Source organism: Salmo salar, chromosome ssa06 (genome assembly GCF_905237065.1).
Source record: "Salmo salar chromosome ssa06, Ssal_v3.1, whole genome shotgun sequence".
Classification (NCBI taxonomy): domain Eukaryota; kingdom Metazoa; phylum Chordata; class Actinopteri; order Salmoniformes; family Salmonidae; genus Salmo; species Salmo salar.
Genome location: NC_059447.1, coordinates 54708057 through 54780145, shown reverse-complemented (window position 1 = coordinate 54780145; position 72089 = coordinate 54708057). Strand labels below are relative to the sequence as shown.

The window sequence follows — 72089 nt, the reverse complement described above, 5'->3', positions numbered from 1 at the left end:
GACAGTAAAGGGACTTTCAAGGGACTTTAAGGATTCAATAACCTCTTTTCAGGACAAGCAGCCAACGAGGTATTTTGTTCAACCTATAGAACTTTGTTTATAGTCGCGCCAAGTTCTATTTGTATTGTCGCGCCAAGCGCCATTTGTATTGTTGCGCCGAGTGCCATTTGTATTTCTTTGTTTCAGTACTCTATAATTTATCAACGTTACTGTGTTCATTCAAACATATAGTTCTCACGGCGTGACGTGGATGAATCGGAGAAAAAGACGTGCAATACAATAAATGCCCGTTTCAAGGAACCAACCTGTGTCTGTTGTCGTGAAGAGAGCTACATTGGGTGATTGTGGAGGCCAGGTCATCTGATGCAGGACTCCAACACTCTCTTTGGTCAAATAGCCCCTTACACAGCCTGGAGGTGTGTTAGCTCATTGTCCTTTTGAAAAACAAATGATAGTCCCACTAAGTGCAAACCAGATGGAATGGTGTATCTCTGCAGAATGCTGAGGTAGCCATGCTGGTTAAGTGTGTCTTGAATTATAAATAAATCACAGACCGTGTCACCAGCAAAGCACCATCACACTATCACACCTCCTCCTCCATGCTTCACGGTGGGAACCACACATGCAGAGATCATCCGTTCACCCACTCTACATCTCACAAAGAGGCGGTGGTTGGAACCAAAAATCTCAAATTTGGACTCATCAAACCAAAGGACAGATTTCCACTGGTCTAATGTCCATTGCTTGTGTTTCTTGGCCCAAACAAGTCTCTTCTTCTTATTGGTGTCCTTTAGTAGTGGTTTCTTTGCAGCAATTCGACAATGACGGCCTGATTCACGCAGTCTCCTCTGACCAGATGATGTTGACATGTGTCTGTTACTTGAACTCTGTGAAGCATTTTTTGGGGCTGAAATTTCTGAGGCTGGTAACTCTAATGAACGTATCCTCTGCAGCAGACGTCACTCTGGGTCGTCCTTTCCTGTGGCGGTCCTCATAAGAGCCAGTTTCATCATAGCGCTTGATGGTTTTTGCGACTGCACATCAAAGTTCTTGATGTTTTCTGGATTGACTGACATGTCTTAGAGTAATGATGGACTGTAATTTCTCTTTGCTTATTTGAGCTGTTCTTGCCATAATATGGACTTGGTCTTTTACCAAATAGGGCTATCTTCTGTATACCACCTCTACCTTATCAGAACACAACTGATTGGCTCAAACGCATTAAGAAGGATAGAAATTCCACAAATTAACTTTCAACAAGGCACACCTGTTAATTGAAATGCATTCCAGGTGACTACGTCATGCCAAGAGTGTGCAAAGCTGTCATCAAGGCAAAGGGTGGCTGCTTTAAAGAATCTCAAATATAAAATATATTTTGATTTGTTTAACACTTTTTGGTTACTAAATCAAATCAAATGTTATCCTCTATGGGCTAGGTGGGACGCTAGCGTCCCCCCCGTGGTGCACTCCATCAACAGCAGGTGCATTTCAAGAGCGGCAAATTTGAAACCAAATAAATGTCAAAATTCAAATTTTTCAAACATACAACTATCTTACACCCTTTGAAAGATAAATATCTCCTTAATCTAACCACGTCGTCCGATTTCAAAAAGGTTTTACGGCGAAAGCATAAAGTTAGATTATGTTAGGAGAGTACATTGACAATAGCTGTGTGTAATGTTTTGTCAATTCAAAGACAGGGTCACCAAAACCATAAAACCAGCTAAAATGATGCACTAACCTTTTACAATCTCCATCAGATGACACTCCTAGGACATTATGTTAGACAATGCATGCATTTTTAGTTCTATCAAGTTCATATTTATATCCAAAAACAGCGTTTTACTATGGCATTGATGTTGAGGAAATCGTTTCCCTCCAATAACCGGCAGTCAAGTCAGCACCACAAATTAAATAATTAAAATGAGAAAACATTGGTAAAATATTATATTGTCATTTAAAGAATTATAGATTTACATCTCTTGAACGCAATCAACTTGCCAGATTTAAAAATAACCTTACTGGGAAATCACACTTTGCAATAATCTGAGCACTGCGCCCAGAAAAATACGCGTTGCGATACAGACTAGCCGCCATGTTGGGGAGATCTAAAATCGAAAATACTATGTAAATAATCCATTACCTTTGATTCTCTTCATCAGATGTCACTTCCAGGTATCACAGGTCCATAACGAATGTAGTTTTGTTCAAAAAAGCTCATCATTTATGTCCAAAAATCTCCGTCTTGTTAGCACATGATTTAAGCCCGCCGGACTTCACTTCATGAACGAGGGGAAAAAATATATTTACGTTCGTTCAAACATGTCAAACGTTGTATAGCATAAATCATTAGGGCCTTTTTTAACCAGAACATGAATAATATTCAAGGTGGACGAATGCATTCTCTTTTATAACGTATTGGAACGAGGGTACCCAACATGAACTCGCGCCAGAGTCTAATCGGCCATCACCGTTCCATGGCTCTTGTTCGGTCAGATCTCACAGTAAAAGACTCAAAACACTTTGTAAAGGCTGGTGACATCTAGTGGAAGCAATAGGAAGTGCCAAAACATTAATCAACCCCTGTGTGTTTCAATGGCATAGGCTTAAAGGTAATTCAACACATCAGGTATCCACTTCCTGTCAGAAAATGTCTCAGGGTTTTGCCTGCCAAATGAGTTGTGTTATACTCACAGACACCATTCAAACAGTTTTAGAAACTTTAGGGTGTTTTCTATCCATATATAATAAGTATATGCATATTCTAGTTACTGGGTAGGATTAGTAACCAGATTAAATCGGGTACGTTTTTTTATCCAGCCGTGAAAATACTGCCCCCTAGCCCCAACAGGTTATTGGTCACATACACATGGGTAGCAGATGCTATTGCGAGTGTAGCGAAATGCTTGTCATATGTGATATTTCATAGTTTTGACATCTTCGCTATTATTCTACAATGTAGAAAATAGTAAAAATAAAGATAAACCCTTTAATGACTAGGTGTGTCCAAACTTTTGACTGGTACTGCATATACAGTGCATTCGGAAAGTATTCAGACCCCTTGACTTTCTTCACATTTTGTTACATTACAGCCTTATTCTAACATGGATTGAACTGTTTTTTCCCCTCATCAATCTACACACAATTCCCCATATAGACGAAGCAAAAACATTTTTTTTAAATCTTTTTGCAAATATATTTAAAAATAAAAACAATTAATATCACATTTAGATAAGTATTCAGACCCTTTATTCAGTACTTTGGCAGCGATTACAGCCTCAAATCTTCTTAGGTATGACGCTAGAAGCTTGGCACACCTGTATTTGGGGAGTTTCTCCCATTCTTCTCTGCACAGCTATTTTCAGGTCTCTCCAGAGATTGTTAGATCTGGTTCAAGTCCGGGTTCTGGCTGGGCCGCTCAAGGACATTCAGAGACTTGTCCCGAAGCCACTCGTGCATTGTCTTGGCTCCTCTCTAATTTAATGTCATTGATAAAACAGAAATTTGAAATACTTTTCGAATGCACTGTAGATCTGACTGCATCCCATTTCTCTACCGTTTTCCAGAAGTGTACACTTGCACACTTCCCTTCATGGATTTAAAAGCATAGGATTGGTGTAAGCAATGGCTGTAGGGAGATTCCACCATTGTTAAAACCAGGGGACGCAACTGAAGTGAAGTCTGTTCATGTCATTGAAAGTACTACTTCAAACAGGGTTGGGTAGGTTACTTTCTAAATGTAATCCATAACATTTACTAGTTACCTGTCCAAAATTGTAATCAGTAACGTAACTTTTGGATTACCCAAACTCAGTAATGTAATCTGATTACTTGGATTACTTTCACCTTAAGAGGCATTAGAAGAAGACAAAAATAATCCATCAAACAAATTTTTGTGTCAAAATAGTGGTCTCTGACTTGTAGTCAGACTCGCTCAGATGGACCTTTTGCACCTTTTTTCAATGCTGAATTTGATGTCATTGAGAAAACAGAAAGGTGTGAATGTAATTATTGTTACTATTTTTTTCAATATCCTTTCTGAATTTAAAAGTAATCCAATAACTAATAATCAAGTTTTATATATTATTTTCGCTGGTAACGTAACCGATTACAGTACTTTTTTTTGCAATTCGATGTACATGTAATCAGCTATTCGCCAATCCTGGCTACAAAAAATAGTGACAATTATGTACGAAATTATGGGGAAAAGTGTATTAAAACGATCAGGATCAATGAAATTTCTCCAGTGACATCCTGTGATAAGGAGTCTGAGAATACATGTAGTGTCTCCTGTTGTGTTGACCATGTTCCACTGACAACCCCAGTCTCCCAGAGGGGAAGACTGTCTCAGGCTGCACTGAATGGCTGAGACGAGGGGTCAGAAAAGTCAGTCACTCAGTCTGTCCCTCGTGATGCCTCCCTCCCTCCTAGCCTCTTACACACAATTAATTCCTAGCCCTCTCTCTCTCGCTCTTACACACACACACACACACACACACACACCGTGGAAACCGCAGAGGGTGATATCACTCAACACCTACTGTAGCTACATCCCCCCAAGTGTTTTGTCTTATTTTGGGAGCCTTACTCAGACCAGAAGAATAGCAGCACAGGCAGGAAGAGTGGGACCCCTTGGTCGGCTCCTTGCCCTGGTCAAAAGTAGTGCGCTATATAGAGAATAGGGTGCCATTTGGGATGCATACATAGACACTTCATTTGAGCCTTCCTTCCATCCATGATGTCAGCAGGAAGCACTACCTTCTAGTTAGTCCACCCTCCCTCCAATGTTCACCTTCCGATTGTACAGTCTGTTCTTACTGTATATGCTATTTTAGACGGCCATCCTCAAGTCACCTGCTCTCTATCTCTGGGCTAACAACAGTGCTTAGACAATGTTTCATTAAGTAGACCACTATAGATAGAGTATGGTAGCTTAGGACTATCAATTAAACCCTGCTCAAATGCAAAGTATAGTTACAGTATAAGCATAAAAACACATTTCTACACAAGCTTTTCACAATCAGAGACAAAAAATATATAGGTAAGGTACACATGCCAATAGAATGGCTAAGGTTTCTATTACTTTCTAAGGTACAAATGTAGCCTAAGGTAAGCAAATATCAGCATTACCTAACACTATATTCTAGTGCGGGGGTGGGGTGGGGGGGGGGGCAATTCCAGTCCTCGAGGGCCTGATTGGTGTCACAGTTTTGCCCCAGCTAACACACCTGACTCCAATAATCACCTAATCATGATCTTCAGTTTAGAATGCAATCTGATTAATCAGATGTGTTTGCTAGGGATGGAAAAAAAGTGTGACACCAATCAGGCCCTTGAGGACTGGAGTTGCCCACCCCTGCTCTAGTGACTACAGCATCAGACCGGTAAAACGCCTTTCACCTTGTCTGTTTAGATTTGGCTAGCATAGAAGCGGTCCACCAGGGACTCCGGTGTTGTCTGCTAGCTTCTTTCTCTAACAGTCTGCCTCTAACAAAACCCTCACCTGGTCTCTGAGGAGGTGTACACACACACACACTCATTTATTAACCTCTCCTACTCCCTGGGGAGGTGTTCTGAAGGCAGCAGCATAATCTCCAGGCAGGTCTGTCTGTCTGCATTGTCCTCACGTCCAGATTCTTCTCTGATTTACTGTCAGCTAGCAGGTAGATCCAGACTCTAAATCTACTGTATGGCCTGTCAGGAGGGAGATGAGGCTGAAAATGAGCTATATGCATGTGTTGGACTCAGATAGTAGGGCAGCAGCATCTCTATAAAGCTGATAAATTGTCACCTCTAAGATGGGTTCCTTCATGTAGATCCCGTTCAGTGTGTTAGGGTTAGAGTATGGACCACAAAACTAAAATGATATCATATATAACTCAGAACTCATTATATTTCTATGGAATGGACCTATGTGGTGTAAAGTCCTGCATCGGGTCGGATACCCACGGTTCCCCGAGGTTGACCCACAAAAGAAATCAGCTGGCAGCTAGAATGAAAACATTATTTCAAACCGAGGGTCGGCTCGCAGTTCAGAGCATTCATATTGCAGGTCGGAAACGTTATAAATCAAGATAAAACATTTTTACAAAGGAGCTTGTTGTGTTGAATTGTGTTTTGAATTCCATTAGGCTATGTGAGCGGTGAGGCAGACGTGGCCTAGGCTACCAGCCACTCAGCGAAAGAGTGGAGTAGGGAACTGTCTAATATTTGTGTGATGCTGAAACATTCCTAATTTGTCCATGTGCAGAATTTATGTTCCTTTCCTTTACGGGACAATACGTTGCCAACTACATTTTCCCTGACTTCTAGCTCACATGAAAATGGCTAACATAACAGAAGCAATAAAAAGAAAGGTTCTGATGGTTGAATACACCGCCGTGAAAAAAGGTGGTGCACAATTGTAATCCCCTGTTTGGAAGCATTTTGGAGTCATTGTGGACAAGGAGAACAACCTGGTAGATGGATACACAGCCTGCAAAAGTGCAAGCGGTTATTTGTTTATGATTGAGTTAATAATCAGTTAATTATTACATTGAGACTTTTGTTCATTTAGACCATTTACAGGCCATATCAAGTTTAAATGTCACGTCCTGACCATAGTAAGATGTTATTTTCTATGGTAGAGTAGGTCAGGGCGTGACAGGGGGTGTTTTGTTTTTCTATATCTATGTTTACTTCTAGTTTTCTATTTATATGTAGTTTTTTTGGGATGATCTCCAATTAGAGGCAACTGGTCCTTGTTGTCTCTAATTGGAGATCATACTTAAGTAGGGTTTTTTCCCACCTGTGTTTGTGGGTAGTTGTATTCTGTTTAGTCTTCAGTACCTGACAGAACTGTGAGCTGATCGTTTTCGCTTTTGTTATTTTCTTTAGTGTTCTGTATTAAAATAAAGTCATTATGAGCACTCAACACGCTGCGCTTTGGTCCCCTCACTATGACAGTCGTTACATTAAACCTGTACAGCTGGTAAAAGTTTGAGTAGCCAATTACCTACTAAATAAATGTAGGCTATTTTTGCAGCCTATAGCCTATTAGATTCTGGGAATTGTTTGTTTCAATGAAACTATTTGATTATCAAAACAATATTTAATATTAATGTATTGTTTTATGTCAGCTATAGGCTTTCATTAGGTAAGAAGAAGGCTCTTTTTCAAAGAGATTTTAGTTGTCAATGTGCCACATGATATTGTAAAAATAAGAAGATAGGCCTATCGTTCTCATGGCATGGTTTCCTTTAATCCAAATGTTAAATAGACATGCAGACAAATTAATTCATGTAGGGAGTCGAATAGACTAAAACGAGTAAAAACAACATGTGGATGTTATTTGGCGGGTCATGGATTGGCTCGCGGAAAAAAAAATCTGTCCTGATGTCGGCTATCGGGTGGGGCTCGGAATTGATGTGGCTGGCGCTGGCCGGGTGCGGCTCCATAAAACTGCTTCGTGCTGGACTCTACTAGTGTTCTAAGCAGATCCAATAGCTTGGAATGTACTCCATATCTGGTTTAAAGTTGTATAATATACAGTAGCGTCATTTCTTGATTGATACTAACTAGACTAGCCTGCATCTCAAATAACACCCTATTCCCTATACAGTGCACTACTTTTGACCAGAGCCCATTTGGGAACTGTTGGTTTGAGTTCATCTACATGCAGCCTGTGCGCTTGAACAATGAGTTCTATCAGGCAAAGCAAATGAACATGCTTTTGATTGTCATCCTCATGAAATGGCTGCAATTTGCCACCAATCAGATCACTACATCCCTGATATAACAGAGGAATTAAAGACTAACAATTACAGTGTTTTGTTCTAGACAGATCGGCTTAATAGACAGAAAAATAACCTGGGGAATACACTGTAATTATCCTACAATAACCAGACACACACAGTCACACATACAGACACACCTGTCTTTACGCTGAAGTCTTTATTCTGAAGCCCTAGTAAAGCCTGGGCCTGTCATCCAAATAATGCCCCCTGACCAAAAAGTGTCCCCCTCTGTGTCACAATGTGATTCGATAAACTATTACCTTCCATTGCTATATTCACAGTGTGATGACCTAATGATTAGAATTTTGACGATCATTTCAGCCAAAATTGTTTTCATCATTGCTATGCAAACAAGGCTGATTTCCGCAACAATTTCACTGTTCAAACAAGTTTTGTTAAGCTAATAAAATTAAAACATTACTTCAAACTACTTTTGGGTACGTTGTTAACATTACAACATTATATCCATGTCTTAAACATTGCTACGTTTCGGAAATGGCAAAGGAAACGTGTAATCTGCTTGACACATTAAAGTTACTTACCTTACAGATCACAAAGTCAGCTAATTTCCACTCCATTCATATGCAAATCATTTTGATTCATACATTGGCTTGTCTGGCTGTCATGTTTTTATTTTAACCTGCTCTTCCCTTGTCTACACTGAAATAATATAATTTCAGTAGTCCTCTATTATGATTCATTTTTTTTCTATCTCGCATAGCTCATTAGTACACCCTTGTGGTTGAATATATATGTATCGTTGGTCCTAGGATACAACAATGAATAATGTGGAAGAAATAAATACCATCAAAGTGATGGGATTAAGGGGACCTTAAGAGTCATATGTGTTGCTGCAGGCCTTATAAGATACTGTTGCTATGTGTCTAAAAACTCTGACACTATATGTTGCACAAGCTATCTATATTGGTCTTTGTGGTTAAGCCTTGGCTGTTGCGAGAGTGTGCTTGCAGGCTAGGTCTGAGTCAGACCGAAACTAGATAAAGAGAAGTAATCACTGTCTGGTTTTGACATTTTGATATTGTGTGACAGTGGACAATGCAAATAAATTCAGAGAAGCTACTGTACTAGGTTGCCTTATAAGGTAACCTCAGCTTATTGATACACACATACAGTACATTGACGTAGATGATCATACCACTAGGGAGTGATCACATGTATAAAATCAGCTGCACCCTTAGGTGGGGTGCAGAACTTACTCTGAAACATACGTGCTGTTTCCATTGTCAACTTCTGTCTCAAATTGCATTAATAAAAGTTTGATTGATTTACTTAAGATCTTGTCTGACTGCTGATTTCACCAATAAGCCAATGACTGACAAGGAACAAGGAACCTACCCCGACAAAAGGATACCGTACAACTTTTTAATTTTAATACATAAACTTTTATATTTTTTGGTAGACTTGTGTCAGTAAAAAAAAAAGTGTACACTCACATGGCAATCAGACTAAAATACTGAATTCTGGTGTGTGGAATATTGAGGTGATTGCTGTGTGGGTGGGAGGTTATGCCTGTCAGTCTCGAAAGGGGGACTTAAGAGGGAGACAGAAGTCCAGGCACTGCTGCTTCCTTTGTTCTGAGTGTTTGCAGTGCTAGTGTTTTTAGTTAATCTGTGTATCTCACATATTATGTGCCCAATATAATAGAGCAAGAAAACTATCTTAGCAGATAATGACATCATGACAATAACAGTAGCTGTAGACGATGTAATGAAAAGTTGAAGGTTGGTTGGTAATGGAGGACATCAGGTGGATCCACATCTGGGTGTTGGGCAGAACCCCTAGGTCCTGGAGAACAGGAGCAGAGTTAAAGTGAACAGGTAAGGAGACAGAGACGTAAACAAGCAAACACACAGGTTACACTGTACTGTGAGAAGATTTTATGGATTGGCGCAGTGTTATAAATGGGAGATACATAATTTTCAACACTTTTGGAAGGTATAGCCTACCCCAAGCTGGTCCCCCTCTGACTCAGAGCATAGAGAATCAGACTGATATGAACTCAACGGTTATGGTGGATGGGATACCTCCTGCGGTGCTCAGACAGTTGAATAGGTACATTTTTATAAGCTCAGCATAACTACCATTTCTTGCTTTCTCAAATGTCAACCAAAGCTTAACATACTTTGTCTATTGGGCTTCACTGAAGTGTAGGGCGACAGTGCTTCAGTGGTCGACCGTCCAACTGCTAAAACTGGAGATTGTTTGTTTCCACTGAGGTAACCCTAGGAAGACAAAGATAAAAATATCAGTGCTAGAGAAACTAAAACTAGCTTCAGGTTATTTTGTGTGCAAATGCAAATAGTTATCAAATGAATTTTTTTATATTTACCTTAAAAGATCATGACCCCAGAGCAGCGAGGTTTCTCAGATCTCGCCATCCTTTCGTCCTTCTTCCAAACCAAGTAATTCGCCCGGAAGGTCGTAGCACTTGGTCCCCTTTTTGATTCTGCTCCGGTAGCTCTCCTTCTGTTTCTCCTGCACCTTGATAATGTTCAGTCTCACCTGTATTACAAATACATTTCTTACATATCTCTTGGAGGGCCAGTATATAAATTAACAGTAGACAATTATTTTTACATGGTCAAAAACCTCCACATCCTTCTCAGTCCGTGCCTGAAGGTGGTCCTCAAAGGCGTTCCGATCTGGTTCGACAACTTCCACCACATCAGGTGGGGTTTCAGTGATCTGAAAGTACTATATTCAAAAATAGCAATAGACAAATAACAACACTAAGTCAATCACACATTTGAAAGACTATAATATATGTGATAATTGTATATACAATTGCATTGTTTACCTCAGTCAACAGCTGCGGCTCCCATCCATACTCGGTGGAGGCTTGGATGCTGCTATTGAGTGCAAAGGTAATTACCTGTACATTGTTCTCGCATACTTCCTGGCTGGAATGGAGTCAATGGAATGATATCAACCACACACGTGTATGACACCATTTCATTTACTGCATTCCAGACATCCTTCACTTGCAGTCTCTATGGGGGTGCCACAGGGTTCAATTCTCGGGCCGACCCTTTTTCTCTGCATATACAGTTGAAGTCGGAAGTTTACATACACCTTAGCCAAATACATTTCAACTCAGTTTCTCACAATTCCTGACATTTAATCCTAGTAAACATTCCCTGTCTTAGGTCAGTTAGGATCACCACTTTATTTTAAGAATGTGAAATGTCAGAATAATAGTAGAGTGATTTATTTCAGCTTTTATTTCTTATATCACATTCCCAGTGGGTCAGAAGTTATTGTGAAGTAAACAATTAGTATTTGGTAGCATTGCATTTAAATTGTTTGTGTTGGCCACTCCAATACCTTGACTTTGTTGTCCTTAAGCCATTTTGCCACAACTTTGGAAGTATGCTTGGGGTCATTGTCCATTTGGAAGACCAATTTGCGACCAAGTTTCAACTTCCTGACTGATGTCTTTAAATGTTGCTTCAATATATCCACATAATTTTCCAGCCTCATGATGCCATCTATTTTGTGAAGTGCACCAGTCCCTCTTGCAGCAAAGCACCCACACAACAACAACCGTGCTTCACGGTTGGGATGGTGTCCTTCGGCTTGCAAGCCTCCCCCTTTTTCCTCCAAACATAACAATGGTCATTATGGCCAAACAGTTATATTTTTGTTTCATCAGATCAGAGGACATTTCTCCAAAAAGTACAATCTTTGTCCCCATATGCAGTTGCAAACCGTAGTATGGCTTTTTTATGGCGGTTTTGGAGCAGTGGCTTCTTCCTTGCTGAGCGGCCTTTCAGGTCATATCGATATAGGACTTGTTTTACTGTGGATAGATACTTTTGCACCTGTTTCCTCCAGCATCTTCACAAGGTCCTTTGCTGTTGTTCTGGGATTGATTTGCACTTTTCGCACCAAAGTACGTTCATCTCTAGGAGACAGAACGCGTCTCATCCCTGAGCGGTATGACGGCTGCATGGTCCCATGGCGTTTATACTTGCGTACTGTTGTTTGTACAGATGAATGTGGTACCTTTAGGCGTTTGATCTAGAAGAAAAAGAAACGCACACCTATTAAGGCGAGGTGCTGGCTAATGGCGTAAACTTGAAAATAAGGGAGAGCCGCACACTCTAGGAGCTCAGATGCACAAATGTAATATCCAACGTTTCGACAGCCACGCTGTCTTCATCAGAGTTTGATCAAACACTGCGAGATGACTCGTTTATATAGTGTCAAAAGACACACAGGTGTCTGCAATCATGGCCAAGTGTGGCCTAATATCATTGGTTAATTCTCAAATATAAAAATGGCATACAGTGAGAGAAAAGTATTTGATCCCCTGCTTATTTTGTACGTTTGCCCACTGACAAAGAAATGATCAGTCTATAATTTTAATGGTAGGTTTATTTGAACATTGAGAGACAGAATAACAACAAAAAAACGCATGTCAGAAATGTTAAAAATTGATTTGTATTTTAATGAGGGAAATAAGTATTTGACCCCCCTCTCAATCAGAAAGATTTCTGGCTCCCAGGTGTCTTTTATACAGGTAACAAGCTGAGATTAGGAGCACACTCTTAAAGGGAGTGCTCCTAATCTCAGCTTGTTACCTGTATAAAAGACACCTGTCCACAGAAGCAATCAATCAATCAGATTCCAAACTCTCCTCCATGGCCAAGACCAAAGAGCTCTCCAAAGATGTCAGGGACAAGATTGTAGACCTACACAAGGCTGGAATGGGCTACAAGACCATCGCCAAGCAGCTTGGTGAGAAGGTGACAACAGTTGGTGTGATTATTCGCAAATGGAAGAAATACAAAAGAACTGTCAATCTCCCTCGGCCTGGGGCTCCATGCAAGATCTCACGTCGTGGAGTTACAATGATCATGAGAACGGTGAGGAATCAGCCCAGAACTACACGGGAGGATCTTGTCAATGATCTCAAGGCAGCTGGGACCATAGTCACCAAGAAAACAATTGGTAACACACTACGCCGTGAAGGACTGAAATCCTGCAGCGCCCGCAAGGTCCCCCTGCTCAAGAAAGCACATATACATGCTCGTCTGAAGTTTGCCAATGAACATCTGAATGATTCAAAGGACAACTGGGTGAAAGTGTTGTGGTCAGATGAGACCAAAATGGAGCTCTCTGGCATCAAATCAACTCGCCGTGTTTGGAGGAGGAGGAATGCTGCCTATGACCCCAAGAATACCATCCCCACCGTCAAACATGGAGGTAGAAACATTATGCTTTGGGGGTGTTTTCTGCTAAGGGGACAGGACAACTTCACCGCATCAAAGGGACGATGGACGGGGCCATGTACCGTCAAATCTTGGGTGAGAACCTCCTTCCCTCAGCCAGGGCATTGAAAATGGGTCGTGGATGGCTATTCCAGCATGACAATGACCCAAAACACACGGCCAAAGAAACAAAGGAGTGGCTCAAGAAGAAGCACATTAAGGTCCTGGAGTGGCCTAGCCAGTCTCCAGACCTTAACCCCATAGAAAATCTGTGGAGGGAGCTGAAGGTTTGAGTTGCCAAACGTCAGCCTCAAAACCTTAATGACTTGGAGAAGATCTGCAAAGAGGAGTGGGACAAAGTCCCTCCTGAGATGTGTGCAAACCTGGTGGCCAACTACAAGAAACGTCTGACCTCTGTGATTGCCAACAAGGGTTTTGCCACCAAGTCACCAAATGTGACAAGATAATGTCAGGATCGTATTAATAAAGTTTCTCAGCCTTTAACACAGTGCAACCTCACCTGCTACTGATATGCCTTCGTGACCTACAGTGTCTTCAGAAAGTATTCATACCCCTTGACATATTCCAAATATAGAACACTATAAAAGGAAAGCACTCTAGGTCTACAACTAAAACACCCACCCACTGCACGCATCCTTCAACATGCTGCCGCCCGGTCGGAGATTAAAAGGTGCCACACGCAACAACAAATAAAAGTTTACAAAACAATCCTTCAGTGACAATTCTCTATGGTGGAACCGACATGGAAAAGCTCAATGTGTGGAATGTGCATTTTTATGTCTGCTTTTATCCTTTAATGTAGTTATGTATTTTTGTTGTTGTTGATCCTTTCAATGCCAAGAGCGCCAACACAATTTTCCATTTTGTGCAAACCTAATGGACAATTAGGTTTTCTAATTCTAATTCTCTTTCAGCCTTCGAAGCCTACCCAACTTCACTTCATAAATACTTATCATGATTCAATCAGCGGAACAAAGAAACTCATACATGTTAAAACCTCCAAGAGCGAGAAAAATGTGTCCGTTTTACACTTTACACAAAGTAGCTGAACAATCTAACTAACTAGCATGACTAGGGTCATCTTTTTTTCTTGGTAAAAAAAATTCAAGCCATTGTAGCAAAAACCATGCAATCCTGATACTTGACTCGAAATAGAGGAAGTTTGGGAAAACTCCATGCTCAGGGGAAAGGGCCTGCCTCGGTGCTGGAAGACAGCAGTTCAGTCCTTTTGAGGTTGAAAGGAATTTGACGAAGTCCCCCACCTCTAGAATGTTACGGTAAAGCAATCACCCTTAGTTAAAAGGTCCAATGTAGCCCTCTCAGTATCAAATAATTTAAGTGTGCTGCGCCCATCATTGTTGGCTCAATAACCCATATTTTTTATTTAGCATTGTTGTCAGGAAAAATTCCAAAAGTATAGAAATCATCTTGTGCTGCCACTCCATAAGGGTGGGGATAGTAGTGATCAAAATAATTTGTGCCCAATTTCAAGGCTTCTTTGTCTAGCTAAGATTCTTGAATCATTGGTAAATGTACAACTTTGCCCTTTTTTATCTGAGAAATGTATTTATAATGTAAACCAAATCAGGGTTTAGACCTGGTCATAGCAGTATTAGAGCAGCCACTTTAGTTGTTAATGATCTTGTCAATGCTTTAGACTCTAAAATGAAATGGGCTGCTTTGTTTGTGGACCTGTCAAAAGCTTTTGATACTGTTGATCATGCCATGTTATTGAATAAGTTGTCCTCGATAGGCCTGAGCTCTGACACCTGTTCTTGCTTTCGTGAACATCTTAGTGACGGAACTAAGGCCATGGTGAAGGTCGAAATTCTTGAAATACATAAAGGTGTTCCGCAGGGGTCGATACTAGGACCTAGGTTCTTTTCACTATTTACATAAATACTATTGATCAATCTGTTAAATCGTAAATGTCATCTATATGCGGATTAGAGCTGGCCCAATTTAGTCGACTGGTTGATTGATAGGCTGTTGGTAGACCGAGATTTCTTTTGTCGAGCAGTAGAAAAAAAAAAAGTCTAAGTGGACTACTCCATTGTGGAGGCTGTGGGGATGGCACAGTCCATCACTCTAAGACATGTGCTACTGAAATTGTATATTGTTATATTTTGTAAGAACAATGGTGCAACACTTTCTCCCACGTTAGACAGCGGTCACTGTCCAGGGTTCTGAAACATTGCGCTGTTGAATTGGCACCTTTTCCTAGACCATGTTGCTATATGCATAAAAGCAAAGTTAACCAGCATATTGGTGTGGCAAACAATGCGGCGGAGTCAGCTGCGGAGTTAGGAGATGCGAAAACAGCCCTTGCCTTAATTGTCTAAGAAAAGTGAGGGGAAACCCCAACTTAATTAGGTCTATAATCAATTGACTACCTGTTAAATGTGCCTGGCTTTATAAATAAATCTATACACACACACACACACACACACACACACACACACACACACACAGGCATTCAGAAAGTATTCACACTTAGATAAAATAAATACAGTCGCTCAATCTACACACAAAGCACCATAATGAAAAATCGAAAACCGGTTTAGACATTTTTGCAAATGTATTAAATATAAAAAAACAGATACCTTAATTACATAAATATTCAGACCCTTTGCTATGAGACTAAATTGAGCTCGGGTGCATCCTGTTTCCATTGATCATCCTTGAGATGTTTCTACAACTTGGAGTCCACCTGTGGTAAATTCAAATGATTTGACATGATTTGGAAAAGAACACACCTGTCTCTATAAGGTCCTACAGTTGACAGTGCATGTCAGAGCAAAAACCAAGCCATGAGGTCGAAGGTATTGTCCGTAGAGATCCTAGACAGGATTATGTCGAGGCACAGATCTGGGGAAGGGTACCAAAACAATGTCTGCAGCATTGAGGGTCCCCAAGAACACAGTTTTCTCCATCATTCAATGGAAGAAGTTTTGAACCACCAAGACTCCCTCCTCCTAGAGCTGGCCGCCCAGGCTAAACTGAGCAATCTCTGTTGAGATGGGAGAACCTTCCAGAAGGACAACCATCTCTGCAGCACTCCACCAATATGCCTTTATGGTAGAGTGGCCAGATGGAAGTAAAAGGCACATGACATATCGTTTGCCATAAAAAGGTACCTAAAGGACTCTGACCATGAAAAACAAGATTCTCTGGTCTGATGAAACCAAGATTGAACACTTTGGCCTGAATGCCAAGTGCCACGTCTGGAGGAAACCTGGCACCATCCCTGCGGGGAAGTATGATGGTGGCAGCATCATGCTGTGGTGATGTTTTTCAGTGGCAGGGACTGCGAGACTAGTCAGGACGGAGGGAAAGATGAACGGAGAAAAATACAGAGATCTTTGAAGAAAACATGCTCCAGAGCGCTCAGACTGGGGCGAAGGTTCACCTTCCAACAGGACAACAACCTTAAGCACACAGCCAAGATAATGTAGGAGTGGCTTTGGGACAAGTCTCTGAATGTCCTTGAGTGGCACAGCCAAAGCCCAGACTTCAACATGATCGAACATCTCTGGAGACCCGAAAATAGCTGTGCAGCGACACTTCTTTGTAGAGAAGAATGGGAGAAATTCCCCAAATACAGGTGTGACAAGCTTGTAGCGTCATACCCAAGAGGACTAAATACTGTCATCTCTGCCAAAAGGTGCTTCAACAAGGTACTGAGTAAAGGGACATATTTAATAAACGTTCAAACATTTCAAACAACCGGTTTCTGCTTTGTCATTGAGGTATTGTGTGTAGATTGAGAATGTCTTTTTTTTTATATCCATTTTAGAATAAGGCTGTAAGGTAACAAAAGGTGGAAAAAGTCAGGGGGTCTGAAAACTTTCTGAATGCAATGAATATCTACAGATGAAGTCGACAGTTTACATACACTTAGGTTGGAGTCATTAAAACTCGTTTTTCAACCACTCCACACATTTCTTGTTAACAAACTATAGTTTTGGCAAGTCGGTTAGGACATCTACTTTGTGCATGACACGAGTCATTTTTCCAACAATTGTTTACAGATTTTTCCACTGTATCACAATTCCTGTGGGTCAGAAGTTTACATACACTAAGTTGACTGTGCCTTTAAACAGCTTGGAAAATTCAAGAAAATGATGTCATGGCTTTAGAAGCTTCTGGTAGGCTAATTGACATCATTTGAGTCAATTAAAGGTGTACCTGTGGATGAATTTCAAGGCCTACCTTCAAACTCAGTGCCTCTTTGTTTGACATCATGGGAAAATCAAAAGAAATCAGCCAAGACCTCAGGAAATATAATTGTAGACCTCCACAAGTCTGGTTCATCCTTGGGAGCAATTTCCAAATGCCTGAAGGCACCACGTTCATCTGTACAAACAATAGTACGCAAGTATAAACACCATGGGACCAGGCAGCCGTCATACCGCTCAGGAAGGAGACGCGTTCTGTCTCCTAGAGATGAATGTACTTTGGTGCGAAAAGTGCAAATCAATCCCAGAACAGCAGCAAAGGATATTGAAGATGCTGGAGGAAACAAGTACAAAAGTATCTATATCCAAAGTAAAACGAGTCCCATGTCGACATAACCTGAAAGGCCGCTCAGCAAGGAAGAAGCCACTGCTCCAAACCCGCTATAAAAAAGCCAGACTATGGTTTGAAGAGGGACTGGTGCACTTCACAAAATAGATGGAATCCTGAGGCAGGAAAATTATGTGGATATATTGAAGCAACATCAACACATCAGTCAGGAAGTTAAAGCTTGGTCGCAAATGGGTCTTCCAAATGGACAATGACCCCAAGCATACTTCCAAAGTTGAGGCAAAATTGCTTAAGGACAACAAAGTCAAGGTATTGGCATGGCCATCACAAAGCCCTGACCTCAATCCTATAGAAAATGTGTGGGCAGAACTGAAAAAGCATGTGGAAGCAAGGAGGCCTACAAACCTAACTCAGTTACACCAGCTCTGTCAGGAGGAATGGAACAAAATTCACCCAACTTATTGTGGGGAAGCTTGTGGAAGGCTATCCGAAACGTTTGACCCAAGTTAAACAATTTAAAGGCAATGCTACCAAATACTAATTGAGTGTACGTAAACTTCTGACCCACTGGGAATGTGATGATAGAAATAAAAGCTTAAATAAATCACTATTATTCTGACATGTCACATTCTTAAAATAAAGTGGTGAACCTAACTGACCTAAAACAGGGAATTTTTACTAGGATTAAATGTCAGGAATTGTGAAAAACTGAGTTTAAATGTATTTGGTTAAGGTGTATGTAAACTTCAACTGTATTTATACACAGTACCAGTCAAGTTTGGACACACCTACAAGGGTTTTTATTTTTTACTATTTTCTCCATTGTATAATAATAGTGAAGACATCAAAACAATGGAACATATGGAATCATGTAGTAACCAAAAAAAGGGTTAAATCAAAATATATTTTATATTTGAGATTCGTCAAAGTAGCCACCCTTTGCTTTGATGAGAGCTTTGCACAGTCGTGGCATTCTCTCAACCAGATTCATGAGGTAGTCACCTGGAATGCATTTAAATTAACTTAATTAGCATACTGGTTATTATTCGGAATTTCAGATGACTGACGTGCCCAAAGTAAACTGCCTGTTACTCAGGCCCAGAAGCTAGGATATGCATATACTTGGTAGCATTGGATAGAAAACACTCTGAAGTCTCTAAAACTGTTAAAATAATGTCTGAGTATAACAGAACTGATATGGCAGGCGAAAATCTGAGGGAAAATACATCCGGAAATATTTGAGGTCATTGGCCATTTCAATGCTAGCCTATGGGAAATACAAATAGATAGGACCCAGATTGAAGTTCCTATGGCTTCCACTAGATGTCAAGTCTTTAGAAAGGGTGTCAAGCTTGTTTTTTGAAAAATGAGCAAGTAGGTGTAGTTTTTCCAAGGTGTCTCATTAGAAAAGTAATATTGTTGGCGCGTGAATGAGGTGCGCGCTCTTCGTTATTTATCTTCCCAATTGAACATACTATTCTCCGTCTTAAATATTATAGTTTATTTAGATATTAGAGTACCTGAGGATTAATTAGAAACATCGTTTGACTTGTTTGGAAGAACTTTACAGGTAACTTTTTGGATTTGTTTGTATGCATGTTGAATGAGTGGATTACTGAGATCATTGGCGCCAACTAAACAGACTTTTTTGGATATAAAGAAGGACTTTATCGAACAAAACAACCATTCATTGTGTAGCAGGGACCCTTGGGATTGCAAACAGAGGAAGATCTTCAAAAAGGTAGGTGACTCATTTAATCGCTATTTGTGATTTTGTGACGCCTGTGCTGGCTGAAAAAGTATTGATATGGGGCGCTGTCCTCAGATAATCACATGGTATGCTTTCACCGTAAAGCCTTTTTGAAATCTGACAACACGGTTGGATTAACAAGAAGTTAAAATTTTAAATGTATGACGCTTGTATTTTCATGAATGTTTAACATTACGATTTTTGTATTTTGAATTTCGCGTTATGCAATTTCACCGGATGTTGTCGTAGGTGTCCCACTAGCGGTTCATGCGCCCAAACAGGTTAACAAGTGTGCCTTGTTAAAAGTTAATTTGTGGAATTTCTTTCCTTCATGCTTTTGAGCAAATCAGTTGTGTTGTGACACAGTAGGGTGGTATACAGAATATAGCCCTATTTGGCAAAAGACCAAATCCATATTATGTCAAGAACAGCTCAAATAAGCAGAGAAACAACAGTCCATCATTACATTAAGACATGAAGGACAGTCAATCCGGAAAATGTCAAGAACTTCGAAAGTTTATTCAAGTACAGTCGCAAACACATCACGCTCCATGATGAAACTGGCTCTCATGAGGACTGCCACAGAAAAGGAAGACCCAGAGTTACTTCTGCTGCAGAAGATACGTTCATTAGAGTTACCAGCCTCAGAAATTGCAGCCCAAATAAATGCTTTAGAGTTCAAGTAACAGACACATCTCAACATCAACTGTTCAGAGGAGACTGTGTGAAGCAGGCCTTCATGGTCAAATTGCTGTAAAGAAACCACTACTAAACAACACCAATAAGAAGAAGAGACTTGCTTGGGACAAAAAACATGAGCAATTGACATAAGACCGGTGGAAATCTGTCCTTTGGTCTGATGAGTCCAAATGAGATTTTTGGTTCCAACCGCCATGTCTTTGTGAGATGCAGAGTAGGTGAACGGACGATCTCCGCATGTGTGGTTCCCACCGTGAAGCATGGAGGAAGAGGTGTGATGGTGCTTTGCTGGTGACACTGATTTATTTAGAATTCAAGGCACACTTAACCAGCATGGCTACCACACCATTCTGCAGCGATAGGCCATCCCATCTGGTTTGCGCTTAGTGGGACTATCACTTGTTTTTCAACAGGACAATGACCAAACACACCTCCAGGCTGTGTAAGGGCTATTTGACCAAGGAGAGTGATGGAGTGCTGCATCAGATGACATGGCCTCCACAATCACCCGACCTCATCCCAATTGAGATGGTTTGGGATGAGTTGGATCGCAGCAAACAAGTGCTCAGCATATGTGGGAACTCCTTCAAGACGTTTGGTAAAGCATTCCAGGTGAAGCTAGTTGAGAGAATGCCAAAAGTGTGCCAAGCTGTCAAGAATCTCAAATATAAAATATACGTATTTGTTTAACACACACACACATACAGTATTCAGACCTTGACGTTTTGCACATTGTTACATTACAGCCTTATTCTAAAAGCAATTCTCAGCAATCTACACACAAAGCCAATAATGACAAAGCGCAAACAGGTTTTTGCAAATTTATTAAAAATAAACAGAAAGACCTTAAGTATTCAGACCCTTTGCTATGAGACTAACTTGAGCTCATCCTGTTTCCATTGATCATCCTTGAGATGTTTCTACAACTTGATTGGACATGATTTGGAAAGGCACACAACACACCGGCCTATATAAGATCCTACAGTTGACAGTGCATGTCAGAGCAAAAACCAAGCCATGAGGTCGAAGGTATTTTCAGTAAAGCTCCGAGACAGGATTGTGTCGAGGCACAGATCTGGGGAAGGGTACAAAAACATTATTGCAGCATTGAGGGTCCCCAAGAACACAGTTGCTTCCATCATTCTTAAATTGAAGACTTTCGGAACCACCAAGACTTCCTAGAATACAGAGGCTGAATACTTATGTAAATAGTTTATTTTTAATAGATTTGCAAAAATGTTAAAAACACTGTTTTTGTTTGTTCATTACGGGGTATTGTGTGTAGATTGATGAGGGACATTTTTTTTTTGATTTAACAAAATGTGGAAAAAGTGAAGTGGTCTGAATACTTTCCGAGTATTACTCACCAAAAAAATAAACGCAACAGGTAAAGTGCTGGTCCCATGTTTCATGATCTAAAATAAAACATCCCAGAAAGTTCCATATGCACAAAAACCTTATTTCTCTCAAATGTTGTTTACAAATATTTGTTTACATCCCTGTTAGAGCAATTCTCCTTTGCCAAGATAATCCATCCACCTGACAGACGTAGCATATCAAGAAGCTGAGAGCATGATAATTACAGGACAGCAGGTAGCCTAGTGGTTAGAGCGTTGGGCCAGTAACCAAAAGGTTGCTAGATCGAATCCCCGAGCTTACAAGGCAAAAATCTGTCATTCTGTCCCTGAACAAGGCAGTTAACCCACTGTTCCCCGGTAGGCAGTCATTGTAAATAAGAATTTGTACTTAACTGACTTGCCAAGTTAAAAGGTTAAATAAATAAAACAATTACACAAAGCGCAAACAGTTAGCACATTGTGTTAGGGAGAATATGGGTAGGCACAAGCCATGGACAGTTAACCCGATGGCAATTTGAATGCCTACGAAATCCTGGAGGCCCACTGTCGTGCCATTCATCTGTCGCAATAACGTCATGCATGATAATGCACAGCCTCATGTTGCAAGGATCTGTATACAATTCCTGGAAGCTGAAAATGTCCCAGTTTGTTCATGGCCCAGCCATGGTCACCCATTGAGCATGTTTGGGATCGATGTGCAAGACAGCGTGTTCCAGTTCCCGCCAATATCCAGCAACTTCGCACACCCCTTAAAGAGGTGTGTGACAACATTCCACAGGCCCCAATCAACAGCCTGATCAACTCTATGCTGTCGTGCTGCACGAGGCAAATGGTGGTCACACAAGGTTTACTTTTTTAAAGGTATCTATAACCAACAAATGCATATCTGCATTCCCAGTCATGTGAAATCCATAGATTAGGGCTTAATGAATTAATTTCAAGTGTCAGAATTCCTTATATGAACTGTAACTCAGTAAAATCTGAAATGATTGCATGTTGCGTTTATATTTTTGTTCAGTATATTACCACTGGATTCATATTGCCATGAATCCACACATTTAATAATTTAATTTAATAAGTTGCCAAAATAAAGGTTTTTCTTGAGGAGATTTGTGATATTGGCAAACTACATAGAAATGTTATGACATTTGTCATCAGCACAATACCCAAGGGTTAAAAAGCCTATGGCTAAAAGGTGCAGAATGGGGATCCCTGAATGTCACCTCATCAAGAGGGGGAAACCGTTTCGACCTAAGACGCTAAGCAAGTGATTTTGTGATTGTTGTCTTAAGCTCTTTCTTTCCCAAATAGGGTTGCACAATTCCGGAACCTTTCCAAGTTCCTAGGTTTTTCAGAAATTCCGCTTGAAAGATTAATATAAAACTGGAGGGAATAATCAAGGATGGAATCCTACAGCTGGGAATCCTCCATCCGGGATTACTGAAAAACCTGGGAACATTTTGCAACCCTAGTTTCAAACCACTATAGACTTTGATAGCTGCTGTTGTCGATTTCTGTGGAAATCGGGGTGTTAAGAGGTGGTTTGGCCAAAACAGCCATGGGGGAAAGGTGGGTTTAACTGTTGTGAAGCTGAGAGACATAGCCCAAGTTAAAAAGAGCAACCATTTTCCTTCGAGCCTCACACAGTGCAGGTATCAACAAAACTTTCCCCCGCGTCAGGTTAAAAAACAAAAAGGATCACAAAACAGCACTATGGGCTCAAGGTGCTATTCCAGGAAGCTGGGTTAAGTGGCATGCTAAACTTACTCCGACATGTTACAAGCTAGGTTTTCAATTTCCCAAAACAAAACTCCCATTGACCCTGCTCCATTCTACAGAGGCTCATAGGGGCTCGACATCACTTTCCTTCATTAGGAAAAAACGAAACACTGTCTGAGATATATAAAAACGCTGTTATTCTCAGCCAATATCGGTGAAGCCTTCCTGTTAACACACATGTATAAGTGTGAGAGCAATTGTCGACCAGAAGGTTCTCACAATATCACAATTAATCATATGGTGGTTACTAGTGTTATCACAATAATCAGAATTATCGCCGTATCGTGGTGAGTATTGTAGTATCACGATATTACAATACCTCTGAGTATTGTGATACTGGTATTGTGACATTAGTAACTGAAATAAAGCTTATCAGTGTAGAGGTAGGTGATATTCCTGTGGTAGTTAAAAGAAGCCTCTATCGAAAGTACAATTTCTTGTGACCTCAGAGCACGCATTGACATCCCTGGATTCAATGCAATGCTTACAACATATCTAAATGCCTAAGCAAACTGAAATGTTGATTTGTTTTTAGACCATGATCAAACAACCAACTATCAAACTATCAAAGTATTGCTTAGAGAAGTGTCTCCCAGTCCTGGACGTGAGGGACCCAAAAGGGGAGAATATTTTTTTTCTAGCCCCCCCAATACACAAGAATGGGAAACACTGGCTTTGAGGCTGTGTAGATCGTAGAGAACGTTAGCAAGGCGTGCCTGAACAGCTGTGGTAATTAGACTCAGCAACGACCGTCATATGTGATAAGCTCTGGCACTGAATAAGAAACAACATTTTTGCATTCCTGGAACGAGATCAAATCAACTGCAGACGAGCAGCTCTGAACAAGAGTGATGTTGCCATCTTCGTGACCTCTGTGGAAAAAGTTACACAAACAACAAAAAGTGAATATGGCAAGTTTTAGAGGAAAAGTAATTAAGACCATAAATTTGACAAACCCCCCAAAAAAGAACACGGTTAGTAACAACACAAAAATGGTTGCCATGGGGCCATTTTATATGGAAATGGTCAGAGGCAAGGTGTTGGAAGTAGATTTAAGTTGTCTCTAACCACTGACACAGGGTCAGATATTTTTCTCCATACCCTTAATAGTAAAGATTAGGCTTGGGGTTAGGGTCTTCTGATCCCAGATCTGTTGTTAACGGCAACTTCTACCTCAGGCTCAAGAGTGCAAGGACGGGTTGGGTGGGTTACACGTTGGTGGAGATCTTGTACTTGGGCGACATGTTGTTGTGGAACCAGATGAAGCTGAAGATGACGCCCATGGTCTTGGGGACGCTCTCGTCGTAGGCAAAGGTCATGGCCTCGTGGAGGGGCACCTTGACCACTTCGATCAGCTCACCCTCCTGAGGCGCGCCTCCGCCCTCGCCCACGCGGTTTTCGTCCGACACCTCGGCGTAGAACATGGTCTGCTTGGCTCCTGTCACACCTACGCTGGAGCTGCCGAGAGAAAGGTGACACACATGAGGTCAAAGGTCAGGTGACTGGCATGTAAGCCTATGAGCCTGTTTATTATTTCACACAGCAAATGTTATCCAACTAAATTTGCAGGGGTTTAGCAGTCAGTTCAAAATAAAATATTTTCCCAAACCAATGCCAAAGCATTTGAGAGATCGCCATGACAATCCCAGGTGAAACACCACCAGCGTGGAGTTGGTGGAGAGGGAGTGGTGAGTGTAGTGTGTCTATAGGGCGATGATGATGATCCTCTTTGGGGCTAGAGGATCCCCATGACAGGCTTCCCCTCTACACTTAGATTCCTCAATTCTCCCCACATGACAGCCATATAAAAACACCATCCACAGGCAGCTAAAATGGGGCCAAGTAAGGTCCATTAATCCTGATTGAGGAATCCAGGAAATCATCCTGTAAAAGGTTCGGTGGGAGGTGTAGGGTGACGTTGCCCCTAGACACTGATCTAAATTGAGGAGGGAAAGCTGATCCTAGATCTACACCTACGGGAACACTCACCCCAAACCCTGGCTGGGATCCAAGTTTTCCAACAGCCATTGCTAATGCTACCGAAGATAGCACATCAGTTGTACACCATCCATATGTATTATATTAAGTTAAAATAAGTGTTCATTCAGTATTGTTGTAATTGTCATCCATTTTTTTTTAAACGGTCAATTAATCGGTATCGGCTTTTATTGGTCAGCTAATGATCGGTATCGAAAAATCATAATCGGTCGACCTCTATACCATCTTGCCTATGCCATTCGGCCAACGCTCATCCATATATTTATATGTACATATTCTTATTCATTCCTTTACACGTGTGTGTATAAGGTAGTTGTGAAATTGTTAGATTACTTGTTAGATATTACTGCATGGTCGGAACTAGAAGCACAAGCATTTCGCTACACTCGCATTAACATCTGCTAACCATGTGTATGTGACCAATAAAATTTGATTTTCCACGTAGAGTAGGCCAGAAGGATAAACTGAAAAACCTAACCTCTCAAAAAAAATATGGCAGAGCCGCAAAAGTACTTCTGTGCAAGGGTGTTTATTTACATAGTGAATCCGGAAAAAAACAACAGTACTGCCATCCAAAGTATCCATTATGGGACAGCTAAAAACAATGCTGCCCCATCAACAGCTCAATCCAAAATGGTTCCCCCCTTGAACTGAAAGAGAGGCTCCTTTTGTAGGGGAAGCCCCTCACATCAGAACATACCCAGCACTAATTAATTAAGCAATTACCGTCATCAAAGCCTACATTTTCCACTCAGCTAAACATAATGAATTACATATATTGCAACATGTTTCTCATGATACAATATACCAATATAACACATTTACAAAATCCCATCCCTACTGACATGGAGTCTTCCAAGATGCCCATTCACATGAACGAGCCAGTCGGGACAGGCACTACAAAGCCAGCCTGATTACCGTAGCTCTGGTCCTTATCCCAGCATACCCGGAAGCTACAGAGATGGAGAGAGGAACAGAACCAAACAACGCGCTCATTCATAACATTGATAAGTACAATAATGTTGCTTAACCTGTTGGGTCTAGGGGGCAGCATTTGCACGTCTGGATAAAAAAAATGTACCCGATTTAATCTGGTTACTAATCCTACCCAGTAACTAGAATATGCATATACTTATTATATATGGATAGAAAACACTCTAAAGTTTCCAAAACTGTTTGAATGGTGTCTGTGAGTATAACAGAACTCATTTGGCAGGCAAAACCCTGAGACATTTTCTGACAGGAAGTGGATACCTGATGTGTTGTATTGAGTTTAAACCTATCCCATTGAAAAACACAGGGGTTTAGGAATATTTTGGCACTTCCTATTGCTTCCACTAGATGTCACCAGCCTTTACAAAGTGTTTTGAGTCTTCTGGAGGGAGATCTGACCGAACAAGAGCCATGGAACGGTGATGTCCCATTAGACACCTGGCGCGCTACTTCATGTTGGGTACCCTCGTTCCAATACGTTATAAAAGGCTATGCATTCGTCCACCTTGAATATTATTCATGTTCTGGTTAAAAAGGCCCTAATGATTTATGCTATACAACGTTTGACATGTTTGAACGAACGGAAATATATTTTTTCCCCTCGTTCATGACGAGAAGTCCGGCTGGCTTACATCATGTGCTAACGAGACGGAGATTTTTGGACATAAATGATGAGCTTTTTTGAACAAAACTACATTCGTTATGGACCTGTGATACCTGGAAGTGACATCTGATGAAGAGAATCAAAGGTAATGGATTATTTACATAGTATTTTCGATTTTAGATCTCCCCAACATGACGTCTAGTCTGTATCGCAACGCGTATTTTTCTGGGCACAGTGCTCAGATTATTGCAAAGTGTGATTTCCCAGTAAGGTTATTTTTAAATCTGGCAAGTTGATTGCGTTCAAAAGATGTAAATCTATAATTCTTTAAATGACAATATAATATTTTACCAATGTTTTCTAATTTTAATTATTTAATTTGTGACGCTGACTTGACTGCCGGTTATTGGAGGGAAACGATTTCCTCAACATCAATGCCATAGTAAAACGCTGTTTTTGTATATAAATATGAACTTGATAGAACTAAAAATGCATGCATTGTCTAACATAATGTCCTAGGAGTGTCATCTGATGGAGATTGTAAAAGGTTAGTGCATCATTTTAGCTGGTTTTATGGTTTTGGTGACCCTGTCTTTGACTTGACAAAACATTACACACAACTCTTGTAAATGTACTGTCCTAACATACTCTAAATTTATGCTTTCGCCGTAAAACCTTTTTGAAATCGTAAAACGTGGTTAGATTAAGGAGATGTTTATCTTTCAAATGGTGTAACATAGTTGTATTTTTGAAAAATTTGAATTTTGACATTTATTTGGATTCAAATTTGCCGCTCTTGAAATGCACCTGCTGTTGATGGAGTGCACCACGGGTGGCACGCTAGCGTCCCACCTAGCCCCAAGAGGTTAAATCTAACATGAACGCTCGTCTGTATATTCTTTATACCATAAACTGCTACTGACGAGAGGTAAGAATAAAGTGTGAAATGTATGTACTAAGAGAGTGACGTTGACTTGTGTGTCGACCCACATTGTTAACGTAGCTGATAAAGAAGCAGGGAGGCGCGATGAATGTGTGTGTGTCAGTGTACCAAACGCTGCCCACGGCCAATGACGGGACTTCTCCGCCACAGATGTGTGTATTGTTAGATGGTACTACTGCACAAAATCACATTATGATTTTTAAGAAATTAATTTGCATTTTATTGCATTACATAAGTATTTGATCACCTACCAACCAGTAAGAATTCCGGCTCTCACAGACCAGTTAGTTTTTCTTTAAGAAGCCCTCCTGTTCTCCACTCATTACCTGTATTAACTGCACCTGTTTGAACTCGTTACCTGTATAAAAAGACACCTGTCCACACACTCAATCAAACAGACTCCAACCTCTCCACAACGGCCAAGACCAGAGAGCTGTGTAAGGACATCAGGGATAAAATTGTAGACCTGCACAAGGCTGGGATGGGCTACAGGACAATAGGCAAGCAGCTTGGTGAGAAGGCAACAACTGTTGGCGCAATTATTAGAAAATGGAAGAAGTTCAAGATGACGGTCAATCACCCTCGGTCTGGGGCTCCATGCAAGATCTCACCTCGTGGGGCATCAATGATCATGAGGAAGGTGAGGGATCAGCCCAGAACTACACGGCAGGACCTGGTCAATGACCTGAAGAGAGCTGGGACCATAGTCTCAAAGAAAACCATTAGTAACACACTACACCGTCATGGATTAAAATCCTGCAGCGCACGCAAGGTCCCCCTGCTCAAGAAAGCACATATACATGCCCGTCTGAAGTTTGCCAATGGCCATCTGGATGATCCAGAGGAGGAATGGGAGAAGGTCATGTGGTCTGATGAGACAAATTGAGCTTTTTGGTCTAAACTCCACTCGCCGTGTTTGGAGGAAGAAGGATGAGTACAACCCCAAGAACACCATCCTAACCGTGAAGCTTGGAGGTGGAAACATCATTCTTTGGGGATGCTTTTCTGCAAAGGGGACAGGACGACTGCACCGTATTGAGGGGAGGATGGATGGGGCCATGTATCGCGAGATCTTGGCCAACAACCTCCTTCCCTCAGTAAGAGCATTGAAGATGGGTCGTGGCTGGGTCTTCCAGCATGACAACGACCCGAAACACACAGCCAGGGCAACTAAGGAGTGGCTCCGTAAGAAGCATCTCAAGGTCCTGGAGTGGCCTAGCCAGTCTCCAGACCTGAACCCAATAGAAAATCTTTGGAGGGAGCTGAAAGTCCGTATTGCCCAGCGACAGCCCCAAAACCTAAAGGATCTGGAGAAGGTCTGTATGGAGGAGTGGGCCAAAAATCAGGAAACGTATGATCTCTGTAATTGCAAACAAAGGTTTCTGTACCAAATATTAAGTTCAGCTTTTCTGATGTATCAAATACTTATGTCATGCAATAAAATGCAAATTAATTACAAAAAAATCATACAATGTGATTTTCTGGATTTTTTTGATTCCGTCTCTCAGTTGAAGTGTACCTATGATAAAAATTACAGACCTCTACATGCTTTGTAAAGTAGGAAAACCTGCAAAATCGGCAGTGTATCATACTTGTTCTCCCCACTGTGTGTATGTATGTATGTATGTATGTATGTATGTATGTATGTATGTATGTATGTATGTATGTATGTATGTATGTATGTATGTATGTATGTATGTATGTATGTATATATAAATAAAACATTCTATTGGTTGAAATAATTTTGTATAGTAATTTAAATAGAAAAATGTGACTTTTTGAGTCAGGTGGTGTTTTGCGTATCAAATCATAAACCATGTGCCATGGAATGGGTACATCAAATTTCTTCCCAACTATTTTGCAATTTATATATGTCACAGCTGTCAGTTTCTTGGTCCTTAAATGAAATTGGTATTTGTTTTCTTTAACCATTTGTTATTTAATGCAGGGCCGATATACAAGTTCCTTACTTTTTTTCCCTTCTACTTGCCTCTTCCATTTTTGTGGTAATGCTGCAATTAGTTGGTTGTAATTTTGGGTAGAGCAGACATTTCCATGTCTGTTAGCTGCATGTGTGACATAACTCCACCAGTCCTATTTATATCATTCACTAAAATTATACCTTAAACAATTCTTCGAAAAATGTAATTTTTTTTAATCAATTAGTATATTTGAGTTTAACCACAATATTTGTTGTATTATTTGTTCTGTCTTTTCAGGTGGCTTAAACTGAAATTGCAACCAACTTTCTAAAGCTTGTTTAAAAAAAAATAACGATATTTGAGATTATTTCCTTTTCAAACAACCGAAAGTGAGCAGGTGTAATCTGAATAAAGGGAAAAAAGCCATTCTTGAACATAGGATGAGACATTCCTACAGAACCAGTTTGGATTTAAGTAAACATTTTGTACGACTGATGCCTTTAGTGAGACATCTAATGCTTTAATATTTAATCATTTCTGCCTCCGAATTCACATTCGTTATATAAATAGGCCCTTTTAAATTTTGTCTGGCTTGCCATTCCAAATAAAATTGAATATTTTTTGTTCATATAATTTAAAAAGCAGGTCACTAGGTGTAGGCAAAACCATAAGCCAATAGGTAAACTGTGATATGACTAAATCAGGGTAGATATGTTTTTTCCTTTCCACGGTAGCAAGATCTTATCTATTTTTGCTAACTTTCTATAAAGATTTATTGGAGTGAGATCATTTTTCTTTTGTGATTTGTATACCGAGTATGACCACATCTCCGTCAAACCATTTAATTGGTAAACTACACAGTAATGTAAAATTTACATTTTTTTTGTGATCCAATTTGGTTTTAATCCAGAGAGGATCGCAAAAGTACCAAGATCTTCTATGAGGCTGTGGAGAGATTTTAATTGTGGTTGTAAAAGAAAACATGAATCATCAGCGTACAATGACACCTCAGTTTTTAAGCCACGGATTTCTAATCCCTGAAAACTTCATAAGGGTAGGGGGCACTATTTTCACCTCCTGGATGAAAAGCGTGCCCAAAGTAAACTGCCTGCTACTCAGGCCCAGAAGCTAGGATATGCATATAATTGGTAGATTTGGATAGAAAACTAAAGTTTCCAAAACTGTTAAAATAATGTCTGAGTATAACAGAACTGATATGGCAGGCGAAAACCTGAGAAAAATCCATCCAGGAAGTGGGATTTTTTTTATTTTGTAGTTTTCAATTGAATGCTATTACAGTATCCATTGACTTAGGACTCAAATTGCACTTCCTATGGCTTCCACTAGATGTCAGTCTTTAGAAATTGTTTCAGGGTTGTAGTCTGAAAAATGAGTAAGACCACTTTGAATGACTGGACCATTCAGTGTCCCTGAGGGTTTTCATGCGCACGACCGAGAGCACGCCTTTCTTGTTTCCTTTTATATTGATGAAGCTTTTGTCCGGTTGAAATATTATTGATTATTATGACTAAAAACAACCTGAGGCTTGATTATAAACATCGGTTGACATGTTTCTACGAACTTTACTGATACTTTTGGGATTTCTCGTCTGTCTGTTGTGACTGCCATTGAGCCTGTGGATTACTGAACAAAACAGAGGTTTTTGGATATAAAAAGAGGGACTTTATTGAACAAAACAAACATTTATTGAGTAAATGGAAGTCTTGTGAGTGCAACCATACGAAGATCATCAAAGGTAAGTGATTCATTTTATCACTATTTGTGACTTGTGTAACTCCTCTACTTGGCTGGTAACTGTTGATAATGATTTGTCTGCTGGGCGCTGTTCTCAGATAATCGCATGGTATGCTTCTGCCGTAAAGTCTTCTTGAAATCTGACTCCGTGGTTGGATTAACAAGAAGTTAATCTTTAAACCAATGTATACACTTGTATGTTTTATGAATTTATGAGTATTTCTGTTTTTGAATTTGGCGCTCTGCAATTTCACTGGATGTTAGCCAGGTGGGACGCTACCGTCCCACACCCCCTAGAGGTTAATATTATTGTCAGATCTAATTTTAACAGCTAACATTTCGATGGCAATAATAAATAGATATGCCGATAGTGGACAACCTTATTTTACTCCTCTAGATAGTTTAAAACTTTCTGAGATGTAGCCATTATTTACTATACATAACTTTAACCCATTTTATAAGAGATTCCCCAAAATGGAAATATTCTAGGCATTTATGTATAAACTCCAGTTGTACTTTATCAAAATCAGCTATGTAAACCAGGCCTGGTGTCCGACATTTCGTAGTATTCTATTGTTTCCAGTACTTGTCATATTATCTTAAATGTATCGTCCATGTAAAAAAACCTGTCCGATTAGGATGAATAATATCTGACAAAATACTTTAATTCTATGCGCCTAGCATTTTCCATCACAACACTGAAGTGTAAGAGGCCTCCAATTTTTTAAACGGACTGGATCATGCATACCTACCTACATATCACTTGGGTCCTGTTTAAGTAATAATGATATCAGACCTTTTTGTTGCGTGTCCAATAATCTACCATTTATATAGGAGTGGTTAAAACATGCTAAAAATGGTCCTGAGTACATAAAAAATAGTGTGGTATACTTCCACTGGTATGCCATCCAGCCCTGGAGTTTTCCAAGCCTTAAAGTGCCTTACTTCCTCTTTCAAAATATCATTCGGTGAATCATGCGTGACTCCATCATTTATAACAAGTTACAATAAATAAATAAAAATTGGTAGCATTTCTATATTGAAGATTAAAAAAAAAAGAATTGGGCATTTTTCCCCATATTCCATCCAATTCGCTTTATTTTTATAATATATTACATTGGATCTTTCTTAAGTTCCTCCATTTCTTTTTGTTTTTTCTCCAACTTATTCTGTGCCTATATGGTACAGTTTTTATTGCTATCTACAGCTGAAGTTGGAAGTTTACATACACCTTAGCAGAATACAATTAAAACAGTTTTTCACAATCCCTGACATTTAATCCTAGTAAAAATTCCCTGTCTTAGGTCAATTAGGATCACCATTTTATTTTAAGAATGTGAAATGTCAGAATAATAGTAGAGAGAATGATTTATTTCAACTTTTATTTCTTTCATCACATTCCTAGTGGGTCAGAAGTTTAAATTCACTCAATTAGTATTTGGTAGCATTGCCTTTAAATTGTTTAACTTGGGTCAAACATTTCAGGTAGCTTTCCACAAGCTTCCCACAAAAAGTTGGGTGAATTTTGGCCCATTCCTCATAACAGGGCTGGTGTAACTGAGTCAGGTTTGTAGGCCTCCTTGCTCGCACACACTTTTTCAGTTCTGCCCACAAATTCTCTAAGGAATTGAGGTCAGGGCTTTGTGATGGCCACTCCAATACCTTGACTTTGTTGTCCTTAAGCCATTTTGCCACAACTTTGGAAGTATGTTTGGGGTCATTGTCCATTTGCGACCAAGCTTTAACTTCCTGACTGATGTCTTGATGTTGCTTCAATATATCCACAATTTTACTTCCTCATGATGCCGTCTATTTTGTGAAGTGCACCAGTCCCTCCTGCAGCAAAGCACCACCACAACATGATGCTGCCACCCCTGTGTTTCACGGTTGGGATGGTGTTCTTCAGCTTGCAAGCGTCTCTCTTTTTCCTCCAAACATAACGATGGTCGTAATGGCTAAACAGTTCTATTTTTGTTTCATCAGACAAGAGGACATTTCTCCAAAAAGTACGATCTTTGTCCCCATGTGCAGTTGCAAACCGTAGTCTGGCCTTTTATGGCGGTTTTGAGCAGTGGCTTCTTCCTTGCTGAGCGTCCTTTCAGGTTATGTCGATATAGAACTTGTTTTACTGTGGATATAGATACTTTTGTACCCGTTTCCTCCAGCATCTTCACAAGGTCCTTTGCTGTTGTTCTGGGATTGATTTGCACTTTTCGCACCAAAGTACGTTCATCTCTAGGAGACAGAACGCGACTCCTGAGCGGTATGACGGCTGCATGGTGCCATGGTGTTTATAGTTGCGCAATATTGTTTTTACAGATGAACGTGGTACCTTCAGGTGTTTGGAAATTGCTCCCAAGGATGAACCATACTTGTGGAGGTCTACAATTTATTTTCTGTGGTCTTTGCTGATTTCTTTTGATTTTCCCATAATGTCAAGCACAGGGGCACTGAGTTTGAAGGTAGGCCTTGAAATACATCCACAGGTACACCTCCAATTGACTCAAATGATGTCAATTAGCCTACCAGAAGCTTCTAAAGCCATGACATCATTTTCTGGAATTTTCCAAGCTGTTTAAAGGCACAGTCTGCTTAGTTTATGTAAACTTCTGACTAGAATTGTGATAAGAGTGAATTGTAAGTGAAATAATCTGTAAACAATTGTTGGAAAAATGATTTGTGTCATGCACAAAGTAGATGTCCTAACCGACTTGCCAAAACTATATAGTTTGTTAACAAGAAATGTGTGGAGTGACTGAAAAACTAGTTAATGACTGCAACCTAAGTGCATTTAAACTTCTGACTTCAACTGTAACTTTACTGTTAGTCCTTCAATTTCCTTTGTTAATATGGACTTGATCTAAATTGCTTTTGTTTCATAGAGTACTGAATTGCAAGGCCTCATTTAAAAGTGTCCCATAAAATAAGGGGATCTGCTGTACCTATGGTATGAATTAAAAAGTCAGTTATAAATTATTCTGTCCTAGTTCTAGTAGGCTTTGATTAAATTTCCAATATCCTCGCCCACGTGGAAATTCTGTAAGAGTAATATATATGCCAATTATGTGATGATCCGACCACATTCTGTCCCCTATCAACACTAACTGTTGGTGCCAGAGAGAATGGCATAAGAAAATAGTCAAGACGACTCCGCCATGTACAGTCGTGGACAAAAGTTGAGAATGAAACAAATATTAATTTCCACAGTTTGCTGCTTCACTGTCTTTAGATAGTTTTGTCAGATGTTACTATGGAATACTGAAGTATAATTACAAGCATTTCATAAGTGTCAAAGGCTTTTATTGAGAATTACATGAAGTTGATGCAAAGAGTCAATATTTGCAGTGTTGACCCTTCTTTTTCAAGACCTCTGCAATCCGCCCTGGCATGCTGTCAATTAACTTCTGGGCCACATCCTGACTGATGGAAGCCCATTCTTGCATAATCAATGCTTGGAGTATGTCAGAATTTGTGGGTTGTTTGTTTGTCCACCCGTCTCTTGAGGATTGACCACAAGTTCTCAAATGGGATTAACCTCTCTAGGGTCGGCGGGACGAAATCGTCCCACCTACGTAACAGCCAGTTGAATCCTGTGGCGCGTTATTCAATACCTTAGAAATGCTATTACGTCAATTTCTCAAACATATGACTATTTTACACCATTTTAAAGACTCTCATTAATCTAACCACACTGTCCGATTTCAAAAAGGCTTTACAACGAAAGCAAAACATTAGATTAAGTCAGGAGAGTACCCAGCCAGAAATAATCAGACACCCATTTTTCAAGCTAGCATATAATGTCACATAAACCCAAACCACAGCTAAATGCAGCACTAACCTTTGATGATCTTCATCAGATGACAACCCTAGGACATTATGTTATACAATACATGCATGTTTTGTTCAATCAAGTTCATATTTATATCAAAAACCAGCTTTTTACATTAGCATGTGACGTTCAGAACTAGCATACCCCCCGCAAACTTCCGGTGAATTTACAAAAAATGTACTAAATTACTCACGATAAACGTTCACAAAAAGCATAACAATTATTTTAAGAATTATAGATACAGAACTCCTCTATTCAGTCGATATGACCGATTTTAAAATAGCTTTTCGGTGAAAGCACATTTTGCAATATTCTCAGTAGATAACCCGGCATCACAGGGCTAGCTATTTAGACACCCAGCAAGTTTAGCACTCACCAAAGTCTGATTTACTATAAGAAAAATGTTATTACCTTTGGTGTTCTTCGTCGGAATGCACTCCCAGGACTTCTACTTCAATAACAAATGTTGGTTTGGTTCAAAATAATCCATCGTTATATCCAAATAGCGGCGTTTTGTTCGTGCGTTCAAGACACTATCCGAATGGTAAAGAAGGGTCACGAGCACGACGCATTTCGTGACCAAAAATTTCTAAATATTCCATTACCGTACTTTGAAGCATGTCAACCGCTGTTTAAAATCAATTTTTATGCCATTTTTCTCGTAAAAAAGCGATAATATTCCAACCGGGAATCTGCGTTTAGGTAAAGAGACGAAAGAAAATAAAGCATGGGGTCGACTCGTGCACGCGCCTAAGCCCATTGTCCTCTGATCGGCCACTTGCCAAAAGCGCAAATGTGTTTCAGCCTGGGGCTGCCTCGATATCATTCAGCTTTTTCCCGGGCTCTGAGAGCCTATGGGAGCCGTAGGAAGTGTCACGTTACAGCAAAGATCATCAGTCTTCAATAAACAGAGACAAGAAGCTCAAGGAATAGTCAGAGAGGGCACTTCCTGTAAGGAATCTTCTCAGGTTTTTGCCTGCCATATGAGTTCTGTTATACTCACAGACACCATTCAAACAGTTTTAGAAACTATAGGGTGTTTTCTATCCAAAGCCAATAATTATATGCATATTCTAGTTTCTGGGCAGTAGTAATAACCAGATTAAATCGGGTACGATTTTTATTCGGCCGTGTAAATACTGCCCCCTACCCCCAACAGGTTAAGGTCTGGGGAGTTTCCTGGCCATGGACCCAAAATATCAATGTTTTGTTCCCCGAGCCACTTAGTTATCACTTTTGCCTTATGGCAAGGTGCTCCATCATGCTGGAGAAGGCATTGTTCGTCAACAAACTGTTCCTGGATGGTTGGGAGAAGTTGCTCTCGGAGCATGTGTTGGTACCATTCTTTATTCATGGCTGTGTTCTTAGGCAAAATTGTGAGTGAGCCCACTCCCTTGGCTGAGAAGCAACCCCACACACATGAATGGTCTCAGGATGCTTTACTGTTGGCGTGACTGATGGTAGCGCTCACCTTGTCTTCTCAGAACAAGCTTTTTTTTCTCGGATGTCCCAAACAATCGGAAAGGGGATTCATCAGAGAAAATGACTTTACCCCAGTCCTCAGCAGTCCAATCCCTGTCCATTTTGCAGAATATCAGTCTGTCCCTGATGTTTTTCCTGGAGATAAGTGGCTTCTTTGCTGCCTTTCTTGACACCAGGCCATCCTCCAAAAGTCTTCACCTCACTGTGTGTGCAGATGCGCACTCACCTGCCTTCTGCCATTCCTGAGCAAGCTCTGTACTGGTGGTGCCCCGATCCCGCAGCTGAATCAACTTTAGGAGACGGTCCTGGCGCTTGCTGGACCTTCTTGGGTGCCCTGAAGCCTTCTTCACAACAATTGAACCCCTCTCCTTGAAGTTCTTGATGATCCAATAAATGGTTGATATAGGTGCAATCTTACTGGCAGCAATAACCTTGCTTGTGAAGCCTTTTTTGTGCAAAGCAATGATCATGGCATGTGTTTCCTTGCAGGTAACCATGGTTGACAGAGGAAGAACAATGATTCCAAGCACCACCCTCCTTTTGAAGCTTCTAGTCCGGTATTCGAACTCAATCAGCATGACAGAGTGATCTCCAGCATTGTCCTCATCAACACTCACACCTGTGTGTACGAGAGAATCACTGACATGATGTCAGCTGGTCCTTTTGTGGCAGGGCTGAAATGCAGTGGAAAGGTTTTGGGGATTCAGTTTATTTGCATGGCAAAGAGGGACTTCACAATTAATTGCAATTCATCTGATCACTCGTCATAACATTCTGGAGTATATACAAATTGCCATCATACAAACTGAGGCAGCAGACTTTGTGAAAATTAATGTGTCATTCAAAACTTTTGGCCACGACGGAATATCTCACTAGGTCAGGGTATTTAACTTCTATGGGCTAGGTGGGACATTAGCGTCCCACTCTATTCAACAGCCAATGGAATCGCGTGGCGCGAAATACAAATACCTAAAAAAATGCAATAATTTCAATATTTCAAACATACAACTATTTTACACCATTTGAAAGATAAGACTCTCGTTAATCTAACCACATTGTCCGATTTCAAAAAGGCTTTACAGCGAAAGCAAAACATTAGATTATGTTAGGAGAGTACATAGACACAAATAACCACACAGCCATTTTTCAAGCAAGCATATGTGTCACAAAAACCCAAAACACAGCTAAATGCAGCAATAACCTTTGATGATCTTCATCAGATGACACTCCTAGGACATTATTTTATACAATTCATGCATGTTTTGTTCAATCAAGTCCATATTTATATAAAAAAAACCAGCTTTTACATTAGCATGTGATGTTCAGAACTAGCATTCCCACCCAAAACTTCCGGTGAATTTACTAAATTACTCATCATAAACGACAAAATACATAACAATTATTTTAAGAATTATAGATACAGAACTCCTTTATGCAATCGCTATGTCCGATTTTAAAATAGCTTTTCGGCAAAAGCACATTTTGCAATATTCTGAGTACATAGCTCAGCCATCACGGCTAGCTAATTTGACACCCGCCAAGTTCGGGGCAACCTAAACTCAGAATTACTATTAGAAAAATTGGATTACCTTTGCTGTTCTTCGTCAGAATGCACTCCCAGGACTACTACTTCCACAACAAATGTTGTTTTTGTTCCAAATAATCCATAGTTATGTGCAAATACCCCCGTTTTGTTCGTGCGTGCAGGTCACTATTCAAAGGGTAACGCGCTAGCGCATTTCGTGACAAAAAACTTCAAAATGTTCTATTACCGTACTTAGAAGCATGTCAAACGCTGTTTAAAATCAATTTTTATGGTAAAATAGCGATAGTATTCCAACCGGACAATACTGTATTCATTCAAAGAGGAAAAGAAAAAATGGCGAGGTCTCGTGAACGCGCATTTCCATTCCCTTTGTCCTCAGGCAGACCACTGACAAACTGAGTTACTATACTTTGCCCAGAGACAGGAGATGCCCCAATCCGCTTTCTGGTGGCTTTAGAGAGCCATTGGAAGCCTTAGAAAGTGCAACATAACCCCACGGATACTGTAGTTTCGATAGACAATCAAAAGGAGAACTACAAAATCGCAGACAGGCCACTTCCTACTTGGAATCTTCTCAGGTTTTTGCTTGCCATATGAGTTCTGTTATACTCACAGATACCATTCAAACAGTTTTAGAAACGTTAGGGTGTTCTCTATCCAGATCTACTAATAATATGCATATTCTCGTTCTGGGCAAGAGTAGTAACCAGTTTAAATCGGGTACGTTTTTTATCCGGCCGTGAAAATACTGCCCCCTAGCCCAGACAGGTTAAGCCTCCATATATCCACTAACTCCAATATATCCATGACATTCATGATTTCCATAAGTGCCTGAGGGTGATAGTTTGTAGTGTTATTTCCTTTCCGGTCCATAGAGGTATTTAAGACCGTATTAAAATCTCCCATCATAATAATAGAGTCTAGCGTTGCTTGTAGAGTTAATCAATTCTTATATATATTATCAAAGAAGCTTGGATCATCATCATTATTTGGACCGTATAGGTTAATAAGCCATATCTGTTTATTGTCCAATAACATATTTAAAATAATCCATCTATCTTGTCTTGTTTGGACAATTTGCACATTTGGATCAAAATTACGGTTAATTAAAACCATCACCCCTTTTGAATTTATTTGCCAATGGGAGAAATATATTTCACCCCCCCCCCAGTCCTTTTTCCACAAAACTGGATCTAAAATTATATAATGGGTTTCCTGTAAACAATATATATTATATTCCTTCTCTTTTAGCCAGGTAAATACTGATCGTCTTTTCTTATTATCTGCTAAGCAATTACAATTGTAACTGGCTATGCTTATTTCACCACTTACCATGAGACGCAACGTCAATTCTATTTATCAAAATATATGTTTAATAAACATACCATAAAAAAGTAACATGATTGAGTGTCTATATAGCTGTACCATGATATTTGCATTGCTAGTAAGTAAACCTCCAATTGGTCCCCACTATTCCACCTGCTAAAAGCCCTCATCCCGAGTTGGGTTGTCATCCCAATGCCCGGCAGACCACCCCCGACCCCCCGTATCCCATAGCCCTGAAAAGACTGGGATCCATCCTTCGAAAAGAGCACACAGTGCCATTTACAGAACAGAAGTAGATCAACCGCCAAATGCATTTCCATCACCCTCACCTCAATTTGCAATATATATAGAAATAAAAAAAATCTATTTTAAAAAATCCTGTTTCTTATTTTCCATAATTAGCTATTAATAGTTGTAGTAATGTAGGCATGTTTTGCAAAGGATTTTCTCTCACCAGTCTCGCCATTACCAAAATTACATTATTGCAAGCAATTATTATATTAGCCAACAATTATTGTGAATCATCCTATATTGTCCCTAACATCTTTTACTCCTTCGCAACAATTGTGGTATACGCACACACACACACAACCCTTTTCCCCCACACAACCACAGGCTCGCATTCTCAACAGTTGCACCATCCCAGAGCCCAACTCAAGAAAGGTCTTGATTTACAAATGCATATACAGTTGCAGCTGTATGAGAAGGCCTGCAAGACCGTGCAAATTTTATTTAATTTTTTTAAATGGGCAGAAATGGGGAGATTTTATTAACTATTGTCACGTCCTAGATGGAGGTCAAATGTACCCGTTTTCCCTGAAACACCCACAACACGGTCCCCCGTGTTGACCATATTCCCAACAGGGCCACAATAATATACCCCCTCTGAATGCCCGAGTGTGACCCGCTAGGCTCTAACAGTTCGTGGGCACTGCTTGTCGCATTATAGTGCAATTAATGTATTGTTTAGTGTTGTGTTGTGTTGTGTCTTTGCTGGCATGCATCTATTTTTTTTGAGTTTGCCCCACCAAGATTTACATGCTAAAATTGCCACTGGTTGTCAATCATTGCTAGACAACCAATTTCAGGTCTTGCCATTGATCAACGCGGACAATCAGGAACATTCAGTCTTCTTGGTAAGCAACTCCAGTGTAGATTTGGCCTTGTGTTTTAGGTTATTGTCATGCTGAAATGTGAATTAATCTCCCAGTGTCTGGTGGAAACCAGGTTTTCCTCTAGGATTTTGCCTGTGCTTAGCTCCATTCCATTTATTTTCTTTATCCTGAAAAGCTCATAATATATATATATATATATATATATATATATATATATATATATATATATATATATATATATATATATATATATATATATATATATATATATATATATATATATCCTTAACAATTACAAGCATACTCATGATGCAGCCACCACTATGTTTGAAAATATGGCGTGGTACTCAGTAACATGTTGTATTCAATTTGCCCCAAACAACAATTTGTATTCAGGACAAAAAGTGAATTGCTTTGTAAAAAAATTTCTCTCAGTATTACTGCAAACAGGATGCACGTTTTGGAATATTTTTATTCTGTACAGGCTTCCTTCTTTCCACTCGGTCAATTAAGTTAGTATTGTGGAGTAACTATAATGTTGTTGATCCATCCTCAATTTTCTCCCATCACAGCCTTCAAAAACTCTTACCGTTTTAAAAAGTCACCATTGGCCTCAGTGAAATCCCTGAACGGTTTCATTCCTCTACGGCAACTGAGTTAGGAAGGACACCTGTATCTTTGTAGTGACCGGGTGTATTGATACACCATCCAAAGTGTAAATAATAACTTCACCACGCTCAAACGGATATTCAATGTCTGCTTTAAAAATGTTTTCCCATGTACACCAATAGGTTCCCTTCTTTGCGAGGCATTGGAAAACTTCCCTGGTCCTGGTGGTTGAATCCATTTGAGAGTCACTGCTCGACAGAGGGACCTTACACTATATACGCACACACAGATCTATCCACCCACCCACAAATTAGTAGATGATTTGGTTATTTCAGACACACCCGTTGACAACAGGTGAATAAAATTGAGCACACAGCCATGCAATCACCATAGAAAACACTGGCAGTAGAATGGCCTAGCTGAAGAGCTCAGTGACTTTCAATGTGGCACCGTTATAGGACGGCACATTACCAACAAGTCAGTTCATCAAATGTATGCCCTGCTAGAGCTGCCCAGGTCACCTCTAAGTGATGTTATTTTGAAGTGGAAACGTCTAGGAGCAACAACGGCTCAGTCGCAAAGTGGTAGGCCACACAAGCTCACAGAACAGGACCGGCGAGTGCTGAAGAGAGTAGCACAGAAATAACATCTGGGTTTGGCAGATGCCAGGGAAACGCTACCTGTCCGAATGAACACTGCCAACAGTAAAGTTTGGTGGGGGAGGAATAATGGTCTGGGGGTGTTTTTCATGGTTCGGGCTAGGCCCCTTAGTTCCAGTGAAGGGAAATCTTAACGCTACAGCATAAAAGACAGTCTATACAATTCTGTGCTTCCAACTTTGTGGCAACAGTTTGGGGAAGGCCCTTTTTCAGCATGACAATGCCCCCGTGCTCAAAGTGAGGTCCATACAGAACTGGTTTATCGAGATCGATGTGGAAGAACTTGACTGGCCTGCACAGAGCCCTGACCTCAACCCCATCTAACACATTTGGAATGAATTGGAACGCCAACTGCGAGCCTGGCCTAATTGCCCAACATCAGTGCCCGACCTCACTAATGCTTGTGGCTTAATGGAAGCAAGTCCCCACAGCAATGTTCCAACATCTAGTGGAAAGCCTTCCCAGAAGAGTGGAGGCTGTTATAGCAGTAAATTAACACCCATGATTTTTGAATGAGATGTTCAACGAGCAGGTGTCCACATTCTTTTGGTCATGTAGTAGAATTGTATGTTTGGGCTAGTCATTCAAAAATACATTAAACACTATTGTTGCACACAGAGGGAGTCCATTCAACTTATGTGACTTGTTAAGCACATTAACTTACTTAGGCTTGCCATAACAAAGGAGTTGAATACTTGACTCAAGACATTTCAGTTTTTCATTCTTAATTCATGTCAAAATTACATAATAAAATAAAAACAATTCCCCTTTGACATTATGGTGTTTTATGTGTAGGCCAGTGACAAACAAACCTCAATTTAATCAATTTTAAATGATGTCTGTAAAACAACCAAATGTGGAAAATCAAGGGGTGTGAATACTTTCTGAAAGAACTTTCTTTATAAGTGAGTAGAAAATATGTTTCTGAACACTTCTAAAATAACCCTGATAATGCGATAAAAAAACAAAACATTAAAGAATCCTGAGTGAGAAAAAAACTAACTTCATATCCCAGCCATTAACTGTAATCCAGCCAGGGTTACTCACAAGCAATTGAGATGTTCAAATGTATAGCCTACTTTGACTTGAGTGGTCTCACCTCTGATTTAATGTTTACCAGGGTCCCGGAACACTTGGAGAACGAACAGATAAGCAAGAGTATTTTATGCCTGCCTGCCCTTGAGGTTAGTAGATAGACACATTCCTCTGAGAGGTTTGAAGAAATCTCACCATATGCATCTATTGTTTGTCTATTAAAACTTTAAATACAGGAAGTCATTCGCCTCATCTTTGGGTTCAACATTTTACACACCTTGAGCAAATCAATTATTCACGACAGTGTGTGTGCCTGTATGAAGCTATGGGTGTGTGTGTTTGTTTGTGAAGCTAGACGCTAATCTTGGGTCAGTTTTGCATTTTCCCAGCTAATCAATATGGTTAGGATTGCAGGAGGGGAAGCTACTCTTAGATTTGTACCTAGGGGAAACTTTAGCCCGGAGCCATACAGTGAGGGAAAAAAGTATTTGATCCCCTGCTGATTTTGTACGTTTGCCCACTGACAAAGAAATGATCAGTCTATAATTGTAATGGTAGGTTTATTTGAACAGTGAGAGACAGAATAACAAAAAATCCAGAAAAACACATGTCAGAAATGTTATAAATTGATTTGCATTTCAATGAGGGAAATAAGTATTTGTCCCCCTCTGCAAAACATGATTTAGTACCTGGTGGCAAAACGCTTGTTGGCAATCAGAGGTCAGACGTTTCTTGTAGTTGGCCACCAGGTTTGCACACATCTCAGGAGGGATTTTGTCCCACTCATCTTTGCAGATCTCCAAGTCATTAAGGTTTCGAGGCTGACGTTTGGCAACTCGAACCTTCAGCTCCCTCCACAGATTTTCTATGGGATTAAGGTCTGGAGACTGGCTAGACCACTCCAGGACCTTAATGTGCTTCTTCTTGAGCCACTCATTTGTTGCCTTGGCCGTGGGTTTTTGGTCCTTGTCATGCTGGAATACCCATCCATGACCCATTTTCAATGCCCTGGCTGAGGGAAGGAGGTTCTCACCCAAAATTTGACGATGCATGGTCCCGTCCATCGTCTCTTTGATGCGGTGAAGTTGTCCTGTCCCCTTAGCAGAAAAACACCCCCAAAACATAATGTTTCCACCTCCATGTTTGACGGTGGGGATGGTGTTCTTGGGGTTATAGGCAGCATTCCTCCTCCTCCAAACACGGCGAGTTGAGTTGATGCCAAAGAGCTCCATTTTGGTCTCATCTGACCACAACACTTTCACCCAGTTGTCCTCTGAATCATTCAGATGTTCATTGGCAAACTTCAGACGGGCATGTATACGTGCTTTCTTGAGCAGGGGGAGCTTGCGGGCGCTGCAGGATTTCAGTCCTTCACGGCGTAGTGTGTTACCAATTGTTTTCTTGGTGACTATGGTCCCAGCTGCCTTGAGATCATTGACAAGATCCTCCCGTGTATTTCTGGGCTGATTCCTCACCGTTCTCATGATCATTGTAACTCCACGAGGTGAGATCTTGCATGGAGCCCCAGGCCGAGGGAGATTGACAGTTCTTTTGTGTTTCTTCCGTTTGCGAATAATCGCACCAACTGTTGTCACCTTCTCACCAAGCTGCTTGGCGATGGTCTTGTAGCCCATTCCAGCCTTGTGTAGGTCTACAATCTTGTCCCTGAGATCCTTGGAGAGCTCTTTGGTCTTGGCCATGGTGGAGAGTTTGGAATCTGATTGATTGCTTCTGTGGACAGGTGTCTTTTATACAGGTAACAAACTGAGATTAGGAGCACTCCCTTTAAGAGTGTGCTCCTAATCTCAGCTTGTTACCTGTATAAAAAGACACCTGGGAGCCAGAAATCTTTCTGATTGAGAGGGGGTCAAATACTTATTTCCCTCATTAAAATGCAAATCAATTTATAACATTTCTGACATGCGGTTTTCTGGATATTTTTGTTGTTATTCTGTCTCTCACTGTTCAAATAAACCTACCATTAAAATTAGACTGATCATTTCTTTGTCAGTGGGCAAACGTACAAAATCAGCAAGGGATCAAATACTTTTTTCCCCCTCACTGTAGGTGCCCACACACACACACACACACACCTGTACGATGTGATCCTCCGCAGCTTGGCGACTGGCACGTCGTAGCCACACTCCTCCAGCACCTCCTGCCTGGCAATCTCCTCCAGCGACAGGTCGGCCTTATCCACCAGGCCTGCACACAGCTCGTAGGTCATACCCGCCGAGCCCGGGGGCTGGGGGGTCTTGACGCCCCCAGCCGTAGCAACAGCCTCCTGCTGGGGAACCTCACTGATGGGAGTCTCTGGGATAGCAGCCCCCTCTTCCTCCACCCCTGCCTGCATGGCTGGCTCTGGTGCCTTGGTCCTCTCCCACTCACACATGTACACGGCTGCAGGACGCGAGAGGGTGGAGGGAGAGTGAATGGGGAAGAGCGAGATAGCAACATGTGTTACACTATAGTGACCTGGGGACCCAGATACATCACTGACAAAAAGGTATTCCTTTCACTTCTCAACAATAGGGATTGCACAGTTCATACAAAAATCAAAGTCTACATTTTTATTCTTCAAATAGGCCACAATTGAAATAATATAATAAGCGTCTGACAAACTTTGTATAGTAAAATCATACCCCTATAAAAATCATTACAAGCATACCTCTACACACCCCTGAACTTGTAAAAAGCTTGCTGGTGGAAATCAACACCGTAATAAGAGACTAGTTATTTTTTTATACAATTATTATTATTTATTTATTATAAATAAAATAAAAATTGGGGACACAGATACACTTTCCTCCGTATGCATTGACATTAAAGCTAAGATTCTGTATACTCCAGCATTTTGGATTTGAGATGAAATGTTTCATTTGAAGCAACAGTACAGAATGTCACCTTTCATTTGAGGGTATTTTCATTCATATATGTTTTACTGCTCAGAAATTAAAGCACTTTATATATCTAGTCCCCCGTTTGAAGACGTCACTATTTGGACAAAAATCACTTAGTGTATTAAAGTAGTTCAAAGTTTAGTATTTGGTCCCATATTCCTAACACAATGACTACATCAATCTTTCTCAGTTATCATTCACAATTCATTCATGATTGTCCATAATCACTGTTGCATCCACATTAATGTAGACCTGTTCAGAAACATCTTCTATTCTTACTTACTCCAAAATGACAATACATCGTTAACCGTTCACTTCCTATTGGGATAAACATAATACAAAACAACCAAAAAAACTGTAAATGCATCCAACAAGTTTGTAGAGTCACAAGCTTGATGTAGCCATGGAATATAGTAGCTAAGATGGGGAGCAGTCTGTCCATAATAAAGTGTTACTCTGCCTTCTTAAACACTGTCAACAAGGCAGGTCCTACAGGCCCTAGTTTTGTCGGACCTAGACTACTGTTCAGTAGTGTGGTCAGGTGCCACAAAGAGGGACTTGCGATTGGCAATTGGCTCAGAACAGGGTGCGCACGGCTGGCCCTTAAAAGTTAATGGAGAGCTAACATTAATGATATGCATGTCAATCTCTCATGGCTCAAAGTGGAAGAGAGACTGACGTCAAGTGTTGACAAGCTGAATGTACCGAGCTGTCTGTTTAAACTACTAGAACACAGCTCGGACACCCATGCATACCCAACAACACATGCCAACAGAGGTCTCTTCACAATCCCCAAATCCTGAACAGACTACGGGAGGCGCACAGTACTACATAGAGCCATGACTACATGGAACTCTATTCCACATCAGGTAATTGATGCAAGCAGTAGAATCAAAAAAATAAAATAATATATACACCTTATGGAACAGCGGGGACTGTGAAGCAACAAACATAGGCACAGACACATGCATACATACGCACCATATTGTGTTGTAGAGTAAGGGCCTGAGGGCACACAATGTATTGTGAAATCTGTTGTGAATGTATAGTAATGTTTTTAAAATTGTATAACTGCCTTAATTTTGCTGGACCCCAGGAATAATAGCTGCTGCTTTGGCAGATACAAAATTGACCCGAACCCTGGTGAACACCACAGGGGTAAAGGTGGCTGGAGGAAGGGAGGAGAGAGCATGTTAGCACTTTCTCAGTAGTAGACAAACCTCGACAGTGCCAGACAGATCACAGGCCACGTGTTAGGGGGGATATTGTTCCACTTGACAGGCTCAAGTGGCAGTTCAGCAAAATCCTATATAATACACAGGTGCTGGCTAAGAAACTTGCAATGTGACAAAAATGAATAACCCCTATGATGTAACTGGAATGATGAGATATATGTTCTTTTATGTTTTAGTTTTATTATTTCACTGCCATACTGTGTTCGATGTTGTCTAGCCATCTTGTCTCAAGAGGACCACAATGGAAATAAGCCCCAGAGTTTATTGTGTGTTATCCTCGATGATTTTATTAATGTGCATGTATGGCTTTTAAGTTTTATGTGCGCTTGTTTTTTTTTAAATGGTCGAATTAATAAACTAAAATAGCAGCATTTCCCGACAGGGATGAAGAAAGGTTGTGGTGGGTTCGATTCTGACCCACGCCCTTCTAACACACTTTAATTTCCTGTCCCTCTTCATTGTCTAATAACTATGAAAAATATGAAAAGGAATGTGAATTCCCAGTCCTTAGAAAAAAGGTTGTTCTTACGGAGGAAACATGATTTGATTGGTCGAGGAGAAATTAAGTAGGGAGTTTTACCTGGGCGGAACTGCTTGACCAAGATGAAGCAGTGTGAGGTGGTGTTGAAGATCAGCACCGAAACACTGGAAATAAAAGGGGGAGTAGAGAAAAATAGTTAATTCAGTTTGTTTCATTAATAATTTTTCGGGGGACAAGCAACAGTGAAGTAATAATATTGTTAATAAACTAAATTAACTATATTACATGACATCACACACAGTGCACCAATTTCCTGCTTACAGAAATCAACTACAAAATACATATCTGCCCAGACTGCCCTTCTTCCTAATGTAGCTACAGAAGGGCACAAACTTGAAAATATGCTAATTTGATTTAAATTGTGGGGCTATAGTGGTTAACAATCAACTTCATAATTATAACCTAAACAGGCAAATTTAAGTTAAGAGTAAATGTGTTTGGGGTATAAATGTAAAGAACTGGAGGATGTGAATTGGATTTTAATATTTTTGATGTGTAAATTGATGCATGTTTGATGTGTGTATGAAGTAATATGTCAGGGATTTGTGAGCTCAAATACACTTTAAAGACAAAAACAAGAACACATTGAAATACAATGAAAAGACAAAAAAAGACAGTTTGCACTAGAGAAAGTTGAATAAAATAATTGAGAGAACCTTTGAAAGAGAAGCCACATTCTCCCGTTTCATCATTTATCCTGTGTGACAGGAACTATTATCTGCCACACCAGTCCCAAAACTGGAACCTGTAACATTTAGCTCCATTTCAAAATATCCCTTTTTCCCCAGAATAACTGCTGTTCCATGCACACGGTAGCAGATCACCTACAGTAAGAAAATCAGGATAATGCTATTGTGTTCATTGAAAAACATTAAAATAATCAGTTACCCAATACCTTTAGAAACATGACCAAATAATTATTTTTCCGAAAGTATATACAATGCCTTCAGGAAGTATTCATCCCCTTTGACTTATACATTTTGTTTTGTTACAGCATCTTGGTAAGCAACTCCAGTGTATATTTGGCATTATATTTTAGGTTATTGGCATGCTGAAAGGTGACTTTTTCTCAGTGTCTGTTGGAAAGCAAACTGAACCAGGTTATTCTCTAAGAGTTTTCCTTCGCTTAGCTCTAGTCGGTTTCTTTTTGCAAAAAAAACACTCCCTAGTCCTTGTCAATGACAAGCATACCCATAGCATGATGCAGCCACCACCATGCTTGAAAATATGAAGAATGGTACTCAGTGATGTGTAGTGGTTTCCCCAAACAACGCTTTGTATTCAGGATATTCTTTGTCACATTTGTTGCCGTTTTACTGTAGTGCCTTACGGCAAAAACAGGATGCATGTTTTGGAATATGTTTTATTTTGTTCAGGCTTCCTTTTCACTGTCAATTGGCCTCAGTAAAACCCCTTAATGGTTTCCCTCCTCTATGGCAACTCAGTTAGGACACCTGTATCTTAGTAGTGACTGGGTGTATTGATACAGTGAGTGAAAAAATTATTTGATCCCCTGCTGATTTTGTACGTTTTCCCACTGACAAAGAAATTATCAGTCTATAATTTTAATGGTAGGTTTATTTGAACAGTGAGAGACAGAACAACAACAAAGAAATCCAGAAAAATGTATGTCAAAAATGTTATAAAATGATTTCCATTTTAATGAGGGAAATAAGTATTTGACCACTCTGCAAAGCATAACTTAGTACTTGGTGGCAAAACCCTTGTTGGAAATCATAGAGGTCAGACGTTTCTTGTAGTTGGCCACCAGGTTTGCACACATCTCAGGAAGGATTTTGTCCCACTCTTTGCAGATCTTCTCCAAGTCATTAAGGTTTCGAGGCTGACGTTTGGAAACTCGAACCTTCAGCTCCCTCCACAGATTTTCTATGGGATTAAGGTCTGGAGACTGGCTAGGCCACTCCAGGACCTTAAATGTGCTTCTTCTTGAGCCACTCCTTTGTTGCCTTGGCCGTGTGTTTTGGGTCATTGTCATGCTGGAACACCCATCCACGACCCATTTTCAATGCCCTGGCTGAGGGAAGGAGGTCCTCATCCAAGATTTGACAGCACATGGCCCCGTCCATCATCCCTTTGATGCGGTGAAGTTGTCCTGTCCCCTTAGCAGAAAAACACCCGCAAAGCATAATGTTTCCACCTCCATGTTTGACGGTGGGGATGGTGTTCTTGGGGTCATAGGCAGCATTCCTCCTCCTCCAAACACGGCGAGTTGAGTTGATGCCAAAGAGCTCCATTTTGGTCTCATCTGACCACAACACTTTCACCCAGTTGTCCTTTGAATCATTCAGATGTTCATGGGCAAACTTCAGACGGGCATGTATATGTGCTTTCTTGAGCAGGGGGACCTTGCGGGCGCTGCAGGATTTCAGTCCTTCACGGCGTAGTGTGTTACCAATTGTTTTCTTGGTGACTATGGTCCCAGCTGCCTTGATCATTGACAAGATCCTCCTGTGTAGTTCTGGGCTGATTCCTCACCGTTCTCATGATCATAATCTAATGTTTTGCTTTCGCTGTAAAGCCTTTTTGAAATCGGACAGTGTGGTTAGATAAAGGAGTCTTGTCTTTAAAATGCTGTGAAATAGTCATATGTTTGAAAAATTGAAGTTTTTGTATTTTTGAGGAATTTGTAATTCGCGCCACGCCTATCATTGGATATTGGAGCAGGTGTTCCACTAGCGGAACGTCTAGATGTAAGAGGTTAACATCCATTCAAAATATTAAGCAGCAGCCTACCTGTTATCTCTAGGTAGTTGTAGCCTATCCTTCTCTTTTAATTATGTCTTTTTAATTTCATCTTCCATTGGTTAGATATCTAACTTTTGGCACAAATGGAGGCTTCATGACTATAGCCCATTGCCTCTTTGATGACTTATGTCTGGCCAATAAGCTACACGCGCCACTCTCGTGAAAAGAGCAGCAGTATGAATTATACGATCTCTCTCTTTCTACTGCAGCAGTCACATTTGAATCTATACGGGTCCTTCCGGACAAGTCGGTTAAAATGACACACCCCAGACCCGTGACAATCATATCAGATCCGACCCAGACAAGTGACATTATTTAGAATTATGGGTCCCGGATCGGGTCTCGATTAATGGATCTTTGAAGACATCCAACTCAAACCATCCATGGACCGGATTTAATGGGCCGGATCCACCCTGTGGGCCTTGAGTTTGACACGCGCTTTAAAGGCCTCTGAAAAATGGGATTGTAACAGAGGAGTGAGACAGGACAGCAAGCCACATACCGGTAGCTAGCCTGTCTCCAGAAAGGCAAACAAAAGGAGATAGCTAAATTAAAAAAGATTAGCATGCTAAGCTGCTAGGTCAGAATTAGCATAAAAGCTCACTTTATTGATCCTCTACCTATTCAAATACCAGCTGAAAATGAGTTGATTTGATAAGAGTATGGTATATCATTTCAGTGAGGTATGGCTTTTAAGTTGCATTTGACAAATGTATTTGTAGGTCACTATGCTGAGTGGAGGATCTCCAGGTTGCAATAGTGTTTAACCTGTCAAGGTATGGGGGCAGTATTTTTGATTTCGGATGAAAAGCGTGTCCAGAGTAAACGGCCTAATACTTGGGCCCAGAGTCAAATATTTGCAAATTATTAGTAGATTTGGATAGAAAACTCTCAATTTCCGAAACTGTTTGAATGATGTCTGTGAGTATAACAGAACTCATATGGCAGGCAAAAACCTGAGAAAAGTACAAGCAGGAAATGAAAATCTGGTTCCTGTAGTTCTTTCAAGTCCCTGCCTATCGAACACACAGTGAGTTAGGGTTCATTTTGCACTTCCTAAGGCTTCCACTAGATGTCAACAGTCTTTAGAACGTTGTTTGAGGCTTCTATGGTGAACAGAGAGCCAACAAAGGAAGTTGGAAGTTGGTGACGCAGGGAAGGGCATCAGTTCATTTGCGTGCATTCACGCGAGAGTTAGCTGTGTTCCAAAATGTTTTTCAAGACACTGGAATCGTGCGGTTGGAATATTACTGAAGTTCTGGTTGAAAAAGGCCCTAAAGATTTATGTTATACAACGTTTGACATGTTTGAACGAACCTAAATAAGAAAAAAATGCATTTTGTTGAAAGAATAGTCCCGCGGCCACGGAGCTTTTGGTGCAGCCTTCAGAACGCGCTAACAACAACAAGCTAATGGAACATAAAGGATGAACTTTTTCGAACGAAAATACATTTGTTGTGGACCTGGGATTCCTGGAAGTGCCTAAGGATGAAGATAATCAAAGGTAAGGGATTATTGACAATAGTATACAAGACTAGATTTGATATGCGATTGTTCCAAGATGGCGCTGACCTGTATTGCTAGCCTATTGTTCTGAGTATCGCATCCCCTTTTATCGCAAAGTGTGATTACCCAGTAAAGTTATTTTTAAATCTGGCATTACAGGTGCTTTCAAGAGATATTCATCTATAAATCTTAGAATGACAATATTACATTTTAAAAATGTTTTCGAATAGTAATTTAGTAAATTGTAGCGCTGTTTCATCGGATGCATTTGAGGGAAAATACATTTACATTACATTTAAGTCATTTAGCAGACGCTCTTATCCAGAGCGACTTACAAAATGGTGCATTCACCTTATGATATCCAGTGGAACAACCACTTTACAATAGTGCATCTAAATCTTTTAGGGGGGGGGGTTAGAAGGATTACTTTATCCTATCCTAGGTATTCCTTAAAGAGGTGGGGTTTCAGGTGTCTCCGGAAGGTGGTGATTGACTCCGCTGTCCTGGCGTCGTGAGGGAGCTTGTTCCACCATTGGGGTGCCAGAGCAGCGAACAGTTTTGACTGGGCTGAGCGGGAACTGTGCTTCCTCAGAGGTAGGGGGGCCAGCAGGCCAGTGTTAAAATAGTTAGTCAACGTTACGCACCGATGTAAAATGCTGTTTTTATATATAAATATTAACTTTATCGAACAAAAGAATGCATGTATTGTGTAACATGATGTCCTAGGTGTGTCATCTGATGAAGTTTGTAAAAGGTTAGTGCTGCATTTAGCTGTTTCTTGGTTATTTGTGATGCATGTGGTTGGTCGGAAAATGGCTATGTGGCTACTGTTACGATATACTCCTCTAACATAATTTAATGTTTTGCTTTTGCTGTAAAGCCTTTTTGAAATCGGACAACGTGGTTCGATTCAGGAGAGGTGTATCTATAAAACTATATAATTTGGAGAAAAAAAATTGAAAAAAATTAAATTTTGTTATGCTAATGGCGATAGGATTTTTCGCTGGATGTCGAGGCCGCAAAGGGGTTAAAGCAGCAATAAAACTGGCCTTTTTTTTTTTTTTACATGTGTTTTTCTGGATTTTTTTGTTGTTATTCTGTCTCTCACTGTTCAAATAAACCTATTAAAATTATAGACTGATCATTTCTTTGTAAGTGAGCAAACGTACAAAATCAGCAGTGGATCAAATATTTTTTCCCCCCACTGTGTGTGTATGTATATATATATTTTGAACCAAACCAACATTTGTTATTGAAGTAGCAGTCCTGGGAGTGCATTCTGACGAAGAACATCAAAGGTAATCAAACTTTTGTAATAGTAAATCGGAGTTTGGTCAGGGCTAAACTTGGTGGGTGTCTAAATAGCTAGCCGTGATGGCTGGGCTATGTACTCAGAATATTGCAAAATGTGCTTTCACCGAAAAGCTATTTTAAAAATCGGACACCTCGATTGCGCAAAGGAGTTCTGCATCTATAATTCTTAAAATAATTGTTATGTTTTTTGTGAACGTTTATCGTGAGTAATTTAGTAAATTCACCGGAGGTTTGCGGGGGGTATGCTAGTTCTGAACGTCATATGCTAATGTAAAAAGCTGGTTTTGATATAAATATGAACTTGATTGAACAAAACATGCATGTATTGTATAACATAATGTCCTAGGTGTGTCATCTGATGAAGATCATCAAAGGTTAGTGCTGCATTTAGCTGTCTTCTGGGTTTTTGTGACATTATATGCTAGCTTGAAAAATGGGTGTCTGATTATTTCTGGCTGGGTACTCTGCTGACATAATCTAATGTTTTTCTTTCGTTGTAAAGCCTTTTTGAAATCGGACAGTGTGGTTAGATTAACGAGAGTCTTGTCTTTAAAATTGTGTAAAATAGTCATATGTTTGAGAAATTGAAGTAATAGCATTTCTAAGGTATTTGAAAATCGCGCCACGGGATTACACTGGCTGTTGCGTAGGTGGGACGATTTCATCCCGCCTAGCCCAGAGAGGTTAAAATGGAAGAAGTTTGGAACCACCAAGACTCTTCACAGAGCTGGCTGCCCTGCCAAACTGAGCAATTGGGGGAGAAGGGCCTTGGTCAGGGAGGTGACCAAGAACCCAATGGTCACTCTGACAGAGCTCTAGAGTTCCTCTGTGGAGATGGTTTTCCTTCTGGAAGGTTCTCCCATCTCTGCAGCACTCTACCAATCAGGCCTTTATTGTAGTGTGGCTAGATGGAAGCCACTCCTCAGTTAATTTTTTATTTTTTTTAAAGGTTCACGACAGCCCCCTTGGTGTTTGCCAAAAATGCACCTAAAGGACTCTGAACATAAGAAACCAGATTCTCTGGCCTGATGAAACCAAGATTGAATTATTTGGCATGAATGCCAAGTGTCACGTCTGGAAGAAACCTGACACCATCCCTACAGTGAAGCATGGTGGTGGCAGCATCATGCTCTGGGGATGGTTTTCAGTGGCCGGGACTGGGAGACTAGTCAGGATCGAGACAAAGATAAATGAAGCAAAGTACAGGAAAAGTCTCTGAATGTCAAAGTACGGTTTAGGGTAGTGTGGAAGGACCACCAGAGGGCAGGCTGGGCTCACGGATAGTAGCCCGACAAGGTAACCAGAGGCAATTAAGCACAGCTGACGGTACTAATGAGATATTCTCTTTCCCCTACAAGAGAGGATGGAACCAGCAAGAGGGGAGGAAGATAAACTATCTCTGGAGAATGGCTACAGAGAGAGAGGTGCTATCCAAGAAGATCCATTAAGACGGTGACGAATATGTGATTGTTGTTATAGTTTGAAGATAATCGTAATGTGAACCTGTGTCATCTAAAGAAGATGTATGTTGTTCCGTTGGAGATTCTCATTGACTGTGTTGGAGTGTTTGTATTGTTAGAAATCCCTCAATAGAGAACTGTGTTGAATCAAGAAAACCTACTCTTGACTCGTTTAATCCACCTTTCCGCTTTAGAGTGACACCAAATGACTTGGTCCGATCACAGTAGTGACTAATAACATTTGATGAAATCTTTAAAGTAACCAATTACCTCCATCACCTCCATAACATCAGGAACATCAAAAGGAAACAGACAATGGAAATGTCCCTTAATGTAATCTAAGGGATTTCCATCAGTATTCTCAATTTTCTTTGACAGAGGAACCCACATTCACCAAAAAAGTTACAGAAAAGTCATATGAAATAACATCAGGAACACAATAGGTCTTATTTCCAACAATTGAGATGGAATAGTTGTAGATGGAGGTCTTATTTCCAACAATTGAGATGAATAAGAACGCCATCTACAACTATTCCAACAGTTGATTGATGATTTTCCAAGTTGACTTTATATTATTTAATGATTCTTGGAATATCCGAAGTAGGTGAGTAAATTTGTTCTTAAACCTTTTGTAATTTGGATGAATTTTAGCGAGACAACTCAAAACGCGGAATCCATTAACGCCAAGATAATGGAATTTATTGCCCTTGACAATCAACCGCTCTCTGTCGTGGATAATGTTGGCTTTTGCCAACTGGTCGAGCACCTCAAGCCCTGGAACACACTACCAAGTAGGCGCTATTTTTCAGATGTTGCCCTACCGGAGTTACACAGTATTGTTGAAACGCACATCCATGAGCTACTTGCTATGGGTGTCACTGCTATTAGCTTCACGAAACACCTGCTCAACAAAACTGCCGACACAGACCGTGGGGTTAAAACTTGCAAATGTACTCTACTGGAGGCTGTGAACAAGCGAGTCGGTGGCATTCTCTCTGAGCCACTTTACTGTGTCGCCACCATGTTCGATGCTAGTTACAAGGACCGCTACTTCGATGCAGCCAAGAAACAGGGTTTACGTGAAATGTTACAGCTACAGCTGGACAAGATGGAAATGGACACAGTGACAGTGCGCACCGAGGAAAAGAGGCCACGGACAAAGCTGAAACTTCACTGCTTGACATGTACTATAAAATCTTGGTTGAGAATGAAACGACTTAACAAATGAACAACGAAACAGCACAGCAAATGAAAGAAATAGGTTTTGATTATGTTTTACTGGTAATGGGGATATATGTAAATGCCAACAAAATAACTTTTTGGTCAGTTTGTGTGTTTCAACTATTTAAACTGTACTAGAATGCTTAAAAGGCCGCTAAATGTTTTAATAAAATCGGTATTGGGTTTTTTGGCAAGGAAAATATCGGTATCGGCCAAAAATGTCCCTAGGTACAATAGTGTCAACTCATACATCAGATTTTAAAATCTCCACAAGAAATGCCTATAGCTTATACTGACTGAAGGGAGAAATTGTCTGGGCTTTCCCAAGTTCAAGGAAATGGCCTCAATGTTATATTTTGTTAGTTTATTAGGTAGCAAGTCAAAGTGAAAGGTATAGGAAAGTGTTGGGAGGGGGGGCATGTGGGGTTTTGAAGGTCTTCACATCTGACCTTTAGGGACTCCTCTCAGTTGACAGCGAGGGCAATGAGGTAGTTGAACAAGTGTGTGTTTGGGTGTACTCACATGAACAATCTCTAGCACGGAGTTTCTCTTATCAACTATGAAACGGGTCAATAGCAGATAGAAGCTCACCTGTCATGAGTTCGCATGAAGTCCCACGATTTCTTTGTCCCATTCTGTGAACGACACAAAAACAAAACATGAATGACATTCACATTCTGAAAGAACTGTGCTAGGATCTAGTTAATTGTCCTACATGTCGGTGGGCTCGGATGGATATCAAATCATCCATTAACTAGAATAGGGCGGTATCCAGATTTTCATATAGTCATGCCGGCCTTTTTCATCGCGTGATATACGGTATTGCCGTCTTAGTACACAAGGGGCACAAAAAAAAGCAAATTGGGCATCTGTTACCAGATTGCTAACAACATTTGCACAAACTATTAGCAGATTTCAATATGAAGACTGCTAGCTAAATATGCTAACGAGCGCAAATGAAAATAAACAAATTACAAAGAACGGCAATCTAGCTCATAAAGTTACAAGTAGTAGCTACTGAAAGTCATTTTTGGTGAGCTTGGACATTTACAAGCAAAACGTACTGGAGAAAAGTAGCTACACATCAGTAAGAGCGCCGTCTACTGATAGAATGCCTGTTGGTGAATTCTCATCCGAGTTTAGAAGTGCAACTGAAGCACAAAATTTGTCTGATGCCGAGCAAAGAGTACAATAAGAAGCATTTTATATACAGTACCTGTCAAACGTTTGGACACCTACTCATTCAATGGTTTCTTTATTTTTACTATTTTCTACATTGTAGAATAATAGTGAAGACAAACTATGACATAACACATATGGAATCCTGTAGTAACCAAAAAGTGTAAATCAAAATATATTTTACATTTGAGATTCTTCAAAGTAGCCACCCTTTGCCTTGATGACAGCTGTGCACACTCTTGGCATTCTCTCAACCAGCTTTATCTGGAATGCTTTTCCAACAAACTTGGAGTTCCCACTGAGTTAACTCTGCAGTCCAACTCATCCCAAACCATCTCAATTGGGTTGAGGTCAGGTGATTGTGGAGGCCAGGTCATCTGATGCAGCACTCCATCTCTCCTTCTTAGTCAAATAGCCCTTACACAGCCTGGAGGTCTGTTCAAATCCCCACCAACAAGGTGCTCTAATAAACATATATTACACACCTTCAAAGTGCTAAGTATGTTATGTAAATCAAATGAAGAAAAAAAATGGGGGAAAAAAAAAATGTCTAAAAATATATTTTCACTTTGTCATTATTGGGTATTATGTGCAGATGAGTGAGATTTACATTTTATTTAATCAGGCTGTAACATGACAAAATGTGGAATAAGTCAAGAGGTATGAATACGTTCTGCAGGCACTTCATTGTTAACGAGGTGGCAACGCTGTGTGTGTGTAACCGATGTGAAATGGCTAGTTAGCGGTGGTGAGCGCTAATAGCGTTTCAATCAGTGACGTCACTCGCTCTGAGACTTGAAGTAGGATTTCCCCTTGCGTTGCAAGGGCTTTTGTGGCGCGATGGGTAACGATGCTTCGTGGGTGTCAGTTGTTGATGTGTGCAAGGGTCCCTGGTTCGAGCCCGGGTTGGGGCGAAGAGAGGGACGGAACCTACACTGTTACATGTGCTCAACTGGAAAATGAGGGTGGGAGCTTTTGACAATTTAGTACGGGTGCGGACAGCTGGCTAGAAATTGTGTGTGGTGTAACGTTAATGATTCAAAGAACCCATCGAATGTCGGGAAAAAATTATATGGACTATACTCATTACAGAGATAGATTGAAGCTAGTATACATTGCTGATCACCTCTTATGGAGCAGGTAGCACAACTATTGATTCATTGCCAATGCTAGCTAGTTAGCTTTTGACATTTCAGTAGGGGTTCATGTCAATTCTAGCTAGGTGGCTGTCATATACTGTATACCGCTAGATATCGTGTGTGGTGTACTGATTCAAAGAACCCATCAGATGAAATTTCTAAATAAAATTAATTATTATAGGGCTAGTAGATTGAAGTTAGTATCAATTGCTGATCGCCTCTTATGGGAGCAGGTAGCATTTTCTGTCTAGCTTAGTGTGACAAAGTGAAAATGTAGTTTCCATCAACCTCATGCGCAATGTAGATATCAAAGAACGCCGCAGTTCGCGGGTAGAGTAGTGGGTGAAACCATTCACTTCAGGAAAAGGGGTGATATAAAGTTTCCTTCAATTATGTGTTGCTGAATTCATAAGAATATTTGCTGCCATTGTAGTAAGGCTGGTAATAGAAGTCTTCGGACCCTATTTGGGAAGTTGGTCTTCCTGCTCCTCAGAGAGATATTCTGAGAGCAGGTTCGTGTCTCCTTCCTCTGTATATAAAAACTGTATTACAAGTGTCGTTGGAAAACAGGTTCATATATCCTAAATTCAATAACGAATGTGACTATGTACAGTTGAAGTCGGAAGTTTACATACACTTAGGCTGGAGTCATTAAAACTCGTTTTTCAACCACTCCACAATTTTCTTGTTAACAAACTATAGTTTTGGCAAGTCGGTTAGGACATCTACTTTGTGCATGACAAGTAATTTTCCCAATTGTTTACAGACAGATTTTACTTAGAATTCACTATCACAATTCCAGTGGGTCAGAAGTTTACATACACTAAGTTGACTGTGCCTTTACACAGCTTGGAAAATTCCAGAAAATGATGTCATGGCTTTAGAAGCTTCTAATTGAGGCTAATTGACGTCATTTGAGTCAATTGGAGTACCTCTGGATGTATTTCAAGGCCTAACTTCAAACTCAGTGCATCCTTGCTTGACATCATGGGAAAATCAAAAGAAATCAGCCAAGACCTCAGAAAAAGAATTGTGGACCTCCACAAGTCTGGTTCATCCTTGGGAGCAATTTACAAACGCCTGAAGGTACCACGTTCATCTGTACAAACAATTCTACGCAAGTATAAACACCATGGGACCACGCAGCCGTCATACCGCTCAGGAAGGAGACACGTTCTGTCTCCTAGAGATGAACGCACTTTGGTGTAAAAAGTGCAAATCAATCCTAGAACAGCAGCAAAGGACCTTGTGAAGATGCTGGAGGAAACAAGTACATAAGTATCTATATCCACAGTAAAACCAGTCCTATATCGACATAACCTGAAAAGCCGCTCAGCAAGGAAGAAGCCACTGCTCCAAAACCGCCATAAAAAAGCCAGACTACGGTTTGCAACTGCAAATGGAGACAAAGATGGTACTTTTTGGAGAAATGTCCTCTGGTCTGACGAAACAAAAATAGAACTCATTGGCCATAATGACCATCATTATGTTGGGAGGAAAAAGCGGGATGCTTGCAAGCCGAAGAACACCATCCCAACCGTTAAGCACGGGGGTGGCAACATCATGTTGTGGGGGTGCTTTGCTGCAGGAGGGACTGGTGCACTTCACAAAATAAATGGCATCATGAGGAATGACAATTATGTGGAGATATTGAAGCAACATCTCAAGACATCAGTCAGGAAGTTAAAGCTTGGTCGCAAATGGGTCTTCCAAATGGACAATGACCCCAAGCATACTTCCAAAGTTGTGGCAAAAATGACTTAAGGACAACACAATCAAGGTATTGGAGTGGCCATCACAAAGCCCTGACCTCAATACTATAGAACATTTGTGGGCAGAACTGAAAAAGCGTGTGCGAGCCCGACTCAGTTACACCAGCCGGTCAGGAGGAATGGGCCAAAATTCACCCTTATTGTGGGAAGCTTGTGGAAGGCTACCTGAAACATTTTACCCAAGTTAAACAATGCTACTAATTGAGTGTATGTTCACTTCTGACCCACTGGGAATTTGATGAAAGAAATTAGACAATTCACATTCTTAACCTTTTGGGCTCACCCTAGGATAGGGGGCGCCACAGCGCATTTTGAAAAAAAATGTGTGCCCATTTAACGGCCTACTAATCAAACTCAGAAGCTAGTACATGCATATAATTAATACCTGTGGATAGAAAACACCCTAAAGTTTCTAAAACTGTTTGAATGGTGTCTGTGAGTATAACAGAACTCATATGGCAGTCAAAACCCCGAGACCGATTGAAACAGGAAGTGGAATTCTGAATTGTGGACTCAACTTCACATCTTTCCCTATTAATCACACCGTGAGCTATCGTTCATTGAGCACTTTCTATTGCTTCCACTAGATGTCCCCAGTCTTTACACAGTGGTTTGAGCCTTCTACTGTCGAAACTGAATGAGACGCTGTGGAAATTGGTCACAGGGGGAGGGCCATCACCATTATGACGCCGGCGGCCCCATCTACCCCCTCCTTTCGAAACGTTTTGAAACACAATACAATCGTCCCCCTCGAATCTTATTGGCTCTCTTGTTGAAACAGGCCCTGAAGATTTATGTTATACAACGTTTGACATGTTTGAACGAACCTAAATGGGGGAAAAATGTTATTTTTCGAAACCGCTGTCCCGCGCCCGACAGAGCATTTGGATACAGCCTTCAGACGCGCTAACAACAGCAAGCTAATGGAACATAAAGGATGGACTTTTTCGACCGAAAATACATTTGTTGTGGACCTGGGATCCCTGGAAGTGCTTTCTGATGAAGACAACTAAAGGTAAGGGATTATTGACAATAGTATACAAGATTAGATGTGATATGCGATTGTTCCAAGATGGCGCCGAGCTGGAATTACTAGCTCATTTTCTGAGTATCGCATCCCCTTTTATCACAAAGTGTGATTACCCAGTAAAGTTATTTTTAAATCTGGTATGACAGGTGCTTTCAAGAGATATTCATCTATAAATCTTAGAATGACAATATTACATTTTTAAAATGTTTTTGAATAGTAATTCAGTAAATTGTAGCACTGTTTCCCGGGATGCAATTGAGGGAAAATAGTTAGTCAACGTCAGACGCCGATGTAAAATGCTGTTTTCATATATAAATATGAACTTTACTGAACAAAAGAATGCATGCATTGTGTAACATGATGTCCTAGGTGTGTCATCTGATGAAGTTTGTAAAAGGTTAGTGCTGCATTTAGCTGTTTTTTGGTTATTTGTGATGCATGTGGTTGGTCGGAAAATGGCTATGTTGCTACTTTTACCATGTACTCCTCTAACATAATCTAATGTTTTGCTTTTCCTGTAAAACCTTTTTGAAATCGGACGACGTGGGTCGATTCAGGAGAGGTGTATCTATAAAACGATATGAGACAGTCCTATATTTGAAAAAATATATATATTAAATTTCGTTATGCTAATGTCGCTAGGAGTTTTTCGCTGGATGTTGATCCCGCTTACGGACAAGACAATCAAGAGGTTGAAATAAAGTGGTGATCCTAACTGACCTAAGACAGGGATTTTTTACTAGGATTAAATGTCAGAAATTGTGAAAAACTGAGTTTAAATGTATTTGACTAACATGTATGTAAACTTCCGACTTCAACTGTATATATTTATTTTGCCATTAATGTATTTAACACCTAATTCGGCATGTTAACCAAGTTTTTACTGGCTTAGCTAGCCATGTTAATGACGAGCTAACTTGCACTGTTGGTCACTGCACTACAATGTCACGCTAGCTATTGCTAACAGGTGATTTATTGAAATATTAATTGAATGTTTATTTTCTTATTACCTTAACCTCTTATGGCTAGGGGGCACTATTTTCACGGCTGGACAAAAAAACGTACCCGATTTAATCTGGTTACTAATCCTACCCAGTAACTAGAATATGCATATACTTATTATATATGGATAGAAAACACCCTAAAGTTTCTAAAACTGTTTGAATGGTGTCTGTGAGTATAACAGAACTCAAATGGCAGGTCAAAACCTGAGAGATTCCTTTACAGGAAGTGGCCTGTCTGACCATTTCTGGAACTTCTTTGCCATCTCTATCTTTTACTAAGGATCTCTGCTCTAACGTGACACTTCCTACGTCGTCCATAGGCGCTCAGAGCCCGGGAAAAACCTGAATGTCGTCATCCCAGCCCCAGGCTGAAACACATTATCGCCTTTCTCAAGTGGCCGATCAAGGGACTGTGGGCTTAGGCGCGTGACCTGACCGCCCCCGTCTGTGATTTTTTCCTCTGTTTGCCGAAAAGGAGATTCCCGGTCGGAATATTATCGCTTTTCTACGAGAAAAATGGCATAAAAATTTATTTTAAACAGCGGTTGACATGCTTCGAAGTACGGTAATGGAATATTTAGAATTTTTTTGTCACGAATTGCGCCATGCGCGCGACCCTTCTTTACCATTTCGGATAGTGTCTGGAACGCACGAACAAAACGCCGCTATTCGGATATAACGATGGATTATTTTGGACCAAACCAACATTTGTTATTGAAGTAGCAGTCCTGGGAGTGCATTCTGACGAAGACAACAAAGGTAATGAAACTTTTGTAATAGTAAATCGGAGTTTGATCAGGGCTAAACTTGGTCGGTGTCTAAATGGCTAGCCGTGATGGCTGGGCTATCTACTGAGAATATTGCAAAATGTGCTTTCACCGAAAAGCTATTTTAAAATCGGACATATCGAGTGCATAGAGGAGTTCTGTATCTATAATTCTTAAAATAATTGTTATGGTTTTTGTGAACGTTTATCGTGAGTAATTTAGTAAATTCACCGGATGTTTGCGGGGGGTATGCTAGTTCTGAACGTCACATGCTAATGTAAAAAGCTGTTTTTTGATATAAATATGAACTTGATTGAACAAAACATGCATGCATTGTATAACATAATGTCCTATGGTTGTCATCTGATGAAGATCATCAAAGGTTAGTGCAGCATTTAGCTGTGGTTTTGTTTTTTGTGACATTATATGCTAGCTTGAAAAATGGGTGTCTGATTATTTCTGGCTTGGTACTCTGCTGACATAATCTAATGTTTTCCTTTCGCTGTAAAGCCTTTTTGAAATCGGACAGTGTGGTTAGATAAAGGAGAGTCTTGTCTTTAAAATGCTGTGAAATAGTCACATGTTTGAAAAATTGAAGTTTTTGTATTTTTGAGGAATTTGTCATTCGCGCCACGCCTATCATTGGATATTGGAGCAGGTGTTCCGCTAGCGGAACGTCTAGATGTAAGAGGTTAAAAAGGTTTATATAAAAAGGGTTGTACTTGTGCTCTGCATTTATGAATTAATATCACTTCACATTGAGGGTATGTATCACTACTGTTGCTCCAATCTGAAAGATATCTCGTGTCCTACCTAACCAGTGAACGTGTGGCTGTGACCATCCTGTCAATGCCTGTTATCACTGTTTGATATATTTTACTGCAGATTAAAACCAGAGTCAACCTGAAGTGTGGGTGTGTGTGCCTTTCTTCTGGGGGGGGCTGTGTGAAGTTGGTTACAAAATTGGTGCCGTGAACCGGATCTACAAGATCAGCCATCGCCAATCACCGGGAATACAGCAGTGCTCCAGAGAAGAGAACTACACCTGCCGTCAACTTCAAGAGACAGTCAATTTGAATATTCGTCATGAATAACATGTCCACACCAAAAAATCCAGGTACTCTGGTCAAGCCCAATGGTAATCCACCACTTTTACTGGTGTTAGGTTCTTATTTTTCAGAGTAAATAACTCACGGACACTAGAGAAGCTTAACCAAGTTTAATTCTTCCCAAAGGGTCAACACAGCTGTATTCAGAAGAAAAAATTAACATCTCACCATCACACACACACATATGTATGTATGTATTAATATACATACATACATACACACATACATACATACATACACATATACACACACACATATATATACACACACACACACACACACATATATATCCCACTTTAGACACTGCTCTCATTTTATGGTTCCAGAGTAAGAGGGTACCTCCTGACCTCAACTCCTCCTTCGCCTAATCCACAGATATCCATCTGCTTCCCCTATAGCAAACCTTTGATCTCCTCCTGTCCACTCAACACATTCCAAAGCCATCTGTCTTTCTACAGAGAAACATTAACTTCTGACATAAAACCCAGTCTCTTTCACTGCTTATATTCTATGCTTCTGATCTATCATTTATTTAATATCTCAATGTTCAAAGTTTAGCCGATTCCAACACTGGTGAGTGAGGACTTACAACCTAGGGGAGTTAACTGTGATACTGTAACCCCCAGTATTGGTAGGGGGGCTCAGATAGCTAGAATGGTAGGGCATAGCTTTACCGGGAGTGCTGGTGTAACGTCAGTAAATGAACAAGAGGATGTTATTGATCAACCAACAGGTCAGAGTGATGGAGATGATACTCACTCCAATGATGATGAATACCATACGCAGCAGAGGTTTATGCTTGATTTAGTCAAACAGATGGGTCAAGAGATAGGTAACAGTATTGTTTCAAAGTCTGTCAGCAAGTAATACCACTCCATCCAAGGTAGCCGCCAACACTGTCCCAGTGTGCATGCCAGACTGGTACAAGGTAAACTGTCATGAAATCTGATATTCGTGAGCCACCCACTTTCAGAGGTGATGGAACAGATAAATGTACTGTGTATGAGTGGCAGGAAATGATGAAGACTTACTTGGTAAAGAAAGGTTACAAAATGCCAGAGCAAGGTAATGAAATCATGGAAATGTTAATGGGGAGGGCAAAGGATTTAGTCAAGATAGGAATCACAGCAACCCCCTTGTAAACATCAGCAGAGACCCTGAGGTTATTTTCAGTATTTTGAAAGAGCATTTTGGTGAGGCCATCTCCTCTACTACGCCGCTTCAAGATTTTTATGAAACCAAACCTTATCAGGGGGAGAGTAGCTTAGACTACTGGGTGTGCCTTAACCGAGTAGCAGATCTAGCTAATGAATGTCTACAAAGACAGTACACAACATTCGGATGCAAGCCTAGGGAGAAATGGACAGTGGGTGAAGTTCAGGAATTGATAGACAGCCACCAAAATGACAGATGTGCTACAAGGAGGAAACAAAACATATTGACACCCCAGGAAGACATCCAAAAAACAGAAGAGAGCTCAGAGCACCCCGTCCTTACCTCAGCGGTTCAAGGAGTTCAGAGTGGCAATGACAAAAACCTGTAACACTGCTAGAACGGTTTATTATAAACCAAAACGCTGCTCGCCCCGCCACAAGAGGGCCCAGCAGAACTGCACAGCTGTCTCCCTCCTTCCCATGTGCTCTTTGTAAAAGATGTGGCTCACTCCACTCGGTCTCACTGTCTTAATGACCGCTTGTGCTTCAAATGTCACAATCCTGGCCATCAAACCATAGACTGCCCACAAAAGCGGTAGGTTAGAAGAGAGGCACCAGTCGGGCAGCAGACACAAAATCAAGGTCCAGCTTTAAACTAATAGGTCTGCATCTTGAGAGGAAAGGTGCAGCTAAAAACTCAGCCCCTATAAATGAAACTGATCCTGAAATAGAACTGTCTTCATACAAAGAGAAAAATCAAGGCAACAAAAACATGATATATCAACCTACTCAGAGAATAACTGGCAATGAAAGTCTATTCTATGTACCAGTGACTGTGCAAGGTTCAGTAGAACTAAGAGGACTCATTGCTAGTGGTTCAATGGCCTGTACATTAACTGAATCTGCTGAGCATACATTGCTTCGAAAACGTGTCTTAACTGAAAGCTCGAAAATGTCCACTCCTGTAGTAGTCATTGGGAGGGCAACAGGTCAATCCCAAATGTGAATATGAGCTCCATATCGAATTAATGAACTGCAAGATGCTGGTGCCAGTATTAGCTGTGCCAGGGAAAACTGATGTGATCATTGAAACAAATGTACTGAAACATGTCCTTCAACTAAAAAAGGTGAGGGATATTGGAAAGCAATATCACAACCAGCCAATGGCCTTTCTAACAAATCAGATACACCTCTAAGCATACTGGCAAATGTTTACCATTGGCAAGGAAGTAAAATGACTGAAAAATAAAGTTGCCACTGTTGTTCTCAGCCAGTGTGTGGCACTATCCCCAAAACATGAAGACTTAGTCTGAGGTAGACAAAGGAAAAGGGCCCTTTTCCATTGGCATTACTGTTATTGTAGAGCCCACAATTTGGGCAATTTAATTAAATTTATTTAGGGAAAGCTTCCCTAGATTATGGACACGCCGCCTATGTCAATCTACTATCCCCTATAGTATAAAAGTTTAACTATTCTATTGGTCCGCTTGTCAATAAAGAAATAGCCCAAACAGACTGCGCTGAAACCTGCCTCACGTAACCTATGCATTTGAATGGCGAACGGGAAGCGCGCTTCAATTACCATTTGAAAACTAAAACTAGCTATTTTTAATAATGGACAAAACTATTTTAATACACAATTGCATTTAGAATTGTTGAACAATGATTTTCTGCTCAAAGGCTCTCTGTATGCTATGCACATCTGATAAATAAAATGCATAAATATTAGAGGTCGGCCGATTATGATTTTTCAACGCCGATACCGATTATTGGAGGGTCACAAAAGCCGATACCAATTAATCTGGCGATTTTTTTATTTTTATTTATTTGTAATAATGACAATTACAACAATACTGAATGAACACTTATTTTAACTTAATACATCAATAAAATCAATTTAGCCTCAAATAAATAATGAAACATGTTCAATTTGGTTTAAATAATGCAAAAACAAAGTGTTGGAGAAGAAAATAAAAGTGCAATATGTGCCATGTAAGAAAGCTAACATTTAAGTTCCTTGCTCAGAACATGAGAACATATGAAAGCTGGTGGTTCCTTTTAACATGAGTCTTCAATATTCACAGGTAAGATGTTTTAGGTTGTAGTTATTATAGGAATTATAGGACTATTTCTCTCTATACGATTTGTATTTCATATACCTTTGACTATTGGATGTTCTTATAGGCACTTTAGTATTGCCAGTGTAACAAACAGTATAGCTTCCGTCCCTCTCCTCGCTCCTACCTGGGCTCGAACAAGGAACACATCGACAAAAGCCACCCTCGAAGCAGCGTTACCCATGTAGAGCAAGGGGAAACAACTACTCCAAGTCTCAGAGCGAGTGACGTTTGAAACACTATTAGTGCGCACCCCGCTAACTAGCTAGCCATTTCACATCGGTAACACCAGCCTAATCTTGGGAGTTGACAGGCTTGAAGTCATAAACAGCGCAATGCATTGCGAAGGGCTGTTTGAATGAATGCTTACGAGCCTGCTACTGCCTACCATCGCTCAGTCAGACTGCTCTATCAAATCATAGACTTAATTATAACATAATAACACAGAAATACGTGCCTTAGGTCATTAATATGGTCGAATCCGGAAACTATCATCTCGAAACCCAAATGTTATTCCTGTTACATTGCACAACCTTCAATGTTATGTCATAATTACGTACAATTCTGGCAAATTAGTTCGCAACGAGCCAGGCGGCCCAAACTGTTGCATATACCCTGACTGTGTGCAATGAACGCAAAATGACAGAATTTCACCTGGTTAATATTGCCTGCTAACCTGGATTACTTTTAGCTAAATATGCAGGTTTAAAAATATATACTTCTGTGTATTGATTTTAAGAAAGGCATTTATGTTTATGGTTAGGTACAGTCGTGCAACAATTGTGCTTTCTTCGCAAATGCGCTTTTGTTAAATAATCCCCCGTTTGGCGAAGTCGGCTGTCTTTGTTAGGAAGAAATAGTCTTCACAGTTCGCAACGAGCCAGGCGGCCCAAACTGCTGCATATACCCTGACTCTGTTTGCAAGAGAAGTGACACATTTTCCCTAGTTAAAAGAAATTCATGTTAGCAGGCAATATTAACTAAATATGCAGGTTTAAAAATATATACTTGTGTATTGATTTTAAGAAAGGCATTGATGTTTATGGTTGGAGCAACGTGTACCTAGCAACTTACCTTGGCTTCTTACTGCATTCGCGTAACAGGCAGGCTCCTCGTGGAGTGCAATGTAAAGCAGGTGGTTAGAGCGTTGGACTAGTTAACCGTAAGGTTGCAAGATTGAATCCCTGAGCTGACAAGGTAAAAATCTGTTGTTCTGCCCCTGAACAAGGCAGTTAACCCACCGTTCCTAGGCCGTCATTGAAAATAAGAATGTGTTCTTAACTGACTTGTCTAGTTAAATAAAGGTAAAAAAAAATATATATATATATATACCGATTTAATTAGGACCGATTTCAAGTTTTCATAACAATCGGAAATAGTTTTTTGTGTACGCCGATTTTTTTTCTTTTTTTCTTGTTCTGCTGTGATTTCTTTGACAGTGAGACCCTTTGGGGTATATATAAAAAAAGAAAAAGAAAAAAAGAAAAAAAATCGGCGTACACAAAAAACTATTTCCGATTGTTATGAAAACTTGAAATCGGTCCTAATTAAATCGGTTGACCTCTAATAAATATACACACTCGCCAATTTAATTCCACTAAATAATGCAAATAAACCAATAGAACGATAAGCATAACCAGTCAAATGTATTTACATCAACTGGTATTTCCATCAATGAATAGGCTAAAAAGCATTATTTCACAATGGGATTTTCCCTCTCATCCTGGACACTTGGCTGGTGCCAATTTAATTTATCAGCTTTTCTATTTATTTTTACAGCCAAAAGCCAGCTATTACCGGCTTACGGAAACCCACGGGCTCCTTGTAAAAAAGGTGCTTCTAGAGCCCTGGCAATTATATGTACACTGCTACTACCCTGGTGCACACACACACACACACACACACACACACACACACACACGTTAATGATATGACCACCTTACTTTAAATGAATGGGCTTAACATGCTGTATTTTTCTTTTTATTCCTAATCAGCATATTAAGTATATAATTAGCGTATTAAGTATATAATTTGCAAAATTCTATAACAAGTTTTATAAAAATGTTATGAATTGTTACAAACTCAGTTTTGCATAAAGCATGAACATTTGTTAATATTACCACCCTACTTTTTTATTGGGCTTAAATTACTGTAAATATGTATTCTGTACTGCCTAATTTGCATAATATTGCATTTTTATTTAATAAATTGTACTTTCATTTGAAATGTAATTACAATATGACCACCCTATCTTGAGATATTGGACAAAACATGTTGAATTAAAAAATCCAGACAGGTGATGGTGAAATTATTGACTAGGATTAACATTGACCTTGTCCGCAACCTTGTGGATCTTTTCAGATAACTTGAAAATAAGATCTCAGCAATGGCAAGTCCTATCTTCATGAAATAAAAAAAGGGTTGTGTTCATGAGATGCTTCTCTATAACAATACAAAGTATAACACCAGAACCAAAGTTAAATTTTGTCCTTTAACACCCTACTTAAAATATCAAGTCTCTGCTATAACACAACGGATGGGGAAGAAATGCTATACCAATAGGGCTCAACAGTGGTCATTCAGCCTATGACTCAAACACCTAAAGAGCAACAATGGGCCAAAGAAGCAGAACACTTCCACACTCAATGACAGGAAGCGTTAGGCCAGGACCACAAGCCCAGATGGGGAGAACATTTGGGACGGAAATATCTACAGGTGCCCTCCTGCCAAAACAGTGCCTAATGCCCTTCATGAAATCCACAGATGGAGAAATGTCATTATCTCAGGAAAGGTTGAGTGAATGTGATGAAACGTTGCCCACCCCAAAGGGTCTCACTGTCAAAGAAATCACAGCAGAACAATAACACATTTCTTGAAGGAAAGTGTCAAAGGAGGCAATAGGCCAGCCTCGAGAAGCCTACATGTATGTCATTGATTGACCTGAGCATAGCTTTTGATCCAGAAAGTGGTAACAGCATAATTCAAGAATGGCAACGACCACAAAATCTTGTTCCAATTGTGTTATTATAAGTAGCCAAATATGCATAGCCTAATTGCCTGTGACCAGAACTATTTCTTAATCAACAAACATACAATCAACCATAAAAGTACAGTCATTTTGAACATCACATTGCTAGTGGCAATTAGTTCAAGTGTATCCATCTTCCAAACAAATAGCTACTGTACGTACCCTAAGAGGACAGTTACTAGTGGAATCAATATAGCTAACTAGAAAGCTATCCTAACATTAATTTTATCTCCCGAGGGAATTTAGGCTGCCCTTTAGATTAAATACTCAGGTAGATGAACAAGATGATTTGTGGGCCATAAAATACTGGTGGGTTCTATACATAAGTGGACTTGTGTGGGTTCCCTAGATATATTAAAATATATCACTGAAAGTAAAATGGGTTTGCAAGCTCAGCACAGCACCAAATGCTCGACATCCGACCTCATAAAATCACTACCAAACTAGCAAGGCCATCTCTAACGCTCAACTTGCAACAACAACCACAGGGGAAATTTAGATATTGTAGCTAGGCATCAGGTTGTACATTTCCAACAAGCTAGCCAGTTACTTAGCTAGGTTGCTAGTTAGCTAACGTTAATGTAAAGCATGTGCTCATGAGACAGCAACTAATATGTTACCTACTTGCTTGAATATCTACATTTTATGCTAAGAGAAAATATTTGGTGGCAGTGGTGAAGCAACGTTAAGATAGCTAAGTCGATAAGTATCACTGAAATATGGTGTACTGTATTTTTATGAAGGTTATGCCGTTGATGCTGCACAATAAAGCAATGGGGAAATGAATGGGGGTTGGGCTACTAGCAATAGAAATTAATGTGTCCGGAATTCAAACTAGATACAACGCGAGTGAGCTATTTTTAACTCACCTGGCTATAGTGCACCCTGAATGGTTTCAGATAATTGGAGTTGGTGCACGGAACGACCTGGATATCATTTATCTGCTCCATAGTTCAGACTGCTAGCTTTCCACCGGTGCTTATCTCACGTCAGATAGCACAAACCACATGTCGTAGTGGAGAATGAGACAAATACCTACGGTTCCCTAGTAAGGACAAAATAGACTGGTTTTAAATTGGAAGTCTTCTTATTCTTCTTCCATGAGGTTTAACGGCGGTTGGCATCCAATTTGTTGCATTACCGCCACCAACTAGACTTTGTTTGAAAAATTAAAATGTACTAAATAAATACCCTAGCATCTAACACTACACTCACTAATTTCTAAATCATATCAAATAAAATTAACACCACCCTAATAAAATGTATTTATTCCTACCTCATGCCATCATCCCTAAAGGATGGGACATCACCACTTAACACACACTGTAACTCTTCTGATGTCAAGTCTTGCACACCCAAATACCTCTTTGCCGCTGCCACCACAACCTCAATTTTCTGCGACTTCCGTTCCATCCCTGCAGTACAGCTGATAACCATTTCTATAAATGCAAAAAATCCAATCTTACTGAAACGTATATCACTTTTTGGCCTAGCCCGCTGTACTGGTATATCTCTACTACTCTCACCACTCCTCCCCCTTAACCCAACTTCCTCTACTTTCTTCACTAACTCAGCACATGACAACTTCTGCACTACTCTGACCCTGGAAACCTCACCTGCCACTCTTGCACGGGACATTTCTGATCCCAGCTCCATGGGCACCCCACAATTAACACATTTCACTACTTGCCCCAATAGTACACATTCCTTTGTCTCATTCCTTTCTGCACATTTCTCACACCTTGGACCCTCCCTCCTACACACTGCTGCCACATGCCCGTAAGCTTGACACCTGTAACATCGTAATGTATTCGGCATATACGCTCGTACAAGTTAACTTAAATATTCGAACTTCACTTTGTCAAGCAAAGACTCAACTTCAAATCTC

General features: G+C 40.3%; 1 protein-coding gene and 1 long non-coding RNA gene across 6 annotated transcripts; both read right to left on the bottom strand.

Annotated features, from left to right (window-relative positions):
- Positions 1-9144: 9144 nt before the first annotated feature.
- LOC106607903 (uncharacterized) lies at positions 9145-10946 on the bottom strand. Of its 4 annotated transcripts, none has more exons than XR_006770280.1 (4): positions 10594-10946; positions 10126-10490; positions 9919-10018; positions 9145-9581 (listed from the first exon to the last, which is right to left on the bottom strand). It is a non-coding gene; the product is annotated as an uncharacterized lncRNA (long non-coding RNA). The 4 variants fall into 4 exon arrangements; XR_006770279.1 differs by having other exon boundaries at positions 10126-10298; positions 10374-10929; XR_006770278.1 differs by having other exon boundaries at positions 10126-10298; positions 10386-10928.
- A 12075-nt stretch (positions 10947-23021) lies between these two features.
- LOC106607654 (uridine diphosphate glucose pyrophosphatase NUDT14) lies at positions 23022-71246 on the bottom strand. Of its 2 annotated transcripts, XM_045720730.1 has the most exons (6): positions 71071-71246; positions 56494-56537; positions 47675-47739; positions 45053-45359; positions 24317-24601; positions 23022-24015 (listed from the first exon to the last, which is right to left on the bottom strand). In XM_045720730.1, exons 1-5 carry the CDS (start codon positions 71149-71151, stop codon positions 24352-24354), a joined length of 747 nt encoding a protein of 248 aa, XP_045576686.1. In that variant the 5' UTR covers positions 71152-71246; the 3' UTR covers positions 23022-24015; positions 24317-24351. The 2 variants fall into 2 exon arrangements, with proteins under 2 accessions (XP_045576686.1, XP_014060304.2); XM_014204829.2 differs by lacking the exon at positions 23022-24015 and having other exon boundaries at positions 24135-24601.
- Between the last annotated feature and the right edge of the window lie 843 nt (positions 71247-72089).

Excerpts from the sequence above, each read along its gene's own strand:
- LOC106607654 (XM_045720730.1), bottom strand. The coding sequence starts at position 71,151 with ATGGAGCAGATAAATGATATCCAGGTCGTTCCGTGCACCAACTCCAAT. Across the intron at positions 47,740-56,493 it reads TTCATGCGAACTCATGACAG|TGTTTCGGTGCTGATCTTCA; the intron begins GTGAGCTTCTAT and ends TTTTATTTCCAG. Across the intron at positions 24,602-45,052 it reads CGGAGGATCACATCGTACAG|CTCCAGCGTAGGTGTGACAG; the intron begins GTGTGTGTGTGT and ends TTCTCTCGGCAG.